Source organism: Oryza sativa, chromosome 3, assembly GCF_034140825.1.
Source record: "Oryza sativa Japonica Group chromosome 3, ASM3414082v1".
NCBI classification, from domain to species: Eukaryota; Viridiplantae; Streptophyta; class Magnoliopsida; order Poales; family Poaceae; genus Oryza; species Oryza sativa.
Genome location: NC_089037.1, coordinates 22,937,218 through 22,992,327, shown reverse-complemented (window position 1 = coordinate 22,992,327; position 55,110 = coordinate 22,937,218). Strand labels below are relative to the sequence as shown.

The following is a 55,110-nucleotide window of genomic DNA, read 5'->3' as shown; positions in this document are numbered from 1 at the left end:
TGGAGGTAGGCGTAGTGGGTGGCAGCCATGAACTTCACCAACGCAGGCCTGCCCAGGACCGCATTGTAGGGTAGATTGAGGTCCACCACGTCGAAGTCGATCCGCTCGGTGCGGAAGTTGGTGGAGTCGCCAAAGGTCACCGAGAGCTCAACGTGACCCAGAGGCCACGTGTGTCCCGGGGTCACGCTGATAATCGGCAGTGACGGCTGGAGCTTCATTCCCGGGGCTTTAAGCGCGTCAAAGGCAGCCGGGGAGATGATGCTGAGGCTGGCCCCCCCGTCGACCAAGACACGCTTCATCTTGACGTTGTGGATGGTCGGGGAGACCACGAGGGCCAACTTTCCTCCCCGAGCGAGCACCGTCGGATGGTCGCTCTGGTCGAAGGTGAGTTTCACCTCCGACCAGTGCGCCTTCCGTGCCGGCTCGTGAGTTGGGACGGTGGCCAGAAGCTCACGCCTCATGGCCTTGAAACCATGGCGGGAGGAGTGAGCGCAAGCCCCCCCCCCCCCATCGAGAGTGGCGACAGTTCCCTGATGTATCTGGAATTCCAGATCCTTGCTACCATCGCCATCATCGGCGGGGGTCTTCTTCTTGGCCTCCCCTCACCAGTCATTAGCAGGGGTCGCGGGGGCTTTGCCCTCCCATCGACTCTGCCGCTTCTTCTCATCGGCCTTCCGGAACCGCTCGGCCAAGTTCTTAACCGAGCGGCAGTCGGCGAGGCTGTGCCGATAGGTGTTGTGCACCGAGCACCACTTATCCGCCGACCGACCCTCGCCGGAGGGGGTGGTGGAGCATGGCTTGTTGTCGGCGGCTTTCTCCTTGCGCGTGGCCCATGAGGGCCCTTCGGCCGCACGGATGTGGCCCACGTCGTCGGAGCGGGCCGGCTTTCTTTCCCCCCTCCTCTCTCGCCGCTTAGAGCGGGGAATGGACTCAGGGGCAGCCGTAGCCACCGCGCCGGTGCCGGGGGAGTTCCAGGCCCACGCCTCCTCCTTCCAAGCCACCTTGTCCGCCAGCTCGAAGAGCTCGGCGGTGGTCTTGAGCTTCTTGGAGGCAATCTTCTCTAGCATGCGGTTGTGCCGCACGCCGTTCCAAAACGCATAAACGACCTCGTGGGCCGAAATGCACAGAATAGTATTGCGGACCTGGCAGAAGCACTGTATGTACGAGCGGAGGGACTCGTCGTCCTTCCGCTGCACAGCATGCAGGTCCGCCTCCTCTCCTGGGCGGGGATATGTGCCCTGGAAGTTCGTGATGAACTGCTGGCACAGGTCTTCCCAGGAGTGGATGGAGTCGGGGGGCTGAGTCATCAGCCAGCCGCGCGCCTGACCCTTAAGAGCCATGGGGAAGTAATTCGCCATGACCCGGTCGTCGCCTCCCGCCGCCACGATGATCGTGGTGTAAATTTGGAGGAACTCAGAGGGATTGATGCTGCCATCATACTTCTCCGTGAGGTTGGGGCAAAACTTCGGGGGCCATCGGACAATCTAGAGACTCGCAACGAAGGCCCTACAACCAGTCCCACCAGGGGTGGACGTGGGGGGCGGGCCACCTCGAGAGGAGGAACGCGGCACTCCGGACGAAGAGGCACCCTCTCTCATGCGGGCAGCACGGCGCTCGTCTCTGCGTCGCTCGATGTTGATCCGAGCGTCCTGCTCCCCGTAAAGGCCGTCGTGATGCCTCCAGCTTCCCGAGGCCCCCGACGATGATGGGGCCGTGGACCGCCTCGAGGTCATGGCTGACCGACGAGCCCTCCTCCTTGCCGACGAGGAAAGGGTGGTGGGGGTACGTGACGTACCAGTGGCGGCGGGCCGGCCACCCGCAGCCAGCTGCTGCTGGGCAGTGGTGACCAGGTTGGCCACGTCATCCAACCATTGCTGGACGGGGGTCTCCGGCTCCGAGTTTACGGGAGGACGCCGTAGAAGGGCTCCCGCCGCCTGAAGCGCGCCTCGGGACGAGCCGGCGTCGCCGTATGTCAGGTGGCGTCGCGCCCTGACGCGACGCGGCTTCCCCCCGCTCGGCGGCGGGGAGAGGGCCGAGCCACTCGACCGGGTGGGATCCTCCCTCCGCGAGGGGTCACGATGGGGTGGAGTCAGAGAATTGCGGCGACGGTGACGGGGGCCGCGGCTCCCGCTAGCGTCCTCACTCCCGGAGGGAGTGGGGGTGTGCACCACCACTTCTTCCTCCAAGACCTCGACCATGATCGTCGAGGACCGAGGGAAACTTGGGGCAGAAGGAAACGACTTCTCTTTCAAGCGCGCGATTTCCCCCTACCTGGCGTGCCAGCTATCGAGGAGTGATCCTCTCTAGCGGGTGATCGTGAGATCCCCCTTTTGTGAGTTCGGCCAGGGAAAAGGGCTCGCTTGTCGAGATCATGTATCCGCCCTGAGTGCTTCCAAATCGGGCATGGGTGCCAAGATTATACAGGTTCGGGCCGCTATCGAGCGTAATACCCTACTCCTGTGTGTGGGATTTATGGTTGAGTGTTATAAAGGTTCCTAAACTCCGGAGAGCACTCTCGCTCCTCTTCTCCTAGGGTTCAGGCCTACTGAGCCTCCCCCTCTTCCTCGGTGGGCAAGGTTGTCACACCCCAAAGTTCTCCTCCCAAGCCTAAGATTTAATTTTTAAAACGACCCCAAGAAAATGCAGGTGAAATCAGGAGAAAACCCTAAGAAAGTAATGCAAATAATAATCGGATTTGACATGTGGAATTTTTCTTGAGTTCTACATGTCGAAATTCATTAACAGGATTTTTAGTGGAATTTTCAGAGCTCTAGAAATAATTTTAACCAATTAAAATTGAGCAAGCAATATTTTAATTCCAGGGAAAATCCTTTTTCCTTTTTCCTTTTTCCTTTTCTTTTTCCTCTCTTTTTCCTCCTTTTTTTCGAATGGGCCGCCAGCCCATTCCCTCCATCCTCCCCCCTCCCTGCTGGGCCGACCGCAGGCCGAGGCCCAGCCAGGCCGCCCCGCCGCCTCCTCTCTCGGGGTCGCCGACAGGTGGGGCCCACCTGTCGGGTCCTTCCCCCACCTCCCGCCGATCTCGCTCGCGCCGCCGCTCCCGCAACCGCCGCCGCGCCCACGTCTCCGCCTCCTCCGGGCCACGTCGACCACGCCCGCGCGTGCGCCGCGTCTCCCGCGCCCACTCCTCTCTCTCTCTCCCGCTCGCGCCCGCGCCCGAGATGGCCAGGATTCGATTTTCGAATCCCGCCTCTCTCTCCTCCCCCACTCCCCACGTCGGCCGGCGATTCCCGCCTCTCCCGGCCACGTCCGGTTCCCTCTCCCCCTATTTAAGCATCGCCGTCGTCCCCTCTCACTTTTTTCCCATTTCGCCGCACTCTCTCGAGCCTCCCATCGCTCCCGCGCCGTGCAACCCCTTGCTGCCGCCTTTTCCGCTACTCCGGCCGCCGTTAGGGTCGCCGCCAGGCCGCGCCGTCGCCGCCGTCGGGTTCGCGTGGCCGAGATCCACCCCGTCCACCCCTCCTCCGTCGAGGTTCGTCGCCGGAGCCCTCGTTCCCTCGCATTCGGGTGAGCACCACCTCCACCGCCGCCTTCGGCCATGGTTTCCGGTCGCCGTGGTCCATCTCCCTCTCTCTAATCCCTCTCTTCTCCTTCCTTAGGGCACCCCGAAGCTCGTCCGCCCGCCGACGTCGTCCTCCCGTGGCTTGCCGTCGCCGTTCGCCATCGTCTTCCTCCGCGCCGGCCACCCTCGGTGAGGCACCCCCCCTCCCCTCTTTTCCCCTCCCTCTCCCTCCTAGCCGCCGCTTTAGCGCCGCCGCCCGTTAGTCGTCGCTTTAGCATCACCGCCCTTCGGCGCCTTGCGCCGCCGTCTCCGCCGGCGGTTGCCGTCGTCGGCAACGCGCGTGCGCGTGCGCGCGTCGTCGCCGTGACCGGTCGGCCGGCTTTGTGCCGAGCCGAGCCTAGCCTGGTCGCCGCCGCACCGTCCGATCGGCCCCGGGCCGATCCGGGCCGTCGATCCCGTGGACCGGCGGTGGATCACCCGCGTGGTCCCGGTCCACGGTAGACCGGCCACCCGTGCGCCGCTGACATGCGGGCCCCGCTTGTCGGCGCCGCTTCCCCGGTGCTGACGCCAGCCCTGGAATATATTGCGCAATAAATTGATTAAGGCTTTTCTTTAATAGTAAAAACACAGAGAATCTTCTAAAAATCATATCTAATTCATCCGAGCTCCGTTTAAGCCCATTCAAGTCTCAGTAAATCAAGAAAAATGTGTAGAATCCATTAAAAATGGTTTTGTTCCCTGTTTCAGTAGTCTTATAGCCTGTTTGCAATGTTTGCTTTGTATGTCGCTAGATTCCGATTCCTCCGACGCTCCGGTGTACTTTGAGATAGTCGCCGAGGTTACTCCAGCAGCAGAGCAAGGCAAGTCATGCTTGTCACTTGAACATGTTGATCCTATATTGCAAATGCTCTATTGTTTTCTTTCAAATATTGCATTGTTTTATAATATTACTATGGGATGGATACCTATTGTTACAGCCATGCTTTCTTGGATATCATGCTCCTTTGTTAGCTTGGGGTTATAACATGATTAGAGTTTGGACTAGGAATTGCTTAGCCATGCTTAGTTCAACTAGTTCACAATGGGGGAAAATCATATTAATGTTTAGACTGTTGGTTCTAATGATAATGTTGGATTAGTACCACCGCTCTGGTGTTGGTTAATTAAAATGAATCACATGGTGGGCTGTGGGTGCATGGTTTTGCTGGTCGCACCCATGGCAGTTAAGGACCGGTTCGCGGGATGCCCTGGAAGAACTTAACGTACTTACCACAAGCCAGCGTGGGCAACGGCTGGGCTTGTAGTGTAGCTTTCCTCTAGCCGACGCATCCAGGCAAGGGTGGGCGTGATGGAGTTTGGATGGGCCCTGCGACGGCCTATGCGGCTTCCGGATTCACCTAGGCACGAGAGGGGACTGCCCGCTGCCTTGCGAGGAGTGGGGGTGAAACCTGAGGTGTGGTGTGCTTGGTTAGAGGGGGTTATGCGAATGGTCCTGTCACGGCCTCTTTCCGGTATGTCGTGGTGACATGTCGGCGCACGGAAACGTGTCGTGGGGCTGTGTCTTGTGGGTACAGTTGTACACCTCTGATCAGAGTAAAACTATTCGAATAGCCGTGCCCGCGGTTATGGGCGGTCAACCAGATTCACCGTGATTAGTCTCACCTTAGTGTAATCTTTTAATTTGGATAGATTAGGTGGATGGTTGGGCCTGTCGCAACGTGGGTTAGCGTTGGACAGCGGATGATTAATATTAATTAATTATTACAACTGTTTAAATCTTTCAATTTCTGTTTATAAATGCTCGCTTTATGCAAATGAACCACTTCAGCTCTTCTTTGTTAATTCCCTGCATCATACCCCTATTCCGGTATGACTTGCTGAGTACAGTGGGTAGTACTCAGTCTTGCTCTACTTTTCCCAACCCCAGAGTTCGAGTTCGGGTCAGATGAAGGTTTCTCTGAGGAGTAGGCTTCGTCCGTGCCGTCGAGGATGCCTGTGGAGTGGTGTTCCCGCTGCAGTTTAGTCAAGGCTTAGCTCCTGTTGTCTTTCTTTTCTTCCGCTGCATTTATGTAAGACTTTATGATGTTTGTAAGACGTGGATCTGAATGTCAACATTGTCGTTTGTGTACCCCGGCTGGTCCTGGACGGGGATTTTAATGCACATTCTGCTTGGAATTCTATTCGGGAATTTCTGGGCGTGACAAAGGTCCTCCTTTTATATTTCAAGGGGATACCACAAGCACGGCTTCTACCTACCTTTTTTACGGGAGGGGGACCCATGCTACTTAGACCGGACCACGATCCGTATCTTCGCCCGGAAGCTAAGCAGTCGTCCATCCTTGAGTGGGACCCAGCGCCGCCCCCCGCCTGACACGGGGGACAGCCCCGTCATTCCTTCTTAAATGAACGAAGACTTATGGCGGTCCTTCTCACATGGAGGGAGCTCCGGATGATGCTTCGATGGGACGCAGCATACCTGCCCCCACTCCGCCGGGTACAGGGGCAATCGTGGGAGCACAGCCGCCCGTCCGATCGGCTGTGACCGGCGACAGGCCGGTCACAGCCTGGTCATGCCCGATTGACGTGGGTCAATCGGGCCGCACCGCACGTCCGCCCTTACCGCATTAAATGCGGTGAGGGACGGTTGGGGCGCCGCGCATTGATAGTGGTTCAGTCTGAGTCTCCTCCCCGCTCGCTCCCCTCGCCACATGGCAGCTAGGCGAGGGCCTCGGGGCGAGGCAGCGCGCGGGCCCGAGGGGCGTGACGTGGCACCCCGAGGCCCCCTGGCTACCTCTGCGTCTTCCGAGGCGAGGGGGAGGGCCGGGCTATAGGACCACGTGGCTGGATCGGGAGGTAACTCCCCCGTACTTCGCATACCCCCGGTCCCATATCACCGACAACATTGAAACGACAAGGACTACTCGGATTGTATCCATATTGGTTTCCCTAGTTCTACTTGGACAAGAGGACACCTATGGGTATAAATACAAGACCCCCTAGGAGGAGAGGGGACACCCACCATAGAAGACACGGAACAACAGAAGCCACAACATACAAGCCAACATACGCCAAGACAAGACGCCGGATATCGACTTCAGGGATAAGCATGGCTAGTCCCCTACGGTGTCTCTTGATACTGTCAGGAGAGACGAAAGTGCTATCTCTGATCTCGCCGGGCACAGATTCGAGGAGGAAGACTACCCTATTCTCGACTTCGAGTCAGACCTTCAGACCGCCATATCGACAACAGTTAGATAGGCTACCCCAAATATTGTACTGTTGTGATTATGATGAAAAAGAGCAACGACCGGCTTCGGCCAACAGGATGTAGGGTTATTACCTGACAATTCGGGGGCCCGAACCTGTATAAAAATCCTCGTCCCCATCTCTTTTATCTCAGTCTCGCATATATCCTAGTCCCAACGATCCCCATACTATGCAAATACCGGAATCGCGACATCAAACGTCGACAATAATAGTCTCATGCGACAAACTTTTACATTTTCAATTATATAATTTATAATTTTTTACGTTCATCCAAAGGATAAAATGATCATTTTTATAGAAATTAGACGGTCAACTGACAGGAGGGTCATTTAAGGGATGAAAATCAAATTTTGGAAGTATACGAGGAAGTAAGCGAATTTCAGGAATATAGAAGAGATTAGTTAAAATTTTAGAAGTATACAATGAACTTTCTCTATATTATAACACCCTTTTCTCCTGGCCATGCATATGCATGTCACTGTTTCGGTGTACTACATCAGAAAGGGATTACTGGCCGATGTACGAACGATGGCATCGAGCTGCATACCTATACCACACATTTAAATAAACAAAACGTCAGATATAGAGAAAGCAAACTGGAAAGGTGCCTGATCAAAGAACGAACCATGGCCAAGTTGGCCACCTAGTTTTTACTGGAGTATATGTATCTGGGATAACTAAAAGTTTGCACTGTCCGGTGAACCTACGGATCGATTGATGTCTAATTCATTTTCCTAATTTATACAGGCATACATATATTTGCGAAAAAGGTAATGCCATATAGACACATTTGTTGATTTAATACCTTACAATGTAAGTGACACTGACATCACATATCTTGTATACTGTATATATATCTTCGAAACTTAAAACTAGTCCATTTGAAAATACATGCATGAAAGTGAAGCATTTTATTATCAGAAATTAGACGATCAATTTACATGAGGGGCATGGAAGGGATAAAAACAAATTTTAAAAGTATACAAGGAAGTAAGCAAAATTTAGGAACATGGAAAAGATTAGCTAGCTAAAATTTTAGAACCAATGGATTTTCTCTATATTATAGCACCCTTTTCTCCTAGCCACGCATATGCATGTCACTGTTTCGGTGTACTACATCAGAAAGTGACAGCTGGCCGATGTAGATGGCATCGAGCTGCATACCTATACCACACATTTAAATAAACAGAACATCGGCCATAACTGTTCAGAGAAAAGTAAACTGGAAAGGTGATCAAAGAACGAACCATGGCCAAGTTGGCCACCTAGTTTTTACTGGAGTATGTGTTTGGGAGAACTAAAAGTTTGCACTGTCCGGTAACCTACGGATCGATTGATGTCTAATTCATTTTCCTAATTTATACAGGCATACATACATTTGCGAAAAAAGGTAATACCATGTAGGCAAATTTGTTGCAATACCATGTAGGCAAATTTGTTGATTTAATACCTTATACAATGTAAGTGATTCTGACATCACATATCTTGGACACTGTATATATATCTTCGAAACTTAAAACTAGTCCATTTGATAATACATGAAAGTGAAGCATTTTATGACCAGATGGGAGTAGTTTCTCCATCATAAGAATCTTAAGTATTTCAATATACAATCCTGCAAATATAACATGCATCGTCTATACACGTGCGAAAGCATCGAACCACTGTTAATGCAAACACGGAACACGTGGCGTAGCGTGCAACACAAGCTTCGATTTCCTGCGCACCGTGATCCCGAATGCCTCCGACATATCAATCTCTTCACACCTCTTGCCACCTGGGAGCTCCCAATCGAAGTGGTAAAGCAAACTTGCAAGCACAAGCTCCATACTAGTTAGCCCAAGTGTTATCCCAGGACACACCCTCCTACCGGAGCCAAAAGGGATATACTCGAAATCATTACCCTTGAAATCAACGAGATTCGCGTTGAATCTCTCTGGTTTAAAAATCTCGGGATCCTCCCAATACCTAGTATCCCTTGCAATGGCCCAAGCATTTACAAGCACTCGAGTTCCTTCGGTTATGTCGTAGCCCATGACGTTGCACTGCTCACGGCATTCTCGAGGTAGAAGGAATGGTGCTGGCGCATGTAGGCGAAGTGTTTCCCGTATAACCAGGTGAAGGTAGCTTAGCCTGCTCATGTCGTCCTCGGTTAGATTGTCTTGTCCCTCGAACAATTTCCTGACCTCTGATTGGGCCTTATCCATGACTTTTGGGTTTCTCACTAGCTCCGATATTGCCCACTCAAGCGTTGTTGATGCTGTCTCGCTCCCGGCCGAAAATATTTCCTGAGATTTATAAGCAATTTGTAGTTTCTAAGGCTCTGTTTAGTTCCAGGGGTAAAAAGTTTTGGCGTGTCACATTGAATATACGGACACTCATTTAAAATATTAAACGTAGACTAATAACAAAATAAATTACAGATTCCGCCTGCTGCGAGACAAATTTATTATGCCTAATTAATCCATCAGTAGCAAATGTTTACTGTAGCACCATATTGTCAAATTATGACGCAATTAGGTTTAAAAAATTCGTCTCGTAATTTACACGCAATCTGTGTAATTAGTTTTTTTATCTATATTTAATACTTTATGTATATATCCAAATATTACATGGACGGAGCCTTGAGGTCATTTTCAATTCTAAACTGTAGCGAAAGCGAACATGCAGAATGATTTAGTGATTTCAGTTTAGTGTGTGGTGAGTTCGAAACCTTTTTATCTTAAAAATGTTTTGTAATAAGCATCAGGGAATAATCGGCTTCTTAATTGGGGTTAATTACCATGATGACGGTGGCGATCATGTCGGTGGTGAGGGGACACTGCACGCCGCCGTTCTTCTGCAGCCTGAGCAGGACGCCGAGGAGGTCGTCCTCGCCGTCGCCGTCGTCCTTGCCTGCAGCGCGCTCGCGGATGATGTCGTCCATGATGGCGCGCACTCTCCGGTTGCACTGCTCGGTCTCCCGGAGCGCGCCGCTGAGCCAGCGCGCCAGCGACGACGACGGGTACAGGTCGGCCAGGTTGAACCCGCCGGTGAGCCTGACGGAGACCTCGAGCTCGCGGAGGAACTCGTCGCGCCGCGCGCACCGGCCCCCGATGGCGGAGCGCACGACGGAGTCGTTCACCATGCGGGACATCATGTCGCCGATGGGGACCACAGCGCCGCCGCCGCCGCCTATGGCGCACTCTTCGGCGACGGCGCGGACGAGGCGCGCCGCCTCGTCCTCGCGGACGTGGCGCAGCGACTGCACGCGGCGCGCGCTGAAGAGCTCGAGCACGCAGATCCTCCGGAGCTGGCGCCACAGGTCGCCGTAGGGGGAGAAGAGGATGTCCCGGCCGCCGCGGGTGAAGACGGCGAGCGTGGGCGTCATGTGGCGGCTGGCGAAGCACGCGTCGTGCGTCTTGAGCACCTCCCTGGCCGCCTCCGCCGACGACACGACGAGCGTCGGCACGGCGCCGAACCGGAGCAGCATGAGCGCGCCGTACCTCCCGGCGAGCTCGCGCAGCGCCCGGTGGGGCAGGTCGCCGTGGCGCGACAGCAGGACGTGGTGCAGGCTCCCGACGAGCGGCAGCCGCCACGGCCCCGGCGGCAACCGCAGCCGCCTCTCTGCCGCCGGCGACCAGCAGCAACGGTTGTTCTTGACGAGGAAGAAGAGGAGGAACGCGGCGAGGACGACGGCGGCGCCGAGCAATGGCAGGGTCATCTCCATTTGCGTCTCTTTCCTTTCGCTACCGTAGCACGGGAAGAGTAGTAGAAGCAGCGAGAAGGTGCGGGTTGGGTTGGCTTGTCTTCCGCCACGAGATTTGGAGGATGGATCGGTGGTGGCTATTTTTATGTAATATCTGATCTGCTTGTGCTGTCGTCGTCTCGTTGTAAGCAGCATGTAACGTGTCCATGTCACGGGGAGGGCTTGGCTCCATAACATGATCTTCGTTATTGTTTGCTGCTCTGGATTTCTGATCCGGATCGGTTCATCGCTTCATGGCAAACTGCCAATAATTAACTTGTGCTAGTTGCATACTTGTCTACGTAGACTCACAATCAGAGCTGTGAAGTGTTGACCGTGGTTTAATCGGCTAAGATTTATTGTGGTGGACTTATGATATGATGTTTAAAACTAATTATTTTTCCAGTGGTAAACGACGTAACAACTCAGGATGGGAATAGTTAGGATATGGATTGAACCTAAACCGTTTTAAGTGAGTTCGTTGATCCATGGTTTAATAGGGTCGATCCATCATGAGTCCATTATATCAATAGGTTATCCATGGATATCCGAATAGATCGTTATTACATGTGGGTAAAGCTCGGACCTAAAATTTTTAAACTCGCGTTCACACTATAAAAACTTATCGAATTCAGTTGAATTTTGGTGGGATAATTTATTGCACAGAAAAGCAACTTTGTATAAATTTTGAGCCCTTTATACAATTGGGGCCCACGATGCATTACTAGGACCAAAAATTCTAGTTATATGTGTGTAAAACTCGGACCCAAAATTTTTAAACTCACGTTCACACTATAAAAACTTATCGAATTCAGTCGAATTTTGGTGGGATAATTTATTGCACGTAGAAGCAACTTTGTGTAAATTTTGAGCCCTTTATACATGTGGGGCCCATGATGCGTTGCTAAGACCCAAAAATTCTAGTTACATGTAAAACTCGGACCTAAAACTTTTAAACTCGTGTTCACATTATGAAAACTTGTTAAATTTAGTTGAATTTTGTAGGAATGAATTATTATATAGCAATGCAACTTTGTACAAATTTTTGAAACATTTATACATGTGAAGTTATTTTGGGTCGAACCCCTTAAACCTTAGGTTCTAATAATGGTTTGATCCGTTTGGTCGATTTATATTTTTGGAGTGACCCTACAAATCCGTTAGGACAAATTTACGGATAGGTTTAGTGGATAAATGGTTCGACCCTAACCATTCCTATCCTGAGTAACAACGTCGATAGCGAGATGTTTATTGTCGTCATTCCACTGGTGGAGAAGTGCTTTTTAGTCCCGGTTCGTAACCCCCTTTAGTCCCGGTTATCTAACTGGGACTACGAATCCGGAACTAAAGATCGCTATCTTTAGTCCCGGGTGAAATAACCGGGACTAAAGATCCCGGTTGGTGCCAACCGGGACTAAAGATAGGGATCTTTAGTCCCGGTTGGAGTTAAAGAGGAAATAACAGCAGTACAGGTAGTCCTCTTTCCTTTTTTTTTCTTTTTTATTTTCTCCCGAATCAAGTAGGATGCATATCCCCAAATCCCAAATCAAAGTAACATCCCAAATCCACATCACAAATCTTTAAGTTACTTATACACATAAATCAAATACATCGCAAATCCTAAAAAAAATTACACAAATCAAATTACATCACAAGTTCTACAAAATTCATCGCAAATACATCACAAGTTCACATCGCACACAAATCAAATACATCACAGAATTATGCAATAAATCACAAATTCTAAAAAAAAAACCACAGAGGCGCCGCTCGGCCGGCCACTGCCGCCTCCTCTCCGCGCCAGCCGGCCACCGCCGCGTGGCGCTGCCCGCCGCCACTCCGCCGCCCGCCGCCGCGCAGCCCTGTGCGCCGCCGCCCGCTGCTGCGCAGGCCGCCGCCGCGCGGCCCTCCGTGCTGCCGCCCCGCCACGTGGCCCTACGCGCCGCGCAGGCGCTGCCGCGCCGCCCGGCCGGCCCTCGATCTCGCTCAATCCACAAAAAAAGAGAGGAAGGAAGAAAGAGATAAGGCAGGAGTTAGAGAGGAATAAAGAAAGAAAGAGATAGAGTTTGTTGTGTGGACGAGAGAAGAGGATAAGTAATAGGGATTATATAGTACGTGTTGATTTTTATTCCCGGTTAGTAACAACAACCGGGACTAAAGTTAGATCTTTAGTCCCGGTTGGTGTTTCAAACTGGAACTAAAGACCCTAGGTGCCTGACACGGTCTGACATGGAATCAACCGGGACTAAAAATACCAACCGGGACTAAAGATGATTTTTAGTCCCGGTTGGTAACACAAACCGGGAATAAAGATCATCTAGTCCTGTTGTTGGAATAGAACCGGGACTATTGTAGATTTGGGTCGACCAATCAAATATGGTTTCTCCACCAGTGTTCTTAAAACGAGATATTCTTATGTGCTTGGAAATTAATTAGGATCGTTGATTTCTAATGATCTAACGCTCTAAGAGAGAAGGTACTAGGAGAAAGATATTAAAAGGGTATGCCAGGTATGGAAGGTAGAAGGTTAAAATGATAATTGAATTTTATAATTGATTTGTACGGCTAAGGACAAAATCGTCTTATTTTTAGATCTGTATCCTACTCCTATCTGTTTCAAGACAAGCTGCATTCATGCAGCAAAGGAGGAAGAACGTTGTGCTTCTTTCTGTAGTTAAACGTTTATGTAATACTTTTACCGATATGTGCATATACATCTGCACACCTGCAACCGCTGTACGCGCCCGCCGCTCACCGAGGCTGCACGCGCCCACCGGTCTCAGCCGCTGCACACGTGCTGAGGTCGCTGCTGCCGTATGCGCCCTCCGGTCACAGCAGACTAATGTAGCACTCGGTCACCGTCTCCGCCGCTGCACGCGCCCGTCGCAGCCGACGTATGCGGCAGCCGGTTGTCATCACCGCCGCCGCAGCACCCGTCACACCCGCTGGTCACAACCACTGCTTGCGCCAGCCGATCGCCGCCTCGCACGTGCTTGCTAGTCACCGCCGTCGCACGCGCAGCCCCTACTCCTTGCCTCCGAGCTCATTTAATTGGGATTGGAAATTTGGAATTGATTAGGGTTAAAAACTGGAATCGAGAAAAGGAAATCGTGAACGCTAGGCAGTGGATGGAGAATTGGTGATGGATCAATTACTAAGCTATTCTTATTAATAATATTTTTTCCTAAATTATCCTTTATGAATTAACGGTGGCAAAAAATTTATTTATAAGGCTATGTTGCAGAAAACTAGCATTTCAAAGCATTTACTCCTCCATCCAAGTCCAAGTCCAGATTTTTTTACTAGGATGTGCCACATCCATCTAAAATCCCTTATATTATAGGACATGGGGAGTACATATTTAAATGCATTTAAATAAAACACAAACCTATCTATAGTCAAATTATTACCAAGCCACGCTTCAACACGATCTTGCCTTAACCCAGGCCAACAAGTGATAACCCCAGTTATTCAAATTTTAATAGAAATAAACTCTAACTTGGGTACATTGCTCGACTTGCTCATAACCGAGGGCATGGTTATTCGAATAGATTATACTCTAATCAGAGGTGTACATCGTTACCCACCAGGCACGTCTTCCTCACATGTTGCCATGTGCCACATGCCACCATGGCACGGATAGAAGCCATGACATAACCCATCATTTAGTACTGCTCTAAACAAAGAGGACCGACATAGACTTCCCTCGCTATGTGCCTTAGGTCGAGTAGATGTCTATGCCCCCGGCATACAGCTAGAGACGTCGACCCCCATCAAGGGCTTCATCCATCCCTATCAGTGTCTTTCCTTGTTTATGACCGTACTAGACGATGTGTTAAGTCTTACTCATTAGACATGTGGTTGTACGGAATATGCTTTGCAAGAGAGGCCCCGAAGACCGTTCCTTATGACGGCCAAGGTGTGAATAGCGAAACCAAGCACCCCGAGCCTAGCCGAAAACATGTTTGGGGATTTTTGAAGGGGAAATATCATGTCATGGCTAAACACCCACTAAACTATATTAACCATTATTTAAAAGTTATTCCCAAAGTCTAATTATTGAAAAACATCTAATGTTTCTATTTAAGCAGAGCTAAGCATATTCCTAAATTTACTAGTAAGCACCACATATAATGTTCTCACTAGTTTTATTTTTCCTAGGGTTAATCAAGGATTGTAATAATACAAATAATAAGGCTATAACAAGGAGAATTGGTCAGGCTAAATAAAACAGTGATAAGCACATGAATTTAATAGAACGAAATGCAATAATTTAAATAAACATAATTTTGTAAATTGGGACAGCAATATGATCAAAATGACATGACTTGCCTTGCTCGCTACCAAAATATTTTGGATCAACCTCGAGGTAGAGCGGCTCTTCCGGATTTGCAGAGTCTACACGGCATACGCAAAGAAAAATGGCCAAAACATAAATTAAAACCATAAGATGCATAAACAAAGCATAAAAATAGGTTTTTTACTGTTTAAGGGAAAAAATGGCAAATTGAACGGGTCGATTCCGAGCTCAAATAGTCAAGATATAGCCATTTGAATTTTAGGTGTTATTTGAATGGCATTTTACAAATTTGTGAATTAATTTTGTAAAAAAAAGTCTACTCTGTACTGTAACAGAGAAGAGAAGAGGAGAGAGAGAGAGATAGAGGGGGAGAAACAGAGAAACAATGGGGAGGGAGATAGATGACACTGACTGATGAGGACATGGCAACTGGTCTCCACCGGCAGCCATGGCGCAGCGGCGCGACACGGGAGAGGTGAGGGCGGCGGCAGGGCTCACCAGAGTAGCGGGGACGGTGACAACAGTGAGGGCGACGAGGAAGAAGAAGTGGCCGGCTCGGGTTGACGTCGCGGATGGAGCTCCAGGGCTTGCCGAGCTTGGAGACGACGTGGCAGTGGCGTAGCTAGCTAGGTGGCACTGTGGTCTATAGACCACCTAAAAATTTGATCGAGATTAAAACTATATTATATATGCTAGTTAACACAATAAAAATTGTATAGTGAACCACCTATTTAATTGACACCTTTACTCTAAATCCTGCGACGTGGGCGAGGGAGAGGAGACGGAAAAGCCGGCGGTGGCCTAACCAAGGCTTGGCGAAGTACCTGCCGATGCCAAGCCTCGGCGGCTGGAGCGCATGCCGGCGGCAGTACTCGAAGAGAAGTGGCGCGACGGCGATGGAGCGAGCATGGCGCTCGAGCGGCACAGGGAATGGGAGGAGGAGGAGGTCTTGCGGGTTCCCTTTAGAGCAAGTACAATAGCAGGCTATAAGCCAGTTGCAAACATACTTTAAGTAGATAAATGAGAAGAGAAAAGAGTAGCGGGCTACAGATTTGTAGCCAGCTATAACACGGACTCCAAGACATAGTGTGTGTATGACAGGTGGGACCAGATATTAATAGTGTAGTATGTAACTACTGTATAAATGAGCTGTTAGATTGGCTATAGATGAATTGGAGCTAGTAGTTGACTATACTATTAAACTTGCTCGGTCTGCCGTGAGGATGGGAAACGGCACCAGCGACAGTGAAACTCCCTATTGAAGACACCGGTTAAAGAAATCGATTGAGTGCGATTTAGTGCGGGATTAAGTGGGATTTGTTGGGGGGAATTGATGTCCACTACACAAGAAACCGGTTTTTGGAAACCAACTGAGGAGGGAAATCAAGGGGGCGGCGACGCTTGAGTTCACGAGAGAGAGAGACAGGGCCGACTGGAGGTAGGAGACACCTCGGACAGGCGGGACCCACGACGTTGTGCGCGTGCATCGCACGTGCGGCGTGGCAGCCTCACGTGCAACAGGAGCAGTGGCTCGGCTGGGCTGGGGAGGGGGCGGCTCGGGCTGGTCAGCATGATAGGCGGCGCGAGGAGGTAGTGGGCTGGCGGCTCAGCTGGATTGGGAAGGGGGTAGGCGCGGCCGACGGTGGAAGGAGGAAGGAGAGGAAAAGCAGGCCGGGGCGGCCCGGAGGGAGAAAGATAGAGGAAGAGATGGGCTGAAAATGGCCCAAGGAGAGGGAGGGAAATTTATTTTAGTTTTTCTTTTAATAAAAACTAAGAAAGGTTAAAAATATTTATAATGCTCTGAAATTCAATTAAAAATTGTTTAAATAATTTCAAGCATGAGGAATTAAAAAAAAATCCCCGCACACAAATTTGAGTTGAAACTTGATGATTTTTAATTGTTGAAGGCTATTTTTGACTTTTTCAATTTCTAGAAATAATTCAACGAAAAAATTTTAGGCGATAAAATTTTAGGGTGATTTTAGGACGCGACATCCCACCATCAAATTGCAGCACAGAACATCAAAGTGAAAATGCCTTTCGATTTGGGAGCAGCACTACAGAAGTTTGTCACGCAATAAAACCACTGAATACTTTATTTAATAGCCTATTAGAAGCTAATACAAATTAGATGCCAAGATAATACATTTGTTTTAGAATGCATGGCATTTTTCTAAGTTAAAGTATTTTGATTTTGACCGAGTTAATAGAAAAACGTAGTTTACACCACCACCATTGAATATATTTTTGGGTTTTAAAACTGTCTCTACATTTTCATATAAACTTGTTTAACCTATTAGCAGAAAGGAGAAACAAGTATATATGGCCATGTGGGGGTATGAAATAACGGGCGCGCTACCTGACGCGGTAATTTTAGTTTAGTACTAAAACGAAACCTGATCGAGGAGGAGGAGGAGCGGGCGGGCACGCAATTTTGCTTCTCCTTCCCGCCAACCCTCTCCTCCTCTAGGCTCTAGCTGGCGCCAAAATTTCCCTCCCCTTCTTTTTCCACTTCCACCTGGCGCTGGGCGCCGCAACGCAATAATAATAATAAAAACAGTGCCTCCGAACGGGAAGCCCAGCAGTAGGGAGGAAAAACCCTAGTACTCAAAATTCCATTCCACAAACTCCCTCCCTTCTCTGCCGCCAAGAACGCCGCCTCCGCCTCATCCGCCGCCGCCGCCTCCCCTCCACCAGCGCCAGCCACCGCCTCCATTCCCCCACTACCGCCGCCGCCGCCGCCGCTTCCCATCCCTGCAAATTACATCGCCCCTCTCGACCGTTGTACGGCGCGCTGTCCAGATCCGCCGCCCAGCCTCCAGGTACGCCCTTACTCCCTCTCCATGGCGCTGCCCTCCTCCTCCGCCAAGAAGCTTACTTACGGGTTTGTTGCCTCCTCCCCTCCGTGCAAGATCTGCCGCCACGTGCCCCTGCCCCTGCCCCGCTACAAGATCCGGCGGCACGCACTCTCTCCCTGCAAGATCCGGCAAGGACATCGAGGGACTCTTCATCTTAGTTTTGCGGTCAGCACTTTTGAGAGGAACCAGATGGGACTCTAGTTTTGTTGTAGAGAGGAATCCTTTACTTTTTGATAGAGAAGGTTATATGTAAGTGCCTGATTTCAATTCCTACAGATTTAGTATATTAACATTGCTTATACCTGATACTGTATTTTTTTAAAAAAGCATGTCAGATGTGATGGCGCACACTCATTCAAATTTTCTAGGGTGTTTTCAGAAATTTGCTGATTTTCCAAAGAAATTTTGAATTGTACCATACAATATTTTGAATTTTCTGCAATGCTATCGTTAATCCCTATAGACTCATTTCAAACCTGATTTTTTTATTGCAATTTGAATTTTTTACAACACAATCTTTAAAGTTTGTAACTTCTATACTTAAATGTTACTCCAGAGTCATCCCCTAATCCCCACGTTCCAAACATGTGAAATGCAAATCTCAGGGTGAAAGGGGATTGGGTGGTGGGAGGGGATTAACCCAATCCCCCCCCCTTGGGTGAATCTCCCTGGGGAAATCCCCCCCCTCCCCCCTTGTTGCTGAACGAAGCCTTATTGATTCACTCTAGCACTAAGTTTCCCGTATGTTTATTAGAAGCATTCCTGTGTAATCACAAAATTGATTATTGCAAAACCACTTGCTACTTTCTATGTCTTTTTTTCCTGTTATTTTTATAATATGTGCACCTTATTTTTCTGTTCTATGATGGGAAATAGGAGAGCTAATGATAATGTCCCAGCATATATTATGATTTCGTAATGACACGATTTGCCTATTATCCTGCTCTAGTGCTTTAATTGAATATGACCCTGTTTCATCTAGAAAAAGAATATGTTTCATCTTAAAGATAATATGGCTTCTGTTATTCATCTATTGTGCATACATTTGGTCATAACATCTGGTTTTCTTCACTCCTGCAGGAAACTTTTTGACATTTACAATTGCCAAGTTGATTTCGATACAAGTTTGAATCTGTAGTCTGCTACTTGAAAGTGACAATGCCTGGTGCTGCTTGCAAAAAGACTAACCTGATTTCTCCTAGGCGATCTCCTAGGCTCAAGAATATCCATGTTATATATGGTGAACATTCTGAAACGAACTATCCTACCTTGGGGCCTGTCAAAACTGAGGTCATCGATCTTGAAGAAATTGCATCTCCTTCCAACCCAGAATTTAATGATGATTCTGTTGGTGACGAAGACTTTCAGAATGTGTCTCTGAAGGATTTAAGAGCTCAGTGTAAAGCTAAGAACAGGAGGGCCTTGAAAGTTGATTCTGAAAGACCTGACTTTAAGAATCAGAGACAATGTGGAAAGAGAAACCTTGAAGATGAAGTACCAAAAGAGGAAGTTGATCTTGATGAGCCCATTATTGCATTCAGACAGAAGCGGCAGAAGACATCCCCTACCAAATCAAACAGAACAATGGGCAAACCAATATCTCTAAATGCTGTAAAACTGCAAGATACAACATTGAGGAGAGAGGAGACTGAGCCTATAAAATTACCCCCACTTGAGGTAACATCACATGACTCTATGTCAACTGCAGAGAAGATGGAAAGGAGTGCTGCAGATGTAAAACACTCCACAATTGCTGCTGGTGAGTCTTTTCTTATCCAAACATACTGCAGTCTTTCAATACAAATACCCTTTTTTCAGTATAGATGCAACATATGAATGAACTGGATGTAGCAGATGAATCTGCAAAACCTCTTATTTTCGCCAGTACATTTTTCTTGAAATAGACCTACTTAGGTTCCTTTTTTTCAAACATATTGTAAATGCTGTGTATGTTCTTTATTTTCAGGTAATACTGAAGAAATAGTTGGGGAGAACATTTTATATGCTGAAATGGAAAACACACCATTATCAACTGGTGCTGTAATAAGTGGTAGAAGCCCAGACATATTTTGCGAAATCAAGACTGAGGATGAGGATATTTACTCTGATGAGCAAGTTGGAGTATCTAGTCCAGGAAAGGACTCCTTTCAGGACTCATTTGCTGAGTTGCATAGGGAGCCAATAGAGTATGATGGATGTCAACAACACAGTGGTGTCATCCCTCAACCGATTGAACTAAAGGATGTTTCTGATGATTCCTGTGAGCTAGCTAACAGTATCAAAGCATACTGTTTGGATGACATTATACTGCAAAACAAGACAAATGACAGTCTTTCTTCATTGGATATCACTGATGAAATGAGCAACTGCCATAAAACATCAGGCAATATAACAAATTTAGATGAAGACAAGTCTTCAGTTGTCAATGATTATTTGGTATGTTCTGTTAATATGTCTTGTGAAGATCATATAGACATTGATGAATACTGGTATCCACGAGATCTACATGGCAGTACACTGGAAAGCACAAAGACTATAGAAAGTTCTACTGATCAGTGTAACGCAGAGGTGGGGTCTCCATCCGTGGTCATCCAATCTGATTTATGTGGAAGTGCAGAAAGCAACTTCACGTCGCTTGCAGAGGTTGTGCAGATGAAGGCAGATGGTCAATTTGATTCACTAGTTCAGCACAGTGTTGGAACAAAGGATGTATTACCTATTGATGTTGGACATGCAACTATCGATTGCACTTTTGCTTTTAACAAGACTCTTGACTCAGTGAAAGCTGCCAATTTTACCACACAAGATGGACGGCTAGAAAGTATAGTATATGATGCTCTGAATAATCATGCACAGAGGAAGAGTACTGAAACTGAAACTCCTGTTGGTGTCTCAGGTGCTGCCATCATTTCAAGCCCATTCGTAAGTGAGGGCACTGACAGAGAACCCACTGGATCCAAAGCTCCACATGGTGGTCAGCTCTTACTTCCTTGTGTTACAGAGTGGTTATCAAAGGATACAGATCAGTTAAAGGTTACAGTGGATGATGACATCTGTAAAACTAACAGTGATCAAGGATCAAGAGAACAATTTGGCCTTCAGCCGCAGTTATTACAATCTTGTTCTGACTTGGACAAAGTTTGTGTAACATCAGAGAGCTCGAGTCCTGAAGAAACACAGGAAATGCCTGCTGGGTCTTTGGATTCAACTGCAGCCTCTCTCGATACTGATGGACAAAGTGAAAAGTTACAACCTTTCATTGATGAAGGAGCTCTTGAAGAGCATGCTCCAAAAAAACTGCTGTCCAAGAGAAAGGTCTGCTCTCATTGTTTTAACCTAACCTTGAAACAAAAAATGTATGAATAAATCTGCCATACTTATTTTCCCTTTTTTTATTTTTTTTAAGATTATGTCCCCGACTTCTCAGGAGAAGCTTTGCAGTGCTTTGACTGGTATTGATTTGTGCGGGGTCCAAAGGCTCAGTAAGCAATCTATGCTGTTTGTAGTGTTTCTAATATTTTTTATAAGAGTAGTTAATACTATTTCCCATTATTGATGCGGCCATTATTCTTTCAGAGAGAAAGATCCTTCTTGAAGATTGTGGCAAGACGAGGAGACCCAATGGCAGGAGTTCCCTCTCCCCTACAAGCAAAGGAATTCTGAAGGGAACAGAATCCCCATCCCCCCAAAAGACTACTTGTACTTGCATGAAAGCTGCTTCAGTTATATTGGACGCCGAGAAGGCTGTTGAGTTTTCACAAAGGCAAATGCATGATATAGAAAACATTGCATCCAAACTTATGAGAAGCTTGAATCACATGAGAAGTATAGTAGACGGAAATTTGTTATCAGAATCACATTCTTTGCTACCTACTTTCAACACTGCTGAGGTGAGTATTAATAAATGGAATTTGAGCATACTATTTTGAGTTGCATTTAATTTTGCTGCTCTGTGATTAATTGATGATTCTAGAATATAGCTAGGCTGTAGTAATCATGATTCATGAAGTTACACCGTACACACTTTAATAGGTAGGGCAGAAGTATAAAGTTGAGTTTTCATTAGCTAAAGAAATGAAGTCACACTGTTAGACACTGGAGCACAAAAATATATTTCTCAGTATAATAATTCTAGTTCAAATATTAATACTGGTTGAAGAATCCTTACTTGGATATCCAAAGTTCCGCAGGAAATTTCAGATACCCCATAAACATAAGAGTCTGCATTTGTGTTTGCACTTCATTAGCGCCTTAGTTATTTTTATGTAAATATCACATAAGTACCTATCTAAGCTTGTGGACCAGCTATTATATTGTAGGATCAGTACAAGAGTCTCGTTGCATAGAATCACCGTGGACTAATCTGCAGTTATACTGTCATACAAGGAATTATGTCCCATCTTACAACCGCATTTCACGAATGTCCAAAAAACAACTCTATTTTTAATAGTAGTTCAGGTTCGAACAAGTGCACAGTATAGAAGTTCAAGTTGTTTTTAGTCTTTGAAAGTTCAGGGTTGTCAAATAGACTATTCCTAAAAAGGAGCATATTCCTGACTGGCTTATCAACACTTAACATATGTACTTCATACCTTTGTCCTATTAATAGTGCAGGTGTAACTTTTCATCTGTTTTCAACTAGTGATTACTCCTAACTTTCAAAAAAGTTCCATGTTTCACATTATAAGACATTTTGGGTTTTGAATAGATTCATGCATGGATCTATGTATGTGCTTCATATATGTGTCCAAATTTATATGGATGTTAGTGAATCTAGGGATGGGGAGGCCAAAACATCTTATAATGTGGAACAGAGGGAGTAGTACTTTATTTGCCATAAGAAATTGTGAACTAACTCTGATATGATAAGATTGTTGAAATTGATATTAACCATGATGAGCAGTAGCTTCCTGGTAGTCTTGTTCATAATATGAAAAATGAGAAGATTTGAGAGTTGAGCCTATAGATTTGTTTGCTGCCAATCTGGTCTTAGCTGAGAGTGAAGCAAATCTACCTTGATATTTATTTGACAGCAATCTTATAATTCTCTTGCGCAGATCAGAGCAGCCTCTGAGGATGCATTAGAGGTGGAGAGAACTACAAGGAAATGGTTGACAATAATGAACAAAGATTGCAATCGCTTTTGTAAAATACTGGTTGGTATCTGCTTTTAAGTTTGTATGCTAACTTTGGAGTATTGAGTGTTTTCCTGAACTCGACTGACATTTTCAATTTAAATGTTCAATGCCAGAGATTAGCAGGGAAGAAGGCTGTTTCTCATTCTGAAGTTCCAAGAAAACGAAAGAAGATAACATTTGCCGATGAAACTGGAGGAAAGCTCTGTCATGTTAAGATGTTTACTGATGGACAAAACTCTCTTCTTTCTGAATGCCATAGCGAGTAACATCATTTCTACTAGTTGCTATCACGGACATTGATGATAACAATGTAAGCTTTCTGATAAACAAGAGATCAAACAAGCTGCTCGCAATCGGATTGTAGTGGAAGGAGAATGCTTCCGTTCATTGTAAGATGTAGATGCAACAAAAAACTAGTGTTTGTTAGCTGTAAAGCCTTGGAATTTACTGGGATTAGGCTGACAACATTGCCAGCGCGATATTGTTTTCCTGTCCTATTTGTTTGGATGCAAAAGGTCATGTAATTCATGTAAAGCAGCTTGGGAATTGCTTGATTTGAAGGTCACATTGTAATCTGTAAACAAGAATTGACCTGCTGTAATATGATTATTGTTGTCCTCTTATTCCATGACATATTTTCAGGGAACAAATCCAAGTTTCAAGGAGAACTTGCAGTGGCGGTATAACTTCTATTTGACTGTATAATTCATCTAAAAAGCTATAAAACGGCATACCGTCAGGACGGTACAAGTTATGCACGATATCAAACCGTCCAACCCAGCATCGCGATAAACTACCCATCTCTCCTCCCGCATGGGTCCCATGAGACCCACGGATTAACTCTCTGCGCATGCAGTACTAGTATAGTAGTACTACGTACTATACTACTGACTGCCATATACTACTGCATGCACTAGTAGTACTGGAGGATACCCATCTCTCCTCCCGCATGGGTCCCACGAGACCCACGGATTAACTCTCTGCGCATGCAGTACTAGTATAGTAGTACTACGTACTATACTACTGACTGCCATATACTACTGCATGCACTAGTAGTACTGGAGGAGGAGTACATGCACTACTAGTCTACTATTGTCGATGTCTGACGGTCTAATACTACTCCTGCCTTGATGATGCCATATGCATCAAATCGAAGTTAAAATTGCCAGTGCCCATGAGCAAGAGAAAATGACTTGATTCTCTATTGCTATATGTGATCCTATGTGACCTGATGATGAACGGTCCTGTTTCAAGGTAAAATAGCGTGAGTATATGAGTCTTATATATCTAGGTATCATGTCTGGTACCTACATATATCACGACCGATATTTGGGTATCATTTATGGTACTTATAAGTATCAGACTTGGTAACTACATGTATCATGACCGGTACCTAGGTACCATGTCTAGTACATATATATAAGTATGAGATCTGGTACCTACATGTATCATGTCTGGTACCTACATGTATCACGACTGATACCTGGGTATAATGTACGGTTCTTATAAGTATCAGACTTGGTAACTACATGTATCACGACCGGTACCTGGTATCATGTCTAGTACATATATAAGTATCAGATCTGGTACCTACATGTATCATGTCTGGTACCTACATGTATTACGACTGATACCTGGGTATAATGTACGGTACTTAAAAGTATCAGACTTGGTAACTACATGTATCACGACCGGTACCTAGGTATCATGTCTAGTACATATAAGTATCAGACCCGGTACCTATGGGTATCAACCTAATACATATATGTATCATGCTTAGTACCACAAATACTAGAGCTAATAGGTATCATACGTGATACCTTGGTATCATACTAGGTATATGTTAAAACTGAGACCCACATATACCGGCTGATATGTGCTTGGTTTGCTACCCACATGTATCATGATAGATGCTTTACGATACTTTCGAGGTACTATTATAGATAGTCATATTTTGACATGTAAAAAATAGTATAATAATATAAGATACTGAGGTACCAGCCCAACCACTGAGTATAGCTACAATAACAACATCATGTCGTATAGCTAAGCACGCAATTATAGAGGAGTTTGTAGTTATGTGTGACCAAAAGGATAGGCATTCATAATCTATGGGTGCATGAGTGAGAAGCACTTGTCATGTCATGCATGGCAGATGCACAGAGTAGTAGTAATTAGCTAGTGTTTGTGAATTGCTTCCCCAAAAGAAGTATACAGTAATCACGACCAGCACTAGCACATGCACGCAACCTGATGCGCGCCCGCCATCGCATTAGGGTTGAGGTGTCCGACTAATGATTATGTCGTTCCAACGGTAAGTGGCACATGTGCCCAGTGTTCCAAAATGCTTTTTAAATAAATTGAGTATCAAGGTTCAAGTTTGGACTTGTTCGCAAAGATTATGAGTTTTAGAATCTTTACCTCGAATAGCTATGCATAAGCTTTGATATTTTCATTCTTGATGTTATGACTAACTTCAATGCCTTGCAAAATTTGGTTAACATCATGTTTTAGCCTGAGGATCTTTAGATACCTTAGTTATCCATGATTTGCTTGGGTTCTTATATCTTAGTATCATTTTTATCCTTTGCATTTAAGTATGCCTACCTCCTTTACTTGACATGGCTAGCTATGTTCTGTATGCTTCAAACTCAGTATGGTTAATTTTGTAAGTTCAAGCTAACTTCAAGCTAATCTACATGATGTTAAAGTTCACTAAATGTATGCCATGAGACTTATCACATTCATCTGACTAGTTTTTGTTTACCACATTGCTTCTTCCTGGTTCTCGAAACTTATTGTTCATTTACTTGAGGACAAGCAAATGTTTAAGCATGGGGGTATGATACAATCAAATTTTGCATCATTAATCTCATGATCTTCCTCTTGTTTTGCTATTGTGATGGGCTAAAATTAATCCTAATGCATATTTCAGACATTATTTGTGGTACAATATGTCCCTTTTATATGGTTTCATACATTATTTAACTTTTCTACAGAATGGCGCGATGAGGCGCGTAATCTGCTATTTTGGTCTCCAACGGCAAACAAATGTCAGTTTTTGTGTGGCAAGACAAAAGAAGTCAAGTGAAGCAAGGACCTAAACATAATTTCTGGGGAGATGAAGGTTGAAAGTGCCAAAGAGCGAACCAAATCGATGGGGATTAAAATCCCTAGAAATGCTACTGTACAACTGGGCCTGGCATTTTCTTTCTCCCCTTCTCTTCTTCCTCGCCATCTCCTCCCTTCTCCTTCTTCCCCATCCCATCTATAGCTCCGGCACCAGCGAGGGCCAGGCCTAACCTCGTCGGCAGCCACCATCTCCAGCTACTCCACATCCCCTCCCACCAGAAAGTTGCTCCAATTCGCCTGAAAACGTCATATACATCCTCCTGCAGCTCTTCCAAATCGACCGGGACAGTGGAGACAACCTAATCTGCTACTGCTACTGTTCTTCCTCTACTACTTCCTTGACAACTGATCTGTAACCTGTTGCTGCTGCATCCTCTTCTTCCCCTTCTTCTTTTTCCTTCTTACTGCACGATTTCTATCTTCTTCCTCCTACTTGTACTGTTTCAGATTTGTTAAGAATTTAATATTTGGAGCTTGTAATTTCTGTCAGTGCTAGTCAAATGCATGAATCTCTGGTTATGATATATGAGAGTATTAAGATCCTGCGATAGTTAATTTCTTCTTCATCCTGTTTAATTTCTTCCGAGTTCTCCTGTTGTTTATTTCTATTTTTTTTCTTTGTTCTCAATTGTTGTTTGACCTAGCTTTAGCTAAACACTAGTAGCCATGGCCTAGTCCCTGTGGATAACACGACACTCGCCACTACTCGGTGGCATCCGTGCGCTTGCGGGGTGCGTAGCACAATCAAGATCAAATTTTTATGAGAACTGCTAGATCACGGTATCCCGTGTAACGGGATAGATTATAATGAGTTAATGACGAGACGTTGCCCCCACCAACCATGCGCATGTGTCCCCACGCGTTTGTATCTCTTCCTCCCACACGTACGCATCGCTCTCCCATACCCTTCACATGTTTGTTGCGCTCCCCCACGCATCCATGCGCTCGTATTGAGTACCTACACAACTTTTAGGTATCAGATCCGATAGTTGATACCTGAGGTACCATATCTGGTTGTTACCCGTATTAGATCTAATACTTGATACCTGTTGACAGAAAACACGAGGCCTGGGAGATCTGCTTAACTCCAGTGCAGGTCCAAAACTCGCCTTTGGGTGTATGAGCGTGCCAGTTGATTTGATCCTGCAATCAACAAGAAATAGAACAAAAAAACCGCAATTAATCCTATAAATGATAGCCGATCGGCTAGGTGCCGATGGCATATCATTTATTTCAAGCCGATGTCATGCGTACATCGATCGGCAAATATCAATAAGCAAATCAGAACTAAATCTACTTGATCGGCTGTAAATATTAATGATATATAATCCTTATATCGATATATACTTAAATCAAGTGATTGGGATAGATCGGTCGCCTTGCCGAGACAGTATAAATCACTTAAATCGAAATATAAATTAATAATGGGATTATATACATTTATAGTATAGCCGATCAAGTGAATCTAGCATGTATCGGCTAATACTCCGATATCACTCTATATTAAGATGTTAAAGCAAGTAGAATATACTAAACATAAGCTTAATATACTTAGATGCGACAAGATCTTAACATAAAGGGCAGATTTAACATGTCAATCCAGCATATAGAATAAAAGTAGCTAAATCAGATAAGATCGGCTGAAACTCCGATACTACCCTAATCAGCAACCAGAAAGCAGGCTAGAGATTGCAATTCTAAGCACGACTTAATAGATCAAACTCAACTGATGCAGCATTAAGTATGAAAAGAAAAACAATATCTAGACAATCAAGCCGCTGGAAGTTTCATAGAGTGGTAGATATATCACATGATCTAAGTTAACATCATTGTCTAACCTAATCGGCTGCCTTCCATTAACAGATGTTAGCTGATTATAGGTTAAATAAAGATATTATCGAAAATTATGTGAGATATATGATAACTCGACAAATTGTATAGACAAGATTAGAGTATCATAAAGATGGAAGCACTAATCCTGAGAACATAAGTCGTCATGACAAGTTTTACCTCTTGTTGAAGATCGAAACCGATGCAGCTCAACCCGAGAGCACGAACTCGTCGAAATAAAAGTAAAGCAAAAAGGGTGGCGATGCGCCTAGATTGTATTGGATGTCGTCCATTAACATAGACCCCGGGTGTACATATTTATACCCATGGGTTGATACAAGTCCTTGTCGGACAAGAAAGAAACTTTCCTAAAGATAAAAGGAAAAGATAAAGTCCTTATAGGACACTAAACACACTTTCCTAAAGATAAAAGGAAACTGACGAACTAGTCCTAACTAATAAATACAATTGCCTTCCCAGGACTATCCTTGCGTGGCAACCATCTTGAAGCACATCAACTTGAACCCGATGACGTACACCGAGTCATATTATCGGAATCGGCTGTATCGGCTAGCCCCGTCCGACTCGAACTCTGCCGACCTGACCTTAGCTGATTTGGACTGCAGCCGATTCTTACTCTGTTTCCGCAGCGATCTACATCTTGGATTCCACTTCGATCTGATCCTCACCTCCGATGCCAATAGTGATAGAATTTACCAAATTTGGTCGTTAACACATGCCCCTAAGTCCGGAATATTGGATAATGTTTCGGATTTGCCATATACCGACTCTGAGAGAAACCCGCACTTGCTGTTTTCCCGTCCGTTATCGCTCTACTTTAAATACTAATCGTTGCCCCAAAGAATCTTCACGCCGTGATTTTCGTTTTCACCGCTTAAACAGATCCTGTCCTCTCTCTCTCCGGCGACCTCCTCAACACGCAGGGCGATTTCCAGGCGATTCAACTCCCGGCCAGATCTTCACCCACGACGATGTCGACCTCCACCAATCCGACCGCCGCATCATCAGCCGAATATGCTGAGGTAAGTCCCCATCGGCTAGATCCCCTTTTCCGTTCATCAGACCAGTTTTCGCTCACCTTATCTTGTTTTCTTCTTCTCTATTCTTGTAGCATCTTTCCAATCTTGTTGCGGTTCCCAGTCTGTTGCATGACCAACAATACTTTCTCGGTCCAATCGGCAATCTAGACCCCACTGAGTTTATCATAGCCGAAACCAACAGAATCCCTTTTAGGTCGGCCAATCCAAACACAAGCCATTGGAAAAACACCTTCAAATCCTGGCCTTCTCTGGAGAAAAGTTGGCCTGTATGGTATAAGCGGATATCAGCCAGCAAACAAGCCCTAGCCCTCACAGTAGCAAATTCGGCCAAAGATGAACCCCTGATGGCTACTGCAACTTATTTCTGGTCCAACACTCTCAATGCTTTTCTTTTCAACCAAGGGCCGATGACCCCAACGCTGCTGGATATTATCATGCTTACTGGCCTAGATGTAACCTCATCAGCTAACCCCATGAACCTGAACACCAAGAACACTTTTGAGTTCAAAACTAAGAGCATTGGGGGTTGGTCAGGATATATCACAGCATATATGGGCAAAGGGCCAGTAACTCCTAGAGAGCACGTAGCTTTTTTGCTGATGTGGTTGGAAAAATTCCTTTTCTGCGGATCAAGCTGCGGTCCTACAACCAACTGGCAATTCTTAGCCGAGGCCCTAGTAACGAAGAAACAATTTCCCTTAGGCAAAATCCTTCTCGGCTATCTATACCAGATATTAAACAACGCATCGGCCAAGATAATTATCGGCTCAGTGGTTGGAACAGGTGGACCATGGTGGCTCTTGCAATCCTGGCTGAACCTGGTAGTCATGAAAGTTGTCAATCGGCCATCTGTGACAGAAGCTGAATTTCCAAGGTTGGAGCCGATTGTGGAAGATGATGGAGAAGAACGCACCCATCGCAGATGTATGTCATATGGAGAATATGTATCTACACCAGCCGATGCAGGAACAAAGTTATCGGCTGAACTTCTGAAGGACTGGTTCTTCAGCTTTTATGACGGATTCCAAAAAGATGCCCGAGTTTGGTTCTTCTATGCCGACTCAATGGATTTCGAACTGCCAGCCGATTTCAGGTTCGAGGATATTAATCATGAAAAGTTTCAGCAATCCAGAGAAATCTTTACTACTGCTATCAGCCCATGTATCCTTCCAGTCGGCATCCATCAAGGGAGAAATATCCAAGTCTCCTATGAGTTTTATCATCCGATGTCATCGGCCAGACAACTTGAAATGGGACAACTTGAAATGGGAGAAATATCCAAGTCCTTATAGTACACTAAACACACTTTCCTAAAGATAAAAGGAAACTGACAAACTAGTCCTAACTAATAGATACAATTGCCTTCCCAGGACTCTATCCCTGCGTGGCAACCATCTTGAAGCACATCAACTTGAACCCGATGACGTACACCGAGTCATATTATCGGAATCGGCTGTATCGGCTAGCCCCGTCCGACTCGAACTCTGCCGACCTGACCTTAGCCGATTTGAACTGCAGCCGATTCTTACTATGTTTCCGCAGCGATCTTCATCTTGGATTCCACTTCGATCTGATCCTCACCTCCGATGCCAATAGTGATAGAATTTACCAAATTTGGTCGTTAACAATACCTGAAGTTCCAGATCTGGTTGGTACCCGTATCAGAGGTACCAGATCTGGTTGGTACCCGTATCTTGATACATGAGGTATCAGATCTGGTTAGTACCTGTAACGGATCTAGTATCATAGGTATCAGATCCGATACTTGGGATACTAGATTCAAACTTGAGGTATCAGACCTGGTACCCATGGTACTATGGTTGGTGGTACCTAGTCTGGTATCGGTACTTGATATCTGAGGTACCAGATCCGGTTGATACCCAAGGTATCAGTTTGGTACCATAGGTATCAGATCCGATACTTAGGATATTAGATTCGATATTTATGGTATCAGACCTGGTACCCATGGTACTAAGGTTGATGGTACCTGGTCTGGTATCCACGAGGTGTCAAGACCAGTAGTTGCATATTAGGCTTGGTACCAACAAAAAAAAAAGTATCAAGCCTGGTACCCAGAGGTATCATTTGTACCAAACAAGTCATCTTCTTCCTCTCTCCAACACACTATATCCTCATCCATGTGTTGATTCCTTAGCATGAAATCGAAGCAACATCAACAACAAGAACAAAAAAAATAGAGATGAGATTGTGAGTAGATGCAGGCGACGAACTACTAGAAAAGCCATATCCTCATATTCTCCCTTCTTCCTGTGGACATCTAGCCTCATACAGGCTCTGCAATTGTTGCACTCATGTCGGCTTGCTGGGGACGTCGCCGATGGCCGGCTCAGATGGCGTTGCGGTCGATGCGGCGAGAAAACGGCTCCCGGTGGCCAGCGGCTAGTGGTCGTGGGCGTAGAGAGGGGGACAGAGGATGGAGGGAGTAGCTTGCGCGCGGTGGGTGGTGGACGACGCTGCATAAACGAGCCAAGATGAGGTGTGGGGCGTTGATTATTAGTCTATCCCGTTCGAACGGTATGCCGTTCTATAGATTTTCTATTCATCTAATCATCCATATTCCGACCAATCACTTGATGGTACCTCAGTCCGTCCAATATCTTTATTCCCTTTTTCTTAGAGGATTTTACTCTACTTTTGCATAGGTTAAAGGAACCAGATTGACCCATATGGCAATCATGGATTGATAATTTGTATTTTTTTTTCCTATTCCCCTCTTGTAAAGTCTCTTGTACATAAACTATATGAGCCTCTTCTACTGTTTTTCCATTAAAAAAATCCTAAAGAGGTCAAGGAAGAAAAGAACACGTGTTTAATGATTCAAATGGTAGAAAACCAAAGAGGTTAGAGTTCCACAATAATTTGGCTATTCTTACACATTGGTGGATCCAAAGGCTGGTCCCCGGACCACCCAAATATTTGCCGGTCCAAAGGCCCAAATAGCATGCATATATGATAGTAAGAAAAAAAAAACCCCCTGAATCCCAGCTGTTAAATCGTGAAACAGAAAAGCCGCGTCATTGCTTCCGCTCCCTCTCCACAGCCCGCCTCACGTGATCTCGAATTCTCGATCAACCGTAGCAGCGTGCGACTGACGAGTGCTTAGCTAGGTTAGGACTCCTGATCAGCTGTTTCCTTCCCGACGACGACGTCCGGCGATCCAGCGGTGACGACGCCACGGAGGATCGCGGCAAATTGCCAATCGATGGCAAGCCAGCAAGGGTAGCGCGTGTGTGGGTGCCGCGACCGGCGGCAGCGGTGGCGGCGAGCCGACGACGATGGACGAAAATCCTGCAAGATGCGTCACCTACACGGGCAGACGGCCGGCGGCGGACAACATATCACGGCAAGCAGCTAAGCAAAGCAAGGGAGCTAGGTCGAGATCTAGAAGCAAGCAAAGGATAGCCGATGGAAATCTGTAAGTAAGCAAAGCAAGAATAGATGATTAACAGCTTATTGATTATTTTGTTAGCCGATTAACTACTCTAAAGTTAGTAATCTTTTTTCAGCTTTTAGTTGACCCTTCTCATATTATACTATTGTATTACAGATTGTTGAAAGTATGGCAATCTTCTCCAAACTTGTGTAGCATATCTATTTCTTTAACTCAAATTTCTTATATAATTATTGATTTTAAGGTGTTTGTAAGATACTTTATTAATATATCATGATCAACTTTTGACTAATTTTGTTAATTATACTTGGATTGTATATATTAGCATTGTTACTTTACGGTGTTTCAAAATAATTGAAGTCGGGTCACCCATATCCAAAATTCTAGATACGCCATTGTAATCTTATATGAGGGATCTGTCAGCATCGCACACGGTAGGAGTAGTAGAGAGATATTGAACCGACTTGGGCTGTTACCCTCTGCCCATGTGGTGTAATTAAGAAAAAAGGTACACCGAAGGTCCCTTAACTTATCATCGAGTTACAAAATCGTCCTCCAACCGCAAAACCGGATACAACGCATCCCCCAACTTATAAAACTGGTGCAAACCAGATCCCTTAGCGGTTTTGTCTGATGTGGCGGCTGAGTCATGGTGGGACCCACGTGGGCCCCACATGTCAGGATGCCACATCAGCAGACCGGCCTCTCCCCTTCCTCTCCTTTCCTCCTCTCTCTCTCACTCCTCTCTGGACTCTGTGCAGGGCCGGCCGGCGGTGGGGAGGAGGTCGCCGGCGCAAGGAGGTCCGACGGCCAACCGGCGACGCGGCGATGGAGGCACGGGAGAAAGGGAGGGCGGCGACAGGGCGAGGCGGTGTCCGCGGATGCGGCGGCGGAGAGGCGGCGGCGGCTACGACACGGGGCGAGGAAGTCCGACGGTCGGGCGGCGACGCTGCGGTGGCGCGCTCGTAGTAGTCGTGCTCGGCGCCCATGAGCCCGCCCCACCGCTCCAAGTCCCTGACGGCGAAGCCGCTGCCGTCCGCCGCCGTGAGCTCCACGCTGATCGCCGCGTCCGTGCCGGCCTTCCAGATCCACCCGGTCCCCATGTAGTACAGCATGTACACGCACTTGTTCTTGTCGTTGTCCCCGCCGTCAACCAGCTGTCCACGGCGCGGCAGCGCCGCCACGCCGCCCGGCGATCTCGATCCGGCGGCCTGCACGCGCGTATGCAATTAACATGATCAGATCAACTCACAGGTCACAGCAGAGCAGAGAGACGATCAGAAAAGAAAATGCATGTACCAAGACCACCACGGAAACGAGCGAGGCGAAGTGCAAGAATCTGTCAGCAGCCATTGTCAAAGGCTTGAAGAACTCCCTCTATTCCAGAGCAGATCACAAGCAGGTGACAATCATGTAATGCACAAGGAGAGAGAGTATGGGAAGTAAAGTCAAACAAACGAGTACTACATGATGAGCATTTTTAGATGGATTTAGGACTTCACGAGTTGTCTAAAAAACTGATAAATCAGGTACGTTCGCCTCCTCCAGCTCCGCGTATGTGAACCTCGCCGGCAACCCGGGGATGAGGACCTCGTCGCCGTCGCCGTCGTCTTACTTCGCGCTGCTGGTCCTCGCTCACATACGACGCCTGCTGCGACGACAGCATCGGCAACTTGAACCAGCTGCGGTTGCCGCCTAGCTGTGGCCATGGCGCCGCCGCTCGCCCGCCGACGCCGTGTCGCCGCCGCCGCATCGCCGGCCGGCCGTCGGACCTCCTCGCCCTGCGTCGCAGCCGAAGCCGCCTCGCCCTACCGCCGCCCTCCCCTTTCACCTGTGTCTCCGCCGCCGCGTCGCCGGCCGACCGTCGGACTTCCTCGCCCCGTGTCGTAGCTGCCGCCGCCTCTCCGCCGCCGCATCCGCGGACACCGCCTCGCCCTGCCGCCGCCCTCCCTTTCTCCCGTGCCTCCATTGCCGCGTCGCCGGCCGGCCGTCGGACGAGTCCTGAGAGGAGTGAGAGAGAGAGAGAGAGGAGGAAAGGAGAGGAAGGGGAGAGGCCGGTCTGCTGATGTGGCATCCTGACATGTGGGGCCTACGTAGGTCCTACGATGACTCAGCCGCCACGTCAGACAAAACCGGGGTCAAAACCGCTAAGAGACCTGATTTGCACTGGTTTTGTAAGTTGGTGCGGTTGGAGGACGATTTTGTAACTCGATGATAAGTTGAGGGACCTTCGGTGTACTTTTTCCTGTAATCAAACACGCTTCCTCACTTTATGAAAGGGGCGGATGTATATTAGTATCATTGGTCTCAGATGACACAGATGCCATCCAACCAATCCAGTGTATTGCTAGCATTTATACACACTTACCCCGACAGTGCAAGCTTGTTGACCCCAACCGCTAAATTGCAGCTGCTCAGAGGCTAAACAATATAGCTCCATCTTTGAAAACTTAAACAGTTTAACTGGTGTGGTAGGTGTTGGAGCCTGAATCTATTTTCCAACATCCTTCCTATTTCACATTATAAGATCTTTTAGATTTTGAATAGATTCATTCATACATCCATATGTGCTACATATATATGTTTAACTTCATATGTATGTTAGAAAATTTAGACAAGAGATAAAAATACCATAACGTTTATAACATGAAACGGAGGGACTATATGTTTTGGTACCGTCAGCCACCACTAATGTCACAGTTTAAAATATTTGATCCGTTGACTATAATTATTTCTTTTAGCTAATGTTTCTATCCATGTAATTAGGCCAATAATTCTATTATCAACTATTAAAAGTTAACCATATTTTTACGTATTAGTGAAAACAACTTGAATAACTTGTTGTCTGACCAAAAGAATAAAGGATTTGTATTTCTTATTACTCTTAAGAGTTAGTCTGAAATAAACATGCTCATTGAAACAACAGCAATATTCTACCGGCTCTAGCTAAAAATAACAGTTCAAGGACACCTTAGCTTACAAAATATTTAGAAATGAAGCCCTTCCAAACACTATATAAGTATAAGTGAGTGCTGACATTGGTGCCCTAAAATCCTAGATCAGCAAGGGAGTCCAAGTCAAGATGGAGGTCCACATCAAGTCGATTTCGAGTACGTTTCAGAGTCCAGGACCAATCTACACTAAAACGGGTGTCCAGGTCGCATATGTGCTCGGATTGGAGCGTTCTTTATATGGATGGAAAGTTAAGAAGATAACCTTTTCAATGGTTCTGGTCCCATATCCAAATTCTTTTCGAGTCATTGGGAATCGACCGAACAAGTTGATGTTCAGAATCTATTCCGATGCTGCGTCGCCGTATTTTGGTCTTTGGGCCGTGTATCGTGTTGGAGCTCGTTAGGATTGCGTCGTCAAGGGTTATTTGCACGACCCTAAACTCTATATATTAGTAGTTGTCACCACCTTTAGGGTTTGGGTTTTGCTTAGATTAATCTGTCAAGAACAGTTTCGCCAACCTTCGGTTTGTAAAACCCCAACTTGTGAGCTTAATCATTCATGCACAATTTGGTTGTATTCTTTCTTGTTCTTGTTTGTGTGTTCCTCAATTCACAAACAGAGATTAGCCTTATCGGCGAGGTCAACTGGTTTTCGACACGGTTGATAATCAGAGGAGACATGGTGCTGTGACTGCGGGGCTCAAGAGCGTGTTTGTTTAGAAGCCGGATCGATTTGTGTCGCGACTCCACCAAATTGACTGTTTATCAGAACCTCTCGAAAGATCGGAAACCCTTGTCCACATCACTTTATGAGGATGCATGATAAGCATATAGAAAAATTCTAACAGAAAGATTAAAAAAAATGAGAATTTCCAAAAATACCGTGAACACTATTACTAAAACTAGGAACTAGGAAGGTAACCCGTGCAAATGCGCGGGCGCTTTATTTAATGTTGCTTGAAATTTTTATTACGAATGGTTATATGTGGTTGACTTATTCTTGTAATATTCGTTAACTCTATTCTAAATCTATCTTTATCAATAATTTGTTTGGAATTAATTTGTATGTTGATTATTAATTTCTTCTAATTACCCTTGCAACATAGAAAATTATGAACTAAAATTACTTAAAACCGTACCAGCTTGAATTTATAAGAAAATATTATGTCAAAACAATTGAGTTGGTTCCTATGAAACTAACATTCGTACTATTTGTATATCTTTTTGGAATATTTAGCATATCTTAGGATGTATTAATTGAAGATATTTTCTATTAAAAAAATATGGTTAATAAGACTATTTCATATAATTAAAAGCAGACTTCTATTTACTATTACTCCATCCTTTTTATATGCTTTCGTATGTTCTTTGAAAAATGAATTTAAATTGAAATAAGAGCACAATTAAATAAATATAATTGGTAGACGTACAGAATTTATAAATGTTTAAGTGTTGCAGACTCAAGTACACTTTTGTTGGTAATTTATTATTACGAAGTTGTCATATATAGGAGGGCAGATCCAGGGGTGGTCCCGGTCCAAAAATAACCCTAGCCCAATGCATATAAACATATGTGAAAAGAAACTTTTGGAAAAAGGAATAAAACTTCATTATTAATATATTATGATGTACATTTGATCAATTTAGAGTTATAACCATGTTATGTTTAAAGTATTTAAAAAATTGTATAATTTGGATCACCCATATCAAAAATCCTAGTTAATTCATTGATGGGCTGAGTAGACATTTTAAGCATATTTATATGGTGATATAATCCATGTTATTAATTTTTTTCATGATTTTTCATAATTCTCTAATGTCATGTAAAGCACCAAGATAGGCCATATTACTTGTTTGCATTATAAATCTAATTTAGCCGTGAATATTTGTGAACTGATAATGAGTATATAGTAATATACTCCATATTTTACTCTCTCCATCCCAGAATATAAGAAGTTTTAGAGTTGGACACGGTTATTAAGAAAGTAGGTGGAATTAAATAGAGAGATGTTATTGGCTGAGAAGTGGAGGTAGGTGAGAAAAGTGAACGGTGGAGGGTTGAGATTGGTTTAGAAGTGAATGTTGGGCCGAGTTTAGTTCTAAAATTTTTCTTCAAACTTTCAACTTTTCCAACACATCAAAACTTTCCTACACACACAAACTTCCAACTTTTCCGTTACATCGTTCCAATTTCAACCAAACTTCCAATTTTGGAGTGAACTAAACACACCCTTGGTGAAGAAGTTATATTTTGGGACAAATCATGAGTACTAAAAGTTGTTATATTTTAGGACAGAGGGAGTTATATTTTTCATAATTTTCATGTCCACTTGGATTGCATAAGCGCAAACTTGGATAACATGCAAAAATGTAGAAGTATGGTACGTACACAAGTTATTCTTTTATATTGATATATTCATGGTTGAATTTATTTTTTTTATCTGCTTCGATACTATCAATCTAATTTAGACTTGTAAAATGTTCACAACAATATATAATTTCTACCAATTTAAATGTTTTATTGCTGTTTGGTTGCTATGCAAAGAAAGGGTTCTATGTCCAAACTACGTATTTTCGTATATAGCAAAATAGGAGCAATATTAATCTCAAATTATTAGTTTAATTATAAATTTAAAACAATTTTAAAAATAAAAACAAGAGTTATTGCTTAAAGTTTCTGTTCATTTAACTATCTAGTTATTCATAGAAGTGTTTTTCATAGAAGTGTTTGATATAAAATAAGAGATAGAAAAGGGAACTGCCCATACGTATAGTTTTGTATATGCGTGATTACGTACAGGAGGGAGATTCGTACGTACGCGGAGGTAGAGGTGGAATTGAGGGATTGTATATGCGTGTATATGCGTGATTGTTGGGATTATTTTATTAATTGATCCAATGGTTGAAAATGATGGGTCCATAAATTTTAAGTAAAATTGAGGGATGGATGTTTTTCTTTTTTTCTCAGATTTTTTCTAATTTAGTAGAGTGCCACGTGGCGACTTAGGAGCATTTGTAGGAGGCTACGTGGCGGCTTTAGAGCGTTTATAGGAAGTTTAATGGACTTTTAGTATATAATAGAAGATAGATAGATAGATAAAATAGATAGATAGATAGATATAGTTGGTGTGTTTGACCCTAGACAGGGTGGTAGTGTGCACGCAGGACGCATCAGCTGGCGGCGATGGTGGCATGGGGTTGCTAAGCTAATTTGACCGCTGAAAGTGATGGAAAGCAAGCAAGCAAGTCAGAGTTGCCATCTCCAATCGGTCTCCTTATCCCCATTTTTCTCTCTGTGCTGTACTACAGTGGAGTACCACGACTGTGTATGTGACAGCTTAGCTAACTCAATGATTAAAATCTCGCCAGATCCCTCCTGCGTTATCAATCCACTGAGAAGTAAGCGAACGAGATCGCCTGGGCCGGCTCGTCGGAGAAGGCTCACACGCGACGCGCGCCATGGCAGCTGCAACCGCAGCTGATGTTGCCGAGGATACGGCCAGTGTGTACTCCGGCAAGCTTACCCTCTACGTCTTCCTCACCTGCGGCGTCGCGGCGACCGGCGGCCTCATCATCGGCTATGACATCGGCATCTCTGGTAAACATGCGATTTATCTCATCTATCTTTTAGTATATATGTACTGGTTAGAGGGAATTATACGCATGGTGACTTGTAGTGGGAGAAAAAAGCATAGGAGAAAAGAGCAGTGCTAGCCTTTGCTTATACAGACTTCATGCAAAAACTCTTAAGATAATCATTTGGACCTTCTATATCTATGCTATTTCTAAAAGACATTCTACCACCACCACCACTGATACGTGGACCATGGTGTTCGTATAAGTTGAGTGCTTGGTCAATGTTTGTCTCATTGTCTGTACTTTTGTGGAGTAGCTGTGTGCTTTTTACTCTTTATAGCTAGTCTTGCATTACTCTGTGAGCTGCAAGTCTTTATTTTTCTATTAATTTACTTCTTGCCATCCTAATTAAAAGACCTCACAATTTAATTTAGGTTTCCATTAATAGGCAACACAATTTATTGACGAGTACATATTTTAACATCATATCAAATGACATCTTGTTAACATGATTGGAGTCATTGATCTATACTGAAAACTAATAATGACATTTATCCTTTTGTTTGTTAAGACCAACAAATTAATACTTTCAACAGGGATACCTTTTGCTATTTTGAATAAATCGTTGCAAAGCACGGATATTTGGCTAGTTCCTACTGAATATATCTGTTGATAACTTGATATCGATGATCAGCATGTCTACACTTCTTTATGTGGTTAAACCTTCGAGGTAAACTCAGGTCGGCTGATCCGGAGACTCTAGCCGGTTGAGTAGTTCAGAATTGCTCCTGATCGAAAACTGTTCAATTGCTTTCGAAAGATGACCATTTCTTGAAGTTGGTGTTTACAGTACAAATTACCTACATTTACACATCCCTTAAACTATAAATTTGAAAAAGTATACTATGATTACATTGTTAATTTTAAAAATTAAGCTATGTTTTCTCTAATACACAATATATAAGAGATTAATTAACTAATTTAGAAGAGAAGATTGGCTTGATACAAACATACTTACATATATATAAAGAAAAGACTGAAATCAATTAAGTAATAAAAGTGGTGCCAAATTTTAGCAAAACTAGCTAGTATAATGAGTGTCGACATTCAGGTGGTGTGACATCGATGGACACGTTCCTGGGGAAGTTCTTCCCGTCGGTTCTCCACCAAGAACAGACGGCGCAGGGCACAAGCCAGTACTGCAAGTTCAACAGCCAGCCGCTGACCGCGTTCACCTCGTCGCTGTACCTCGCGGCGCTCGTGGCCTCCTTCTTCGTCGCGTCCTTCACGCGCGCGCTGGGCAGGAAGTGGTCCATGTTCGGCGGCGGCGTCTCCTTCCTCGCCGGTGCCACCCTCAACGGCGCCGCGCGGAACGTCGCCATGCTCATCGTCGGCCGCATCCTCCTCGGCATCGGCGTCGCCTTCTGTGGTCTGGTAAGTCGTTGGAGAAATCAAATTAGACACACATTGGCAGCATCAACACAACACATTTTGACAGATCGTTCTTGAATGTGTAGTCCACTCCGATATACTTGTCTGAGATGGCGCCACCGCGGCTGCGTGGCATGCTCAACATCGGCCTCCAGCTGATGATCACCGTGGGCATCTTCTCCGCCAATCTCGTCAACTACGGTGCGGCCAAGATCAGGGGTGGCTGGGGGTGGCGTGTCAGCCTCGGCCTCGCTGCCGCCCCGGCATGCGTCATCGCCGTGGGCTCGCTCTTCCTCCCGGACTCACCGAGCTCCCTCATCAACCGTGGCCGCCACGAGCAGGCGCGGCGGGTGCTGCGGCGCATCCGTGGCACCGACGAGGTGGACGACGAGTACGGCGACCTCGTCGCAGCAGCCAGCGAGATCGAGGTGTATTCCGGCTGCTCCGCGAGACGACGGCCGTGGCGCGACGTCCTGCAGCGCAGGTACCGGCCGCAGCTCGCCATGGCCGTCCTCATCCCCTTCTTCCAGCAGCTCACCGGCATCAACGTCATCATGTTCTACGCGCCCGTGCTGTTCAAGACCATCGGCCTCGGAGGAGACGCGTCGCTCATGTCGGCGGTCATCACCGGGCTGGTCAATATCGTTGCCACGTTCGTGTCCATCGCCACCGTCGACAGCCTTGGCCGACGCAAGCTCTTGTTCCAGGGAGGCTGCCAGATGCTTGTGAGCCAGGTACACACAAATATATATAGAAGCTGATATATATACACCTATGACCTACTCCCTCTCTGTTCATATTATTAGTCACTTTTTTCCTAGTTAAATTTAGTCAAACTTTGATTAAATTTATAGAAAAAATTAGCAACATTTTAAACACCAGAGTAGTTTCATCGAATCTAGCATTGAATATATTCTGATAATATATTTGTTTTGTGATAAAAGTGCTTCTATATTTTTCTAACATAAAGAAGTTTGGCTAGAAAAAAAGTCAAGACATATCGAGTGCCTGCAAAAAAAAAAAAATGTATGCATGCATGCTTATGATCGATTCCTACAGGTTATCATTGGAACGCTGATCGGTGTGGTGTTTGGTACGAGTGGCGATGGCAACATCTCGAGGGCGTTGGCGGTCTGCATCGTGGTGTTCATCTGCGTCTACGTCGCCGGCTTCGCTTGGTCGTGGGGCCCGCTTGGCGTCCTCCTGCCGAGCGAGATCTTCCCGCTGGAGGTCCGGCCGGCGGGGCAGAGCATCAGCGTGGCCGTGAACATGCTCTGCACGTTCGCCGTCGCGGAGGCCTTCCTCCCGATGCTCTGCCACATGAGGTTCGGCCTCTTCTACTTCTTTAGCGGATGGGTGCTCGTGATGACGCTCTTCGTCTCGGCCTTCCTGCCTGAGACCAAGGGCGTGCCGATCGAGAAGATGACCGTCGTGTGGAGAACGCACTGGTTTTGGGGTAGATTTTACTGTAACCAGGATGCAGATGCACACGTTCAAGTGGCAAACAGCAAAGTTTGAAATGCACAATGCCACTGCTGTCTGATTTTATACAGATGTAGCAAATGTGAGATGCGTATTTTGGGACTGGTTAATTTGCTGCTGATATCCAGCATGCGCATCTCGAAGTAGCGCGGAGCAAAGTTCAAATATCCATAGGAATCTCAAAGCAATGGTTTTGTTTATCGACGTTTTTAGGAAAGCTCACACCCCACTGGTAATAGGAAAAAAGACCAATTAATGGTGTTATGCGATCATAGGGGGTGAGCGCGTATATATATATGAACGCTTACGTCCGTACTGTATTTCGAACACAAAAAGACAAATGGAATGGCGTGAAATTAAATTCTGAATCAGCTAGGAACTGCCGGAAAGATAACAGGCATAATATGATAGCCTAGTTAAACCAAAATGTATGGATGGGTTTGTCGCGCGATTCCTGTAGTTGTTAAGGATTGCAAGAATGAATTTCTGAATATAAACACAATGTCGTAAATATAAAAAGCCAGAATTGTATTTCCCTAATACAATTAATTGTTTGAAGCAACAATGGGAAATAGATATAGATATTATATATAGATTGATGGTCACATTAACTTCAATGAAAATTTATAACACAAATATGATGCTTAGCGCTACTGATCGATGTTCCTTTTGTATCTGAAATTCCATAAACTCACCAAATGGGGGAGGACCAGAGGAGGAAAAATCATCGAATAATAAGACAGACCGAGACTCAAGAATATAATCTATGAGTGATAAAGGATGCCGGAGCTGTAGAGTCTATGAGAACCAATAATCTAAATCTTACCAGTGGGTATGTACCATGCTTGTTGGGCACGGCCATATATAGCTTCATTATTTGTTTTTGTTTTTGTTTTTGTTTTTTTTTTTTGCCTGTGGGCACGCCTCAACCAAGCTCGAATCCCAGCAGGCGTGGCGTTTGCATTATGCCTGTGGATAACACATGCCTTTTGCTCATCCCTGTATCTTGTCCCATTTGTCCCATCTAATCATTTTTTTAGATATAATAGAATAGAATATCTTGACTTTTGCTCAACGAGTTACAGCCAATTATTACAACATATAATTACATAATGTAATTATCATGACATGACATGATATGCGGTATATATACTTGACATGGAATGTAACCCTAAATCAATTCCCGTTCTATTTTCTATCCACTCACTCCTCTCCATGCCACCGTGGCGGCGCTCATCATGTAAACTAGATGATTCCCCGCGCTTTACTGCGAAAATTCCTAAGTAACTTTTAATATATTTTTAATAATCGAGCTAAAAGTAAAAAAGTATATTAGTTATTAATAACAAATAAAACTGGGTTGTCAAACTATGTTAAGAAAGAAATACATTTAGTAGACCTTGTATGAGATTATATATGAAATATGATATCCCGCACTTTGATTATAGGGGCAATTGTATATTTGACAAGCTAACTACCAATTTGATCCTATTTTTTTAAGTTTGCTTTTTTGACCCTACTTTTTAACTATGGACATCAGACATGACCCCATTTCGTGAAACCAATTTGACGGTGTTAATTTGAGGTCGAAATACCGTTTATACCCTTGCTCATTTGACCCTGTTATCTTAGAGTTTTTGTATATTTAACCTAATTTTATACACTTGGTGTACATGATGCAATTTCTAAAAAATTTCACTTGGAATTGATATGTTGTGTGTGAATTTGAATTAGATTTGAATTTTAGCCAAAAAAATACAATTGGGAATACAAATCAGATCGCCACACAAATGGATCTAGAACAATATGACAGCATTGATTCAAATCCATTTTCAATACAATGCCTTTACCACTGATTGTTAACAGAGGCTTCTCAGAAGAAGAAGAACAAAAAGTTGTTTCGAAAAATTCGAGTACCGGCCACACTTCAGTATCCATAGACATAGATAGTATCAACATGCAAAGAAATCCTTGCCAAGAACATCATCCAACAATAACATTTCAACAAAAATTTCCTCAAGTCTGGCACCGGCGCATCCAGACACCGCCGCCGCTCCCTCCACGTCCCACCGCCGCCGCCGTCGTCACTCCCTCCACCGCAAGCCGGCGCCGATGTGGATCCATGCCCCTCCGCTGCCGCCACCGCTCCCTCCACGAGTCGGCACCGACGCGGATCCGTGCACCACCGTGTCCCGCCGCCGCCACTCCTTCCCTTGACGAGCCAGAACCGGCGCGGATCCGTGCCCCTCTGCCGCCGCCGCCGCTCCCTCCCTCCACGAGCTGGAGCTGGCGCGGATCCGCGCCCCTCCACCGCCGCCGCCGCTCCATTGACGAGCCGGCACCGGTGCGGATCCGCTTCCTCTGCCGCCGTCGCCGCCACTCCTTCCCCCACGAGCCGGCGCCGGTGCGAATCCGCGCCTCTCCGCCGCCACCGTTGGTCCCTTCCGTGTGCCGCCGTTGTCGCCCCTCCTCCTCGTCGTCGGCCGCCGCCACCGCTCCTCCTCTTCATCAAGCTGCCGCCATCTCTCCCATGCCGCCGCCGCTCCTCCACCTCGTCGGGCCATTGCCGACACTCCTCTTCATGTAGCCACCGCCGCGCGGCTGCCGTTGCACGAGGAGGGCGGCGGGAGGAGGTAGGGAGAGGATAAGGATTTCCAGTCTGGTGAGAGAGAGGAGAGGGAGAGGATAAGGGAAATGTTTATGTGTGCAAGGGTATTTTGGTCACTTGTGGCTCAAAAAACATTTTTTTTCTATTTTATAAATGAAACCCTAACGGTGTCAAAAATGAAACCAAGGTCAGACGGCAACTCCAATTTTGAAAAGTAGGGTCAAATAAGCAAACTGTAAAAAGTAGAGTCAAATTAGTAGTTATGCTTCAAAACATGGTCAAAGGAGCAATTGTCATGGATATATGTTAAGGATTAAAAAAATGATGGATATATATATTTTAAAAATATTGTGAAAAATAATGTGAAGGAAAATGATTTGTAGAATTCAATGAATTCTAGATGATGTTGCATACTTGTATAAGTTTTGCATGTTATTATTGCTAATGGATGATGAAGTGACATGTTTGCATTTTGAGCTTTAGAATTAGTGAGTTATAACTTTATAGTAAGATAGGATATTTACCTCTTAATTGTTAAATGCCTGTGCTGCATGAGTATATGAACATCCAACCACATCAAACTTTTGATTGAATTTTTAGTGAAAAACAAAGAAAACGAGTAATAACTATTATTAGATGATTCAGGTCACAATGGTCTTGGCTTGATTCAGCACATATATAAGATAGAAAGTGTCATGTAAAGTATAGTCACGCAGAGGGGAAATTAAAACACAAAGAAAATAGCATACAAAAATCTTGCGTCGAATTAATCCAAGTTTGCAGAATCAGCAGAAGATCCAGTGCCGATGACCCCAGGCGGCCACCAGTGCTTGCCGACGAATCACACCACTAAGATGCATAACTTGTTTTCCCAATGGTTACTGACGTCTAAAATTGTTTGTACACATGTTTTACCCAAGCTCTCTAGAAAATTTCTAAATCACCCGTTGGTTCAGATGATAACAAGGAGAAGAAATGAAACTTCTGAACCCAAATTATATTGTTTAGCCCAGATTGTTCTCCATTAGTTTTAATTGTTAACTTATATAATATGAATACACAGAAAACATTATAATCATGCATTAAGTGATCATAAGTTTTTACTGATCTGCACGTTTGTAGCTGGAGGCACACTTTGTTTTAGTCAGCACGAGTCCGAGTCCCATGGAATGGACCGATTGTGTGGGATCGATGAAGCACAATGTACGGGTGGTTCATGGCGCACATGTAGGTGGCATCGAAAGACTACTATTTTTAGTCGTTCCTTTTTTTCTTCTTAAATAGAGAAGCGCTGCAAAGTTTGGTGGCACAAATCGTTCGTTTTGCTTTTTCTCTCCGCTTTCATCTTCTAGGAGTTCATCCAGGTGTTCAGGTGTGTTAGATTGGCTTGGAGTGGTGACAACTGGTAGCAGAGCAATGTCATCTCCACTTGCCGGTTGTTCCTGGTATGTCGAGGGATACTGGTGCTGACATTGCTCTGATACCAATTGTCGGCACTCTAGGCCAATCATACACACTTGACTACCGAGACGAATACTTGGAAGACTAAGGCGGAAAGGAAAAACAAAACGATAATAAGAAAATGCTGCAAAGTTGGATGCATAGACAATGCATCAACAACATCACACTCAATGGGGTGCGGCAAGAGATGTAGTTGCCGGTGCACTTCCTCCTCATGTTTAGCTGCATCAGGCATGCAAAGATTGTACAGCCACAAAAAAAAAACCTTGATGGTTGGAGTATATGGTGATGTGGGACATCGTCTTCGATGAGGGAGCTCGGAGGGACTAAATCTCGGAACCTAATTGAGGTATGCCAAACAGTACCTCGTGCATGTAGACGAAGTGTTTCTTGTATCACTAGGTGTAGGTAGCTTAGCCTATTCATGTCATCCTTGATTAGTTTGTCTTATCCCTGAACTTCTCCCTCACCTCCGTTTGGGCTTTCTGCATGACTTGTGGATATTTCTCATTAGCTCAGATATTGCCCACTAACGTGTCGTTGAGCTGTCTCGCTCCCTGCTGAAAATATTTCCTGAGATTAATAGGCAATTTGTAATGGTGACTTTGCCAAATGGTCATTTTCAATTGTAATTCTGAAAACGATAATGCTGAAAATGCAGTACAGTGCTGTGAATTTCCAGAGTGATTTTTTTTTCTGTAAGTGTCGTGAGTTCGTAAATTGTCCATGTTGAAAAATGTTTCGGCCGGCCTACCGCAGCGCGCGAACGCTCCGGCTGCAACGCTCGGCCGGCCTACCGCAGCGCGCCGCTGAGCCAGCTCGCTGGCGACGACGATGGGTACAGGTCGGCCAAGTTGAACCCGCCCGCGAGCCTGACGGAGACCTCGAGCTTGTACGTGGAGGAACTCGTCGCGCCGCGCGCACCGGCTCCCGATGGCGGGGCGCACGACGGAGTCGTTCACCATGCGCGAGATCTTCTCGCTGATGGGGACCACGGCGCCGGCGCCACCCGGTGCGCACTCGCCGACCACTGCGTGGACTAGGTACCCCGCCTGCTAGTCCTAACGGACGTGGCGAGGCGACTGGACGCGGCGCGCTAAAGAGCTCGAGTAGGCAGATGTATAGATGGTCATATGGCCCGAGGCCTGATGGCCCGTCCAAGGTCCGGTGATTTTGGCCTGGGGCAGGCATGGCACGGCCTGACTTGGGTCGTGCTCGCGGTGGCCCGGCCCATTGTGCTAGGGCTGGTACCTCAGCACGCTGGACATGCATGGTTCAGCCCGAAGTTAAGGGATGCGAAATAGACTTATTCTCAGCCATATGTAAGGCACGTCACAGAGAATAGGGAGAAAAAAATAGACATATTATATGGCACGACCCATAGAGTAGGGATATAAAATAAACTTATTTTAGCTATATATATGTCACAGCCAAAAAAAGAGAGAAAATAGACTTATTTTAAAAAAGACATAATAGGCCGCCTGTGCCTTCAGGCCGGCACGGCACGACCCGACAACTGGTGGGCTGTGCCTGGGCCTGGTGTGCAGCCCATGGGCCAGCACGGCACAGCCTGAAGTGTCGATCGTGCCGTGCCGGCCCGATCGCCTTGGCCCGTGCCGGGGCCGAGGCGTGCCGTGTGGGCCTTATGGCCATCTATAGGCAGATCCTTCGGAGCTAGCACCACATGTCACCATGGGGCATAGGGAAAGAACAGTGTATCGATTACGAGCCATTATAGACGAGGGGTCATATGTAATGGCTTCTAGTTTTGTATCGTTAGAGATAAAAGTGATTACATCTGTAATAGCTGTTGGTTAAGAGCCGTTACAGAAGAGGAGGCTTCAATGATGGCTCAAGGGTGCTTTGGTCATCTATAACGGTCATCAATGCCATCCGTTACATAAGTCAAAATTTGTAACAGTTTTAACCGGTCCATGGCACATTATAGATGTGAGAATCCGTGCTACTGAATAATAGTGATAATGTACAAAGACATACTAATTTACACAGGTTTAGATTTATTCGGAGAGAGGTATACTTACAAAATAATTAATTGTCATCATAAAATGGTGCACACTTTTATCATATATCAAAATTACATATTTTTGGTACTATCTAGTTCAAATCAATACATTTCACATCACTCACCCTAGGGTGACATTATCTATAAGTAACCAGAGAATTAAGTTTAGTCTACCAGATAAAGAGGAGCCATAAGAGCATGGAGAACGTGCCTAGTTATGCAAGAGTTCACATACACAAAACAGTTAACCCAAACATGGAATACGTTGTGTAGCATACACCATGAGCTTCGACTTCCTCTTTGCAGTGATACCAAATGTCTCGGACAAGTCAATCTCGTCATTCCTGTCTCGATCGAGGAACTCCCAGTCAAAATGGTATAGGAGGCTGGCAAGCATGAGCTCTATATTGGCAAGCCCAAGTGCAATCCCAGGGCATATCCTCCTCCCAGCACCGAAAGGAATGAACTCGAAATCTATACCCTTAAAGTCGACACGATTGTTCTCGAACCTTTCTGGTTTGAATACCTCGGGATCATCCCAATACTGATTGTCCCTAGCTATGGCCCAAGCGTTCACAAGCACTTTAGTTCCCACTGGTATGTCATAGCCCATAACCGAGCATGGCTCACGGCACTGCCTAGGAAGAAGGAATGGTACCGGTAAATGTAGTCGGAGTGTTTCCCGAATCACCAAGCGGAGGTAGCTTAGCTTGTCCATCATTTCCTCTGTTAGCTTGTTTTCTCCCCTAAATATCTCCCGCACCTCTGATTGGGCCTTTTCCATGATGTGTGGGTTCCTTACTAGCTCTGTTAAGGCCCACTCAAGTGTCGTAGACGAGGTTTCACTCCCAGCCGCAAACATGTCCTGTGGTTTTGTAAGCAATAATGAGTTCACAGAGTAATCATTTGGATTTGAAGCAATGATGAATTCTTCATTTCTCTAGAAGAAATAGGTAAGCATCATTGTCTAAACTGCAAAATGCAAACAAATTCAAAATGTAGATCTGATGATGTTACTAGTTGCTACTCCCTCCATTCCAAAATATAAATATTTTTAAAATAGTGCTAAGTCAAACATTTTCGACTTTGACCATTAATAACAAAATAAAAAAATAAAAAATCAATAATGTAAAATTGATGTTGCTAGATTTATTATTAAACAAACTATCATAATATGCAACTCTTTTTATTTAGATAATCTTACTTTTATAAATGTTGTTGGTCAAAGTAGCATCTTAAATACTGTGTTGAGGTCCAAAAATGCTTATATTTTGGGACGGAGGGAGCAGTAAGTTTGATACTAGCGTTTAATTGTTTCAAAATTAACTGGTATAATTATGTACCTAATATGGAATAGTACTGCACCTAAAATACACAAAATCAAATACTACTTCCGTTCCAAAATATAATAATTTTTAGCTATAATTAGGACGCATAGTTATTCAGATTTATAGCTAGAAATACTTATAATCGCTGGACTGTTTTCGTGGATGTGTGCGTACGGTGCATGTGCATAGTAGGACATGTCTTCTCAGTGGCGGAACTGGGCCTAGGTAACTTGGGCCCGGGCCCTACTCGTGAAAAAAAAATTAGTACCTATACCTTGTGAATTTTTCGATGATGGTGTGTAAAGAAATATCAGATGATGGTGTGTTTAATTACCAAGACGACGTTAGTGATCAAATCGGTGGTGAGGGGACACTGCACATCGCCGTTCCTCTGCAATCTGAGGAGTACGCCGAGGAGGTCTTCCTCGCCGTCGCCGTGCTCCCGGATGATGTCGTCCATGATGGCCATCAAGCTCCGATTGCACCGCTCCGTCTCCCGCATCGCGCCGCTGAGCCGGCGCGCCAGCCACGACGACGGGTACAGGTCGGCCAGGTTGAACCCGCCGGAGAGCCTCACCGACTCGTCGAGCTCGCGCACGAACTCGTCGCGCCGCGCCGACCGGGCGCCGACGGCGGATCGCACGACGGAGTCGTTCACCGCGCGGGAGATCAGCTCGCCGACGTTGACAACGGCTGCGCCGCCGCGGGCGGCGCACTCGGCGGCGACGGAGCGGACGAGGCGCGCCGCCTCGTCCTCGCGCCCGTGGCGGAGCGACTGGACGCGGCGCGCGCTGAGGAGCTCGTGCACGCAGATCCTCCGGAGCTGGCGCCACAGGTCGCAGTAGGGGGAGAAGAGGATGTCGCGGCCGCCGCGGCTGAGGACGGCCAGGGTCGGCGTGAGGTAGCGGCTGGCGAAGGCGGCGTCGTACGTCTTGAGCACCTCCCTGGCGGCCTCGGCCGACGACACGACGAGCGTCGGCACGGCACCGAAGCGGAGCATCATGAGCGGGCCGTACTTGCCGGCGAGCTCGCGCAGCGCCCTGTGTGGCAGGTCGGCGTGGCGCGACAGCAGGACGTGGTGCAGGCTCCCGACGAGCGGCAGCTGCCACGGCCCCGGCGGCAGCCGCAGCTTCTTCTTCTCCTTCTCCGGCGGAGGCCACCAGGAGCGGCATGAGTTCTTGATGTTGACGAGGACGAAGAGCAGGAGGAAGGCGAGGACGACGCCGATCAGCAATGGCAGTGATACCTCCATCTTGCAATTTCTCACTATGGCTGTCGCTGTCGCTGCTGCTCCTCCGTCTCAAGAAGGACTCCTTCGCCGTGTTGTGAAATTTTCAGCAGAGGTGACGAATTACGAAGTGGACTCGCTCTTGGCTTCTTTGAAGCGATTGCTACCCAATCTTAGTTTTTGGGTGTCGTCTTCCTCCAGGAGAACGGGAGAAGTGTGGGGGTTTCTTGTTCGCAGAATCGCAGCGTGGAAATTTACTCGTATTTGTGGGCGCGTGCTCTGCTCTAGCGAACGTGACGGTGACTAGTATTTGTTTGTTCATGTTTTCGCTTTCACTGCTTCAAACAATTATGAGGGTTCCAAGGTAACGTGTGGTTTGTAGCATCCCGAATTCCATTCCCTTATTGTTTAGCTCTAGCTAGCATGGTGCACTATCGTATATATATATTTTTTCTCACGTAGCATTATGTATTTTTTTATGTTTTATTATAATTAAAATATATTAAAATCCTAACATAATTTTAAATTCTATACTAACCTGACAAAACTAATCAATGCGTAATATTCATATTGTATTATGGTAGAAAAAAATGCTCGTGCATTGCAACAGGTGAAGACGTTTTTTTAGTGGTACAATAGCTATTAAGAGCTGAACAATAAATTGAAACATTGAAACATTAGGATTGTTACATATACATTATAATTGAAAAAAATTAATGGCCATTCATTCTTGGTTTTGGGCCGAAAGCCCATTCCTTCCTTTTTAGCCCGAGGCTAGTCCACTATCTCCCTCCGCTTGGCCATCCTCTCTCTTTGTCCGAGCAACCGAGCCTATAGTGGAGCCGCCTGTCCAGCTTGCACAGCAACTGTCGTCTTCAACCTCCGAAAGACAGTCCTGAGCCTCTATGCCAGAGTCGATCATCTCCATCAAATCCAGCCGAATCCTTCTCAATCTCCCAAAATTGGTTTAGGGCTTTTGATCCACTCAATCTCGTCTTCCCCCTTTTTCCCCCCAAAAACGAAGCGAAACTCGGGATAAAAACAGCTATGAAAGCTCGTTGGCCAGCCATCATCGGCAACTAAAATTAAATCCGGCAAATTAAAGACGAGTTGAAATGGGAAATCATGAGGAAAATGATGATGATGATTGGGGAATCGATTTTTGCAATCAATTGGAAGAAAAAAAAACAATCCACAAAATTGTTTTTGTGGGCGAGAACGCACCACAACCATCGTTCTTGTGGGATGGTGACACCGCCACAACTCATTCTTGTAGTTTTGACACTCAAGTAACTTGAGATGCAAGAGGAAGAAGGAAATGCTCAAATTTGAGACAAGATCATGAAAGAAACTATAGGAGGAGGAGAAACACTCAAGAGCAAACTACTGCAACTTGGTTCGGGGCAATGAGAGCTAGCAATGGTCATGGGGTAGCTTTTATAGGGGAGAGCCACCCCTGGTTCGGCCGAGCCAGGGGGTTGGCCGACCCCAAGTGGGCACCTATGCTGCCCTCTATTCAAGGTAAGAATAATGACACCCTTGTTGAAGGAAAACATGGCGCCCTGGGAAATATGCTTCACTCTAGTGCAGGTCCAAGGCTTGTGTTGAGTGTCAAGAGCGTACCAGCTGGTTTGATCCTGCAACCAGCAAGAAAGATAATAAACCGTAATTAGATGAATGATAGCCGATCGACCGATAGAGCCGATGACGTATAGTCGGGACCAGCCGATACGGGCAAACCAAATCGGTTGTGGCTTTATGATAGACAAATAAAGCAAAACCCTAAATATGCCATATCGGCTGTAATACTATCTCTTTTGTTTTTGTCGATTGCCTTAAGACAATATTATAAAAATAGCCAATAGATCAATATTTAGAACAAAGATAGATAATGTACTAGCTAATAATCCAATACAAACTTATATAATAAATCAATCTATATAAACATGTCAAATAGCAATCGATCACCAAATATAGAGTTTACTCGAGATCAATCTAACTTGATATATTTATATAGAGCAATCTATCTATATAAATGGCAAACATACATAAAACAGATCATGAAACATGCATTATCATGCATATTAGGTAAAATCGGCTGAAACCCCGATACTATCCTTAGTTATGATTAATTCTAGGTTAGTTTTTAGGGCTCTAGACAATACTAGGGTTGATGCAACTCAAAGTAAATAAAGAAACCACAAGTCTAAACAATCAAGAAATTAACCACTTTTCACGATGGTAGATACCTTAGCTAATCTAATCTAGTAAAGCGATTTAGCCGATACCGGCATAAACCCTAAAGCGAGAATCAACTGATATGACTAAATTGAGATACTAAAACTAAATTAATTAAGATAATGTGATAACAATGGTCACGATAAAAGGACTAATACATATAAAGCAACATAATAGCCCTGATAGTGCAAGCCATCGAGACAAGTTACCTCTTGTCGAGAGATCGTAGTCGATGCCCTGACTTGAAGCAAAGAACTCATCGAAAAGCAAAAAGAAAAGGGTGGTGATGCACCAAAAGTTGTATTGATTGGATTGTTGTCTCCTATTACAACGATATGGGCTTTATATTTATACCCTCAGTGCAAAACTTGTCCATTCTGGACATGATTCAAACTTTCCTAAAGATAAAATACAAACAAGTCCACATGGCGGACTCTTACCATATCTCTAATTCAATCCGACATTAATATCCTAGTGATGTCCATCATTCGAATTCCCATAGATGATGGTAAAGATTTTCCTCGTCGAGACAAGAAAAAGGATTTTCCTGAACCATGCTTATTAATTCGGGACGAATCTCAAAGCCAGTTGTAAAAATTGGCTCCGATGAAGGAGGTGCTCGTAAGATTCACCCCGCGGAGCAGATAATTGAAAATTGATGATGGCTCCATTGGTCGAGAAGGTTTTACAGGAATTCTTCTCTCGGATAGCAGGGGTTAAGGTAGAAGAAAAAAAATAAAAAAGGATATGAGGATGAACAAGGCTCAGAGATAAATAGCAACCGTTCCCCGGCAACGGCGCCAGAATTGCTTGTTGGTATTTCTTAACCTTACAGATAAAATTCGCAAGCGCACGGAGACCCTTGGCTACCGATTCCAAGAGTGTAGCATCATTGCGCCGAGTATCATGCTCCTCCTGTGGTTGCATCGTAGAACAAAAGTGGAGCCAATAGGAAGACATGAAGATAATCTACATAGGGTCAGATAATTGTTTACCATTAAAAATATTATCATTACGACAACGCCAAATTAACCAACACATACAATACTAGTTCCAAATAGAATCATCTTTTTAATGGACGTAGATACCCCTCTAAGCTAATTACCAAAAATATTTTTGGTGTTACGGGGTGGAGGAATGTTAAAAGCAAAAAAACACACATCTCCAAACAAATTGAGCAACATGACACTCAAAGAAAAGATGTTGGATTGTCTTTTATGCATAGCAGAAAGAATAGTGCTTGTCCCCCTCCCTAAACAAATTTTCTTTTAGTCAGGTTATCTTTCGATAGAATTATTTTCTTGTGAAAAAACCACATAAAGACCTTGATCTTTAGTGGAACCTTGAAGTCCCATAGAATTCTCTTTTGGATCCGAACATTAGAGTTCATGATCGTGGTATACATAGAGTTGACTGAAAATTGGCCATTCTTATGTAGCGACCATACAAAACAGTCCTTTTCATTTGACAGAGTTATATTAGAAAGCCTGGGGATCAAATCGTTTCACTCGATTAGATTTTAACCAACAATGGCTCTCCTAAAAGAAATATCCTGCGACATTGTGCCCATAACCTCTGCCACGGTAGACTGCTTCTTTCGAGCTACATTATATAAAGTAGGGTATTGAACTTCGAGAGCACGCGATTCCAACCACGTGTCTTCCCAAAGTCTTATATCTGTCCCATTGCATTATCTAAAAGACCCAAATCTAAGAAATTGGTCTTTAACTTTCATTAAACCGGCCCAGAACTAAGAAATACCTATCTTGCTGGACATACCAGAGAATGATTTACCATTTAAGTCTTTATTTTGCAAAAGGTCTTGCCATACGCCTTCACCATTAAGCAACTAGAAAATCCAATTGCTTAATAAGTAGCTAATTTTGATATCAATGTTATGGACACATAGTCCACCTTGATGTTTTGGTCGACATATGTTTTCCCACTTAGTTAGTCTATATTTTTCTTTTCCGGTCATCATTACTCCAAAAGAAAGTGACATAAAGAAATATAATCTTTAAAACACACCTAGTGGAATTTCAAAGAAAGATAACATAAACAGAGAAAGGCTCGAAATAACTGAGTTTAGAAGGACCAATCTCCCACCGTATGATATGTTTTTGCCCTTTCATGTGCTGAGTTTTCTCTCAAATCTATCTTTAACTCCTTTCCAATCAACATTCCGGAGTTTTCGATAATGAATAGGAAAACCAAGATATTTAAAGGGGAAAGATCTAGAATTACAACAAAATAGTTGTCTATATTGATCCTCCACTTCCTTGGCCTCCCCAAAGCAAAAAATCTCACTTTTATGAAAGTTTATTTTCAGCTCTAAGAGTTGTTCGAACACATACGGGATGACCTTCATGTTTTTTGGCCTGTTCAAGGTCATGATCTAGAAAAAATATTGTATCATTGGCATATTGTAGAATGGACAAACCATCCTCCACTAAATGTGGAATGAGTCCTCGAATTTGACCGTCGACTTTAGCTCTCTCAATGAGAACCGCTAACATATCAACCACAATATTTAAAA

The 55,110-nt window shown here is 45.2% G+C and overlaps 6 protein-coding genes across 8 annotated transcripts; 2 read left to right on the top strand and 4 right to left on the bottom strand.

Annotated features, from left to right (window-relative positions):
- Positions 1-602: 602 nt before the first annotated feature.
- On the bottom strand, positions 603-1,358 carry LOC107280319 (uncharacterized). Its single transcript, XM_015774091.1, has one exon. It carries the CDS (start codon positions 1,356-1,358, stop codon positions 603-605), a length of 756 nt encoding a protein of 251 aa, XP_015629577.1.
- Positions 1,359-8,196: 6,838 nt separating this feature from the next.
- On the bottom strand, positions 8,197-10,722 carry LOC4333368 (dolabradiene monooxygenase). Its single transcript, XM_015773148.3, has 2 exons — positions 9,570-10,722; positions 8,197-9,075 (listed from the first exon to the last, which is right to left on the bottom strand). Exons 1-2 carry the CDS (start codon positions 10,710-10,712, stop codon positions 8,455-8,457), a joined length of 1,764 nt encoding a protein of 587 aa, XP_015628634.3. The 5' UTR covers positions 10,713-10,722; the 3' UTR covers positions 8,197-8,454.
- A 6,672-nt stretch (positions 10,723-17,394) lies between these two features.
- LOC4333367 (uncharacterized) lies at positions 17,395-23,438 on the top strand. 3 transcript variants are annotated; one of them, XM_015772389.3, is made up of 8 exons: positions 17,395-17,636; positions 17,727-17,837; positions 18,753-19,431; positions 19,639-20,987; positions 21,079-21,154; positions 21,249-21,562; positions 22,730-22,828; positions 22,924-23,438. In XM_015772389.3, exons 3-8 carry the CDS (start codon positions 18,831-18,833, stop codon positions 23,074-23,076), a joined length of 2,592 nt encoding a protein of 863 aa, XP_015627875.1. In that variant the 5' UTR covers positions 17,395-17,636; positions 17,727-17,837; positions 18,753-18,830; the 3' UTR covers positions 23,077-23,438. The 3 variants fall into 3 exon arrangements, with proteins under 3 accessions (XP_015627875.1, XP_015627876.1, XP_015627874.1); XM_015772390.3 differs by having other exon boundaries at positions 17,727-17,921; positions 21,100-21,154; XM_015772388.3 differs by having other exon boundaries at positions 17,727-17,921.
- Positions 23,439-32,695: 9,257 nt separating this feature from the next.
- On the bottom strand, positions 32,696-33,913 carry LOC107277911 (uncharacterized). Its single transcript, XM_015772281.3, has 2 exons — positions 33,545-33,913; positions 32,696-33,456 (listed from the first exon to the last, which is right to left on the bottom strand). The coding sequence occupies exons 1-2, from the start codon at positions 33,596-33,598 to the stop codon at positions 32,923-32,925; spliced, it is 588 nt and encodes a 195-aa protein (XP_015627767.1). The 5' UTR covers positions 33,599-33,913; the 3' UTR covers positions 32,696-32,922.
- A 4,591-nt stretch (positions 33,914-38,504) lies between these two features.
- LOC4333366 (sugar transport protein MST2-like) lies at positions 38,505-41,855 on the top strand. Its single transcript, XM_015772280.3, has 4 exons — positions 38,505-38,797; positions 39,887-40,209; positions 40,293-40,940; positions 41,266-41,855. The coding sequence occupies exons 1-4, from the start codon at positions 38,659-38,661 to the stop codon at positions 41,722-41,724; spliced, it is 1,569 nt and encodes a 522-aa protein (XP_015627766.1). The 5' UTR covers positions 38,505-38,658; the 3' UTR covers positions 41,725-41,855.
- A 5,893-nt stretch (positions 41,856-47,748) lies between these two features.
- On the bottom strand, positions 47,749-50,617 carry LOC4333365 (zealexin A1 synthase). The gene is made up of 2 exons (XM_015773646.3): positions 49,443-50,617; positions 47,749-48,645 (listed from the first exon to the last, which is right to left on the bottom strand). The coding sequence occupies exons 1-2, from the start codon at positions 50,358-50,360 to the stop codon at positions 48,025-48,027; spliced, it is 1,539 nt and encodes a 512-aa protein (XP_015629132.1). The 5' UTR covers positions 50,361-50,617; the 3' UTR covers positions 47,749-48,024.
- Positions 50,618-55,110: the final 4,493 nt, after the last annotated feature.

What these genes read in the sequence shown, in the direction of transcription:
- LOC4333365 (XM_015773646.3), bottom strand. Translation starts at nt 50,360, where the DNA reads ATGGAGGTATCACTGCCATTGCTGATCGGCGTCGTCCTCGCCTTCCTC. An exon ending in TGATCACTAACGTCGTCTTG is followed by an intron (nt 48,646 to 49,442) that starts GTAATTAAACAC and finishes ACAAAACCACAG; the next exon opens with GACATGTTTGCGGCTGGGAG.
- LOC107280319 (XM_015774091.1), bottom strand. Translation starts at nt 1,358, where the DNA reads ATGGCGAATTACTTCCCCATGGCTCTTAAGGGTCAGGCGCGCGGCTGG.
- LOC4333368 (XM_015773148.3), bottom strand. Translation starts at nt 10,712, where the DNA reads ATGTTATGGAGCCAAGCCCTCCCCGTGACATGGACACGTTACATGCTG. An exon ending in TGATCGCCACCGTCATCATG is followed by an intron (nt 9,076 to 9,569) that starts GTAATTAACCCC and finishes TATAAATCTCAG; the next exon opens with GAAATATTTTCGGCCGGGAG.
- LOC107277911 (XM_015772281.3), bottom strand. Translation starts at nt 33,598, where the DNA reads ATGGCTGCTGACAGATTCTTGCACTTCGCCTCGCTCGTTTCCGTGGTG. An exon ending in TCGTTTCCGTGGTGGTCTTG is followed by an intron (nt 33,457 to 33,544) that starts GTACATGCATTT and finishes ACGCGCGTGCAG; the next exon opens with GCCGCCGGATCGAGATCGCC.
- LOC4333366 (XM_015772280.3), top strand. Translation starts at nt 38,659, where the DNA reads ATGGCAGCTGCAACCGCAGCTGATGTTGCCGAGGATACGGCCAGTGTG. An exon ending in CTATGACATCGGCATCTCTG is followed by an intron (nt 38,798 to 39,886) that starts GTAAACATGCGA and finishes GTCGACATTCAG; the next exon opens with GTGGTGTGACATCGATGGAC. An exon ending in GCGTCGCCTTCTGTGGTCTG is followed by an intron (nt 40,210 to 40,292) that starts GTAAGTCGTTGG and finishes TTGAATGTGTAG; the next exon opens with TCCACTCCGATATACTTGTC.
- LOC4333367 (XM_015772389.3), top strand. Translation starts at nt 18,831, where the DNA reads ATGCCTGGTGCTGCTTGCAAAAAGACTAACCTGATTTCTCCTAGGCGA. An exon ending in AACTGCTGTCCAAGAGAAAG is followed by an intron (nt 20,988 to 21,078) that starts GTCTGCTCTCAT and finishes ATTTTTTTTAAG; the next exon opens with ATTATGTCCCCGACTTCTCA. An exon ending in CTACTTTCAACACTGCTGAG is followed by an intron (nt 21,563 to 22,729) that starts GTGAGTATTAAT and finishes TCTCTTGCGCAG; the next exon opens with ATCAGAGCAGCCTCTGAGGA.